This window comes from Anser cygnoides, chromosome 1, assembly GCF_040182565.1.
Source record: "Anser cygnoides isolate HZ-2024a breed goose chromosome 1, Taihu_goose_T2T_genome, whole genome shotgun sequence".
NCBI classification, from domain to species: domain Eukaryota; kingdom Metazoa; phylum Chordata; class Aves; order Anseriformes; family Anatidae; genus Anser; species Anser cygnoides.
The window spans coordinates 103236986-103309074 of NC_089873.1; the positions used below are offsets into that span (position 1 = coordinate 103236986).

The following is a 72089-nucleotide window of genomic DNA, read 5'->3' on the forward strand; positions in this document are numbered from 1 at the left end:
AGCCCAGAACTGGACAAGTACTCCAGGTGAGGCCTGACCAGGCCAGAGCAGAGTGGGAGGATCGCCTTCCTTGACCTGCTGGTCACGTTCCTTTTAATGCACGCCAGGATCCCGTTGGCCTTCTCGGCTACCAGGGCACACTGCTGGCTCATGGTCAACCTGTCGTCCACCAGGACCCCAAGGTTCTTCTCCACAGAGCTCTTCTCCAGCAGGTCACCCCCCAGCCTGTACTGATACATGTGGTTGTTCCTTCCCAAGTGCAAGACTCTACACTCACTTTTGTTAAACCTCATCTGGTTTCCTCCTGCCCAGCTCTCCAGCCTGTCCAGGTCTCACTGAATGGCAGCACAGCCTTCTGGTGTGTCAGCCACTCCTCACAGCTTTGTATCATTGGTTTACTTGCTGAGGGTGGACACTCCCTCATCAAGGTCATCGATGAAGATGTGAACAAGACCAGACCTAGCACCAACCCCTGGGGAATATCACTAGTCACAGGTCTCCAGCCTGACTCTGCGCCTCCAGTCACCACCCACTGAGCTTGGCCAGTCAACCAGTTCTCAGCCCACCTTACTGTCCACTCATCTATTCCACACTTTCTGGGCTTTGCTAGCAGGATGTCGTGGGAGACAGTATTTAGCCTTGCTAAAATCAAGGGGGTAGTCTTTGAAGCAAAGACCGAAGCAAAGAAGGCTTTCAGTATCTCTGCCTTCTCAGTATCCCCCATTACCAGGACACCCACCTCATTCAGCAGGGGACCCACATTATCCCTAGTCTTCCTTTTACTGTTTACATACTTAAAAAATAAACTTTTTATTGTACTTTATCTCCTTTGCCAGCTTCATCTCCAGGTGGGTTTTAGCCTTCCTCGTCACATCCCTGCAGGCCCTGAGAACACTCCTATACTCCTTCCAAGGGGGCAGGCCCTTTTTCCACATTTCATAGACCTTCCTCTTCCTTTTGATCTTGTTGATGAGCTCCTTGCTCACCCACACAGGTCTCCTGCCCCACTTCCCTTATTTCCTACTCTTAGGGATGCACAGATCCTGAGCTTGGAAGAAGTGCTGTTTAAATGTTGCCGAGTTCTCGCAAGCACTTTTGCCTTCTAGCAATCTAGCCCATGTAGGTCCCGGAAGAGGTCGAAGTTGGCTCTTTGAAAGTCCAGAGTAGCAATCCTGCTTTTTGCCTTACTTCATCCACCAAGTTCCATCTTGAACTCCACCATCTCATGGTTGCTGCATCCCAAGCTGCCCCCAACCTTTACATCCCTAACAAGCCCATCCATGTTGGTAAGAGCAAGGTCCAGAAGCACCCCCTGCCTCATCAACTCCTCCACCACCTGCGCCAGAAAATTATCTTCAACACATTGTAGGAACTGTTCGGACTGCGCGTGCCTGGCTGAGTTGCTTACCCAACAGATGTCTGGATAACTAAAGTCCCCTATGCAAACCACCACCCGGAATCGCAAGGCTACTTCCAGCTGCTTGTAGAAGGCCTCATCAACCTCCTCCTCCTGATCTGGTGACCTGTAAGTAGTACACCCCCACAACAGTGTCACCCATACCAGTCCACCCTTTAATTCTCACCCACAAGCTTTCCACTTGTTCTTTACCCTCCCGTAGGTGGAGCTGGGTACGCTGTAATTGCTCTCTCACATAAATGGCAACTCCTCCCCCTCGCTTTCCCAGGCTGTCTTTCCTAAAGAGGACATAGCCCTCCATGGCAGCATTCCAGTCATGCGAGCTGTCCCACCATATCTCCGTGATTGCAATGAGATCGTGGCCCCACGACCATACACAGATCTCCAGCTCAATTTTTGGAGTCCAGTCCAGTTCTTGGCTTTGTGTCCTGGGTTCTGTGCTGTACACAGGAACTGTTACTTTTCATTGCTTTTTTATATATTCATGCTTCTCTCATTCTTTTCCTTTGCAACACACATCTGAGTGCTTTTCTTAGATGCTACAGTTTCAGACAAAGTATTACAATACAAGCAGAAATGTACAGAGGGATGTTGAAAGACAATATAGCTGTAGGCTGCACTTCCACTCTTGGTCTTAAGAAGGTAGCCTAAATGTTATTATGCAGATACATGCACTTTGTTTTTGCCAGTGTTGAAACAACAAAATTTCTCTTGTGATTTTTGAAGCGGGAATTTTTTTTTTTAGAACAAACTTCTGTGAGAGGTAAGGTGAAAGGTGCTTGTGAATTGGAACAAAAAATAGAACATTTCATTTTTAAGGTTTATGCATATATATAAGTCAGAAAGAATATATGGAACAAGACAGAGAGAAAAGTGCATTGGAAGAATAAGAGCGTCTGAAATGGCCTTGCAGCTTGTGGCTCTGAAGCTGTCCCTAAGACAGCAAAACAGGCAAATATTTGTGCTGAAATTTGTCCAAGCAGAAAGTTTGGGACAAAGTTTATCTATAGACAACACGGGTTGGCTAGACCAGTCAAGACAACTTGGCTTCTCAATGTCTGTAATGTGCTCTAATCATGCTACTTCAGTTGTTTATCAGATGCTTAACATGGATTTGGGTGGCAAATATGGAAGGGAATTTCAGGTCATCATAAGCAATATAAAAGTTGACTTTTCTTTTCTTTTCTTTTCTTTTCTTTTCTTTTCTTTTCTTTTCTTTTCTTTTCTTTTCTTTTCTTTTCTTTTCTTTTCTTTTCTTTTCTTTCTTTCCTTTCCTTTCCTTTCCTTTCCTTTCCTTTCCTTTCCTTTCCTTTCCTTTCCTTTCCTTTCCTTTCCTTTCCTTTCCTTTCCTTTCCTTTCCTTTCCTTTCCTTTCCTTTCCTTTCCTTTCCTTTCCTTTCCTTTCCTTCCTTTCCTTTCCTTTCCTTCCTTTCCTTTCCTTTCCTTTCCTTTCCTTTCCTTTCCTTTTCCTTTCCTTTCCTTTCCTTTCCTTCCTTTCCTTTCCTTTCCTTTCCTTTCCTTTCCTTTCCTTTCCTTTCCTTTCCTTTCCTTTCCTTTCCTTTCCTTTCCTTTCCTTTCCTTTCCTTTCCTTTCCTTTCCTTTCCTTTCCTTTCCTTTCCTTTCCTTCCTTTCCTTTCCTTTCCTTTCCTTTCCTTTCCTTTCTTTTCCTTTCTTTCCTTTCCTTTCCTTTCCTTTTCCTTTCCTTTCTTTCCTTTTCTTTCCTTTTCTTTCCTTTTCTTTCCTTTTTCTTTTCTTTTCTTTTCTTTCTTTTCTTTTCTTCTTTTCTTTTCTTTCTTTTCTTTTCTTTTCTTTTCTTTTCTTTTCTTTTCTTTTCTTTTCTTTTCTTTTCTTTTCTTTCTTTTCTTTTCTTTTCTTTTCTTTTCTTTTCTTTTCTTTTCTTTTCTTTTCTTTTCTTTTCTTTTCTTTTCTTTTCTTTTCTTTTCTCTTTCTTTTCTTTTCTTTTCTTTTCTTTTTCTTTTCTTTTCTTTTCTTTTCTTTCTTTTCTTTTCTTTTCTTTTCTTTTCTTTTCTTTTCTTTTCTTTCTTCTTTCTTTCACTTTGTTTAAGTTTTCCTGATACCATGTATTTATTACATGCATTTCTGTGCTTAACAGAAACTTTTAAAATCTTTTCAGAAGATATAAATGAGGGATTTTACCATGTGCAGCTAATATTGCTATTCCCTTAGGTTGAACAGTGTTCCTTGTTTTTATGATGCCTTTTATAATCTCTGTTTCCTGCTAATCATGGTTCACATTCTCATGGATTTTGTGAAAGATTAGGATTAGACATATATGTGTAGTAACTTTAAAATACCACAAAACCCTTACAGTTTTCCCGCTCTAAGGAAACTGTAAGTGAAAACCAGAGAAAGAGAAAAAAGAACACACACACCTATCCTGATTTATCACCAGACAAACACATTGTATTAAATCCTACATATCTTCAGCACTCAAAATTTCCAGGAAGTTTAACAGGAGTTTTGTGAGAACACTGGAATATAAGAGTCAAGGCCATTCTGAAGGAAAGGAATCCATGCCATGTACTCTGCAAATCATGCCAGTCTCTACATTAGTGCTGAAATTACTTTTATAATAGGCTGGGTAATAGACACTTTCATTTATATCTTACACAAAGAAGGAACTGAAGAGGTGGGCAGAACAGAGGAAAAATATGGAGACTTTGTAGAAATTATTCCTGTAGTCTTTTCAGGCATGCTGATAGAAAAGGCTAACTTTAGATCTAGGGTCATCAGAAATCAGTTCATTCATATTTGGCTATTCAGATTTATGCTGTCGTTGGTGAAAATATAGTATGACCTAAAAAGAAAAAAAGCATGAAGCAGTGCCTGTGGCAACATGACAATCCCCAGTGATCAAAGTGATGTTCTTATTTTCTTGTATTTGTAGCAAGTATGTGAAAATGGGAGTTCCCTGGATGTGGTTAAAATATTTCCATGTATTGGCTTACTTAAACAGTCTCTATAGCTCTAGAAAAGATAGCACATGCTAACCATGCCATATGTAATTCTGACATATCCCCTAGAACCACAGAATGTCTGAACTGTGCAGAACCACAGTGTCTGAACTGTACGGAACAATTGTTTCATGGTTGCTACTTCATTCCTAATTTTGTGTTTTTAGACACTGTGGTGTAAGAAATGCATTTATTCAGATTGTGTTTGCACTTTTTTTGTGTGTGTTTGCATTTTTTCATTACTTTGCTACTCATGGCCTAAAGAAAAGGAGAGAAAGTGTGTATATGAGATTTTCACATCAACTCTCATATTCTTTCGGTAGGGCTAAGCTGAAATCAGCACATTCCAGTAATCAGAAGTATCAAACAGGAATGGTTCAAGTCAGAATCAAGAGAAGTCAAGACACTAGGAAAGGGCATGACTGACATCCAGGATAAAAACCCAGTTTGCAGTAGGAGCCTGAAACAAGGAACACCTATAGAAAAATGTAGAGCCAGAATAATGTCAGGAGCTAAAGGGAGGCCTTGAGAATTAGAGTCACAGTATGACTCAGGAGCAACGGAAAGGAATACCAAGAGCTATAATCAAGCTCTTGGTTTGGGAAACCATGTAGACAAAAACTGTATAGGCTTATACAGACCCATACAGTAGTATGGGAAACCACATACATAAAAAATGTACAGACTTGTAATACACCCCTCAAATACTACACCTTATCAGGTCCCTAGTTTTTGACAAAAAAGATTACAGCTTAGCAGTACTTGAGAGGTATGGCCCTGGCCTACTAGAAAGTCTTAGGCCCAATATTCTTCCATATTTCAGCTATCTTTCAGCTCTGCATTCTCCTAACTTTGGAAATGACTTGTATCATGAATTATAAAAAGCACTATTTTGCAGTATTCATATTGGTGGGTAAAAGAAAACTGTTGAGTCAGATTTACAACAGTCTGAAGAATGTGAGCTGTAATGAGCTCTGCCTCTCCCCTATCATGACAACCTAGGGAGTCCACCAGAGATACTGGTTTGCAATTGTTTGAATTGCATTGACTGCTGCAACTGTTACCTTCATGACTAGTTGAGATCTGCCTCCTCAACCGGCTAGATGAACGTTATTCACATCTTTTATCTTAAAGAAGCTCTCTGGGTGACAGCAGTACTGCTGGCCACAAGAGGGAAGAATGTGTGACTGCTTGCCTGCCCTGCTCATAGCAGTCTTCCAGGGTTTTTACCCTGGAAGGAGAGACAATAGAAAGTATTCTCTGCTTGGGGGAACAACCCAGGAAAATGGAGATTGTGTTTGTCTACCACAGCACTTAACTTAGTTATTCAATATCTAAATATCTTGCTCAACTTTGAGTGGAGTTGCTCCCTGCCCACACCCTCCCCCCCCTCCCGCCCTTTTCTCCCCCCCCTCCCCCTATACCAAGAATGCTAGAAGGGATGTGTTACTGACGTTGTTTAAAAAACAAACAAAAAACCATTTTGCTTACAACTTCTGGCTGGTATTGTGCTCTGACCTCTTGATATAACAAGGAATTCATTTTTCCCATAGTGACAGTTTAACCTGACACTTCCTCCTAAAACTGGATAATTCAATGAATCTTACATTTTTGGATGCTTTTCCTCAAGTTTGCATTGAAGCATTGTTCTTTTTGATTGTGGTGACTTCTGTTTCTACAAACAAGATATATCATGAGCTTGCAGAAGTTTAGATGTGAAATCTGGCATGGTAATAAATAAACCAAGAGTTCTGAAAAGATGACTGTTCTTCCTCAAATAACAGCATGGAGAAAAAATGAGAGATTGTAGAAAATCAAAGGAAAATGAAATATGAAATATTTACGCATTAATCTATATAAACTCTTCTTCCAACTTGTGAAGTGATGTGATTTTGTTTGACACAGAGTAGGTGGAGTCTATAATGACTATGTCTTTAATGGGATTTGCACACAGCTGGGATGGGAGGAGTGTCCTCCTCTATACCGCCTTCTCAGAACACAGTGTCTTTTAGGGCACGTTCTCACATGTTCACTCAGCTAAAAGGTGTTTTGCCTGACACGTTCAGCTGTCAATTTTGAGATTGCTTTCCAGAGGAATTCAGAGGTACATAAGGAGAGTGATTACTTCAGAATTCTTGCTTTTGGAAACAAAATAAATAGTAGAAGCATAGGACTTCAATGCTGTACTGATTTCCTCAGTGCTGTGTAGGGTCTTTGTGAGGTGTAGGCTGCTGGTAAGCTGTTACTGAATCAGACACACCTTTGGGTTGGGCTATTTTGGAAACTAAGTACTTGATCAGGCTTGAGGTCTGGTCTGCTAGGCAGAAGTGATTTTATTTTGTGTTTTTACATGTACTTTGATGAGCTGATGCAGTTGAAGGACAGTGTCCTCTGTGTAACAGATCAGAGGCAGACAAGTGGTGCCCTGTAGGGAGCCTCACCTGGCTGTTTTCATAGTGAGGATTACTGGCTTTCAGACAACTAGGCGAGAAAGAAAAAGTGACATCCAATGGGGGTACCTTTATTTGGTGATAGCAAGCCCTTCTATTTCCGGATCTGGAATGGACTAAGTCAGAGGCTGCAAGGCAAAAAATCCTGGGATAAACATCTGGATGAAATCTACTTACTCCAGCAGAAAAGGTACAGTGCATTTCAGCATTCTCATCTTCCCTTTCTTCTGCTGCTCTCTCCCTGTAACTGATTCTTGCTCTCTTCCCTTAGGCTTTTCGGCCAGTAAATAAGCTTTAAAAAACCTTGGAGCACTGTTCTTTATCAGACTTCTTCTTTCAAAGTGGAATGTTTCTGGAGTTCCAATCTTATCTGCTTTCACAGGTGGATTTACTAGATCTCCATTGAATTACCATGAGTGCAGGACTTCACTCACAAAGTAATAGCATGTGTTTTTTACTTTCCTTCTTCACTGGTAAAGCTCACAAGGAAATACATGAGGTTATTTTGTTTTGTTTTGTTTTAACTGAGAGTGTGTGTGGCATTTATACTGCAGTCAGCTGTGTTTGAAATGATGGCTTTTTGCAGGGATTCTGCTTTCTGTCTCTCTGAATGTTGCCCTTACTATCGGATAGAATGGGTGCAGTGTTGTTTCACAATCTGATGGTCATTCAATTCCTCAGTTTGACTGCTATTTCTCATTCCTCCAACCAGGTGTCATTACCTACATCTCACAGAGAGAATTCTCTTAGACCTTACAGTTATCAGGAAGATCGCTTGTGTTTTCACATGTAAATACTGGATCAAGGCTGTTTGTTACTGTTGTGAAAGGTTGCTCCCTCCACAGGCAGGGACGCAGGAGCATTCACAGAAATCCAGCTGAATCTGTTTTTTGTTGTTCCTTGTTATTTCTGCATGCACGAAGTCTGCAGTAGTCAAACAACAAAAATTACTTCCATACTTCTTTTTTTCTTTCCTCCAAAAGTCAGAAAAATGACCTCAAGGGACAAAGTTCTATCTGTGTGTATGCACGTATGTATACACACACACATGTATAGAAATAAGTAGTCTAATAACCTAATAGCAATAGCTGTACCTATCTGTCTTTAGGGAAATAAATTCCACATCATCTTTTAACTTCTGACAAAATAACGAAGGCCTGTGCTATTTTATTTCAAAGCAGTGAGACATAAATACACTTAAAATGGAAGGGAGGGTGGGAACAATATTTTCTCCATAGAACTCTGAAGTGTTTACCTTTGTGTACATTTATGAATAACGTCATAAGTAACTGAAAAATAAGTTCTCAGACTCTGTAACCTCCATAATCTCCAAGTGAACATATACAAGATAAAAGTCTAAAGATGTTAATATTTTTATATTTATAACATTATCTTCACAATTTTATATCATAGGGATGTGGAAGGGACCTCTGGAGGTTTCTAATCTAACCACCTACTCAAAGCTAGTTTATTGCCAACACTAAATCACACCACTTCGGCTTCGTGTCTGTCTTGAAAGCCTTCCAGGACAGAGATTCTTTAGGAATCTGTTAAAGTTTTGTAGTATTCCATCTGCTAAAGGGTTTTTGTTTTGTTTTGTTTTTGTTCCTAATGTTCAGTCTGAACTTCTGAAATCATCATTTGATGTTGTAGCCAAACTAAACGGTTTACCAATTAGCTATTACTAAGAAGAGTTTGGCCCCTTCCTCTTTGTCACTCCTATTCACGTAGGCTGATAGTGGATTGTCATTCAACCTTCTCTTTGCCTGGCGAGCCCAGCTCCCTCAAACTTTTCTCATAAGTTATATGCTGCAGGTCCATGAATATCTTGTGCATTGCTTCTGACAGAGAAAAACAGAAAAATCATAAATTTCTTATCAATTATTATAGTGAAACCCCAGTGGTCCCCAAAACAACATTTCTGTGTTTCTTTCTAAAATTCTATGTAAAAATCCATGTACTGCATATAATTTCACTGTCCATGAAATGAGGTTTGCATGGAAACACATTTGTACCCTCCAATTGTAGGTGTATGTGTTTCCCAAAAGTAACATGGTGCCAATATGTGAATACTTTTTTTCCTGAGGAGGGACAGGACCATTGCTTCCCCTTATTGTCTTGCTCTTTCCTTTCTATATTTCTATTTTGTCCTAGGCAGCCATGTTTTTTTTCCCCAGAGATACTCAGATTTTGAGAAAACAAAAAGGAGTATTTTGCAGAGGACTAGAATCACTTTTATTGCTTTCATATTCTTAATTATGTACAGGTAGAAAGACAGAAAAGGAAAACTTCCTGTGGTGACTTATGTATGGATCTACTCTCAGAAAACCTCTGTTTATGTGGAAACACTGCTGTAAACCAAGACAGATTTTACTTCATCCTGTCATTTTCTTTTGGGGAATTGCATTGTTGTGACATCGGCTTGAATTCATCTTAATGTTAATGGCACTAACACAAGGAATACATACAGGAATAAGCAGCAATTACATTCCACTGTTATCATATTGAAAGCCAGTGGTAAATATCTTACTACTTTTCTACTATGTTCTGAATTCATAATTCTGCATGTCATGATTCTGCACGAGAAGAAGAATGCTTTTTACTGACTCACAACTAATACTGATAAAACCTGGAAGCTAACTGTTTTGGTAGTTCTCACCTTCACTGGTGTTGCTGTTTATTCTCCTTTGTCATGTGTATTAGTTCATTGAATCTTACCGGCATTTGGTCTCAGCATTATCCATAGTGAGGTACTTTTTTGGCTTAATCCTGCACTGTATAACATTTCCCAAAGTGACATCCAAGTTCAGGAAATGTGATACTATCTCCTTCTAATAGAGAGGACTTAGAGTTTATTATGCCTTGCTCTACTGATCTCTTCCAATTCAAGAATCTCCTTAACAAGCTTGTAGCTCAGTGTGGAGTCCTGAAGATGGAGGTCACAGCTCATATGTGCATTCTAGAATTTGGAATTAAACTGTTGGATTTGCATAGCCTGGAGCATATGAACATTATGAACATTAAAACAACAACAACAAAGAGCCAACATAGTTCATAATCATGGGATTAACAAAGAGAAATATTTATGAAAATGCAGGCCTGATGAGGGTGAAGAGGAGTCACGTGCCTGTCACAGCTTAACAGATCTCCCAGAAACAATAAGAGCCATTGGTTGGATGGCTATTGTTTTGTTTGTTTTTATCTGGCTTTCAGTGTAAAAGGTTCTAAGGAAATACGAACAGAATCTGCCTAGCATGTAATTTTTGAAACTCCACAATATAGGAATTACACTGTTTATCAAAAATAATAAAGAGATAAATTAAAGCAATTGAATACATGGACCCATACTATTAAGTTTTATTTTTCTTTCTGCTATTGCCCGCCTCTGTAATTTGGATTGATAAATCATCTATTTTATGTGTGTTTCTCAGCTGTTTCTCAGGGATTATTGGTATCATCTGACTTTCCTGGGATGCTGTGAGATTTAATTATTCTAATAACAATAAAACATTTAATTTGTGTGATACATTTCAACAGAATTATCAAAGCCCTTTTACACATTAATTAATTATAGAAATCTGTGCTATGAGAAACAATGTATTAGAGGAGCTTGGACCAATTCACTTAACTTGCAAGGAGCTAACTTTGCACAACTGGCATAAGTCACTCCAACCGTGCTGAAATGAAAGCTTTATGATCCCTTCAGTTGCCAAATCTTTTTGTGGTTGTTCAGTCTCACAGGTATCTCTAGTAAAGTGCTTTGACTCCTGTGAAAACAAACATGGTACAAATAAAAGTTAGGTCAGTTTAATGTTATTGAATTGGTCTGCTTAAGAGTTGTATGGGGACACAGAAAGCCTTCACCTTCTAGACAAATCTTTCCCAGGTGTGTTGTGCATAAGAGATGTTTTTTTTTGTTTGTTTTTTTCTTTTGCCTAAACAACATTACTGAGTTTTCAGTGCACAAATTAACATACAACTGGCCTGTCTTAAAATCCACAATGCCTGTCAACATTAATTGGTTCTTTTGCTTCCAAAGATGTGTTCACAGTGAAAAGAAGATTCCAGTTCTACCTGTAATACTATTCAATAACAGTTCTGAGTAGCCAAGATGAAAAGAGCAGTCTGTTGCAAAAATTTTGCTGCTACATGTAAAATTAAGTCAAAGGCATCACTGATGATTTTTTGGTATTTTCTTATACTATTACACCTTGATCTTGATGGAATTTTTGAGTCTAATAAAGGAAAACAAAATACCTCAATTTCATTGGTGTAAAGGTCCTCCAGAACTCTCAATATACAAACAAATGCACATTTGGCACGAGTGCCTAAGATATGGAGATATAGTTTAGACTCATTGATTTTTGGAAGTTATTTAACTATAAAAAGAACAAACTAAAAAATAGATAAAGGCAATTAGACACAGGGTGAGGAACACAACTGAAATAAAAAAAAATACGTTATTGAAGAAGGTTGGAAGTTCTGATGCAGGGAGAGGTTGTGTTTCAGATAACTTTTTTTTTTTTAAATAAACAACTTAGTGATAATAAAAAGTAACCTCTGATGAACTATTAATTCAGTTCTAGCATGAGATTATTTTGGGGTGCTCGTAGATGCAGATTTAAAAAAAAAAAAAAAGGAAAGAAAAAGGAAAAAAAAGAAAGGTATATTATTGCTAGGAGATAGCCTTGCTGGAAGTGACTGAACAAGATTTCTGCTACTCAGTGAAGTAGACAGCTTAAATATCTGACTTCCATATCATTTTTTTTTTGGTCTAGTAACATTAGTAGTTAGTAACCCATTTCATTTATTTCTAGAGAAGCTCTCTTTACTGACAGCTGAAAGGGCTTCAACATAAATGCATAAGAGTTTCAAATTTGCTGCCCCTGCTTCTGTATTGCTTATCCAAGCCCCTATCATCTGTCTCCTGTTCACTTCTTACTGTTACTTTATATCTCACTCTTTAGCATCTTGTTAGATTGATCCTCTTTCTGGCTGATTAGCTCCTCTATAAGCAATCCACTGCTCTCTTAATGACTTGCATGTATTCACATAAACATGCTGCAGAAGGGAGTGTGAAAATGAATTTTCTTTGGCCATTCCATAAAGAAGCGTTCATCAAAGACAATCTGAACACAACAGGGAAAGTTGAAATAATATCCTGCACATGAATTTATAGCCAAGTTACAAAGAACTGCTTTAGATTCTCTGTAGCTGACATGGGTGTAGGGATAATGCATGAAGCTAGCAGATGCCAATCTTAAACTGTAGCATACAATAGGAAATCTCCATAATGGGAATGACTTAAGCAGTAGAATCTGAGAAAGGAAGAAAGGAGGAGAAACAGATGCTTCATTGCACCTCAAGTGAGCCCAGTTTTGAAAAAAGCAGTTTCAGATTGCTGGTTTTCCAAACAGTTCACGTATTTAGCATAACTCTTTAATTCAAACGACAAACCTATTAATCTAAATTCCTATTTTTACAGCAGAGATAAGATTTATGGAGTTTTTGTATTCCTCTTAAACACAATGAGCAGGATGCACTCTAAAAGAAGTACTTAGGAAGCCATTAATCCAGAAGGATACATGTTGCCATCAGAAAGTGTTTGTGAAATCCTTAATCTCATTTAAAACTATTTTACATGACTCTATCAGTCAGCAGCTGACCTACATTCTATCTTCCCTTTGTTTCACAATGGATTTTTGGGTGTTCCTGATTTTGGCCTTACCTATATTGAAAAACAACTCAGAGCTTCCTGAGCATATCACTGCATCATCTATTAAGAAAATTGACTGATAGTGATCATAGAATGCTTAGGGTTGGAAAGGACTTTTAAAGATCATTTGGCTCCATCCCACCTTCCATGGGAAGAGACATCTTCTACTAGATTAGGTTGCTCAAACCCCCATCCAACCAGACATTGACCACTTCCAGGGGTCAGGCATCCACTAGTTCTCTGGACTATCTGTTCCACTGTCTCAACATCAACACTCACCAAGTGTCTCAAGACAGCTACATACCCTGGGCTCAGTAAGAAGAACCCGTGTGTGCTTCTAAGCCGCTACTGTTGTAGCATTCATTGCCTATCAGAACTACTGTTTAGCTAGATATCTGTGTTTTATCCTAAACTGATTGTATAAGGCAACATCGGCACCATTTGGTGTTACATACCTGAAGTAAATGGATGAAGTAAGAGCTTAGTGTCCCTTGATTCCATAGCTGATGAAAGGAATGATTTAGAACAGCAGATTTACTTAATCTTACTTTATTTACTTAATTTTTTAATTTTAAAATTAAAGATTAATTAATTAATTAATTAGATTAATTAATAAAGATTAATTAAAATTAAAGATTAATTTACTTAATCTTTACTTAATTAAAAGTGCTGAATTATCTTCTCTCTAAATGTATCTAAATATGTCTCTGAATCATCTTTGAAATCCACTCTCTCTGTTCTGTTTTTTTTTTTTTTTCTTTGCTGCTGCTTTGACACAGAAACTAGTGTTGTAATATGTAAAAATCATGCTGTTCATAATGGATCAGGAAGAAAATTGGCTAAATATGCAGAACTGTTTTTTTAAACAGTTCAATATATTCAAATATTTTGAAGGTTCTAGATTCATGTGACTTAATTTGTTTTATTTTTTAAATTGGTGTCATCTATTTGTCAACATTTATATGCTCAGCACATTGTTGTAATTCATTAAACTTATTAAAAATGAGTTGAAAATTATGATAGTATGTTTTAAATGAGAGTAAAATGCTTCTCCAATTAGAGGCCTGAAAATTAAGTGAGAGTAGAAGCATATGGTATATACACACGTCATGGACTTTTGAGGCATCACAGGTAGTTTGCTATGACATTTACCAACAATTCTGGGTTCTTCACCAGCTTGCTACTTGGCCTGTGAGCTCCAATTCTCTGACCCCAGTTGGAGATCCCTACAAGTAGGGAATTTTGACAATTTTCCCCTAAATTTCTGAAAGCTGAGTACGGTATTTATTAGGTGTCAACCTCTTAACAAGCTTCTAATTTAATTAGTTGTTTACATGAGCTTTGGAGAGTTTTTTGAGAAAGGTGTTGTGTTTGTGTCCTCCCACATTGTCTCTTGCCCAATCCTTCCTCCTCTCTGAGGTCATTTGAGGGATAAATGCCTACCCAGTAAAGCATCAACAAATTAATTGTAGCATTGTTTATACTATGGAAAACCCCACCTCCTTCCCACTTTCTGCCTCAGAAAGTTAAGTTCTTCAGGAAAACAGTCTTCCTCGGCCAAAATACTGGCAGAGGTGGCAAATTTGCTTTACTGACATTGAAATTTACAACATTTGCTCAAAGCGCTACTTTGTTTTGTCCCTATTTGCCTGATCCTGGATGCCATGTTCTCAAGTCATATAATTAGCAGCTAACGCAACTAACACATGAGTAAGCTAAATAAGTAATACTTCTCAGAGCAGCAAGGCCAAGAATTTGAAGGACACAAAAAAATATGTCAGAATGACTCCATGGTTTGTTCAGTTTGGTTTTTTATATTCTGAATTTTTACTTAACTTCCATTCTTTAGTGTTTTTCTAGCCTAGTTTCTACTGATTTAGAAAATAGGATGCTGTTGGTAATAGGAAGTACTTTTATTTTATTTTAAATAAATACTTTTATTTTATTTTATTGAATTTGTGATGACTTTACCTATAGCCTTTACCCATTAGTTCACAGTTATTCAAATTAGTCCTATTTATCTGTGGATTTCTGATATTCCTTTTTGTTTTGCTTTTGTCTCCCAAGTGTGTCAGTCTCCTTCTGCTGTAAAGCTGTGCAGAATTCACATATTTCAGGTGGATTAAATTCAGAGAAAACTGCATATCAAAGAATTATTTCTGCTTCAAGGGTCTATACTATTGCATTCAAAAGAATAATCTAAAGCAAGAAATATGTATCTCCATAAGCCACAGAATTTATGTTGCTTGTTTTCCTATGACTTTATTATTAAATTATCCTAATAAGCACAAGTTCTGATAAAACATCTTATACCATAGGCCTCTCTCTCTCTCTCTCTCTCTGATGTGGGCTTTCTTGTGGCTTACAATAGAGTTATATTCATAATATATTCTAATGTCAGTGTAATCATCTAATGCAAAACACATACTGTATTTACTCTATAAACTGCATGCCCAAAGCTTACAGCTAAATAATACCAGAATACAAGGAAGAAATCTGTGGCATCACAAGGAGAAAGCATTGAATTTTTCTTCAAGTTTATGGTTTGACCAATGTAGTTGTCCCACATGCTTTTTTCATCCCATTTTTTTTTTTTTTTAAACATATGTGTCTTTGTGTGCCTGTTACTAGCATGTAGTCCACTGGAGGTTGTTATACTGTGGTAAAAGAACATAATGTGGCTGGTAGAAAGAAGAGGGCTGAAGTTAGACTTATTCCACTTCACACATTACATCACCTGAGCCATGCTAGGTGATTAAGAATAAATTAAAAATCTGTACTATAAGGTAGCAGAGACAAGATAAAAGCACAAAACTTATATCTGAACACAGATCTAAAGATGGACTTAACCCATTTGGAGAGAGTATTCTCTTGCTATTTCACACTTAAAACTCATGAGACATAGCCTGTTTCTTTTGGATTTGGGGGTCTTTCATCCCCTTAAATCTTTAGCTCTTGAACTTCGGCTACTTAAGTTTTTTTTTTTTTTTTAAACAGACAAAAAGAAGAAAATCAAAGGAATCTACCCTGGGCATCTCTTATGAATGAAAGGATTAATCTGAATATATTGTAGGATAGCAGAGATAATAACCCCAAATTATCAGTTCATTTGTTCTTGTGTGTGTGTGTGTGTGTGTGTGTCTGTGATTTTTGGTTGCAACTCATTTTGAAAACAGGCAGAGGTTATTTGGTTAACGACCAAGCACACATTGTGAGTAACTAGTACAGCAAAAATATAATTGAAAATAAATTTTCTGTTCTTCTCAGAAGACAGTAAATAAGAAAACTGTAAATAAGTTTTTATTTATGAGATATTTTGTATGATAGTTTGGCTAACTCATAGGAAGAGATCGGACCTGTTGTTCAAGTTTTCCATACCATTTTAATTTTTCCCTCTGCAAATACCTCTCTTATTTTCTATAGAAAACATTTGGTCTCTTTTGGTTCAGGGTTTTCCTAACTCCTCTGGGAAACTGGATGCTGCTTCTTTTTTTTTTTTTCCTGAAACTGAAGCAGGTCTGTGACCCAGCTCTGTCACAATATTAACTACTCCATCCTTCCCAGAAGAAACCAAAACCAAGGCAACAACAATAAAAGTCGTACTCAAGTACACTTGATACTCTGCCAGGGGTCTTTCTCCAAGCATCCCAAAGTTAGACTTTCCTGCTTTTTATCCTTATATTTTGGGATAACAGGGCACGTTAAAATCCTAGGTGGCAGGTTTGTAGGGTGTTCCTCATCACCTATAGATCTGGTTTATTCTTTGTAATTTAAAAGCATAAGTATGGTCCATGTTAATGAGTGCAATAACCCCATTCAGGATCTGTGAGACCTGGGGATGAAAGCCAGTTGCTCCACTCATATTTGTCTTAAAAGAGACTTAACAGCTCCTTCTGCTGGAGTTTGCAGATAAATTATGCTGAATTATTCACTGATCATTCACCATGATTATTCTTTTATTCTTTTGCTTGTTTTACAGATTATTATTATTTTATTTTTTTTTTTGTACTTCATTTGCTAATTAGACATGGCCACAAAATCTGAGGCTGCTGGCCCTTCTCAGCCTGCTACCAAGGGTAGCATGGGCAAGCAGGCAACCCAGGTGGTAAAATGTAAAAGGAAGTGTAAATATGAGTGACAAACATGGCAGAGGACTGAGTTTATTCAGATTCCCAAGCAAATGTAAAGCTCTGCAACAGCTGTGTTGTATCTGTGAAGAAGCAGAACTCAGTACATCTAGAATCACATCATGCATGAAGTTTATCTTGCATAACTTACTTGTCTAAACCACTATAGACTACATAGTCAGTCTCACTAACTACAGTGCATTACAGGTACACCTCTATCCACTGACTGTACTGAGTACCCAGGTGACCAGCTCAGGTCGATCACCTAAGTTTTAGACAAATGAAGTAGACTGAAAGAATGCCTGTCCAAAGAATTCAAACCTGATGAACTGGACGTATTTAAAAACAACATCAACAACACATAAATTATTTAAATATTTAAAATTTAATTCTAATTTGGAGATGTGGTTTCCAAGTTAAAAGATTCCTGTTTTGCCATTTTTACACTAGCAGCTGAGGGCAGCTGGCTTACAGACATTATGTCAGAACAGAAGCTGAAGAAGTACTGAATATTGCCAAGGGCTACACTAAATTAAAAGAGTTGATTATCCACCACTGTGATCAACTTTGTACTTTCTAGAATATCACAGAATGGTTGAGGAGGTCACCTAGTTCCAATCCCCTTGCTCAGGCAGGATTACTTATAGCAGGTTGACCAGGACCGTATCCAGATAGCTTTTAATTATCCCCCAAATTGAGATTCTACAGCCTGTTTGGGCCATCTGGGCCACCTGTGCCTGTACTCAGTTGCCCTCATAGTAAAGAACTGTTTTCCTGAAGTTCAGACAGAACCTCCTGTGTTTCAGTTTGTGACTATGGCCTCTTGTCCTGTCACCAGGCTCCACTGAAAAGAGCCTGGCTCCATCCTCTTTATATCCTAGCTTCAGATATTCATGCACTTTGAGATCTCTCCCAAACCTTCTCTTCTAGGCTAAACAGTCCCAACTCTCTCAGTCTTTCCTCATATGAGAGATACTTCATTCCCTTAATCATCTTCATTGTCCTTTGCTGAACTCTCTCTAGGAGCTGCATATGTCTTTCATACTGAGGAGTGCAGAACTTGACACAGTACTCTAGGCGTTGCCTCACCAATACTGAATAGAGGAGGAGGAGGAGGACCTCCCTCAATCTGCTGTTTGCATCAATGGACCTAGTGAAGTTGGTGACTGTACTTGTAAATTCTTAATCAACACCAAAGAACTACTAAAATAACCCAGTCTGGTGGAAGCGCCAAAGGCATTATTCAACTATAAATGAATCATTTAGTCTGGAACATGTCTGATGACATGCTCTTTTCTAGAATTGGCATACATTCTAGTTCCTGTTAATTTCCTCAATTTTCTCAACATCAGAGAAAAAATAGTATAGCTAAGCTTTTCAATTTTCCTCATAACTTTGTTTGATGAGTAACTATTTCAGATCTCCTTCCTTGTCAAGACACACAGGGAATGCTTGTTTGTACTTCTTCTTTTCTATTCATTATGGGAGAAATTCAGATGCAGATTTTTTAAAAAACATTTAAAACATTATTATTTTCTAAACTGTGCTTTTTTTTTTTTTTTTTTTTTTTTTTTTTTTTTTTTACCTACTTGTTTTTCTTCTGGCTCTTGAGATAACTAGCTTACTGGCAGGAGGAGTATCTTCTGGGCCTCAAAATATGGGCTATATAAACCAGAAACATTTCAGTTAGTTATTCATTTCTCCTAGCTTTCCCTCTGCTGCCACCATATGGATGAGCATCAGTAAGATAGGAGGTGATGAACTAACTAGCTGCTTGCTTGCTTGCTTGCTTGCTTGTTTTAGCACTGCATTTGTTTGCTTTTGCTGGTTCTTTTTTCTTGCATTCAAAAATACCTCAAATGGTAGGTGTGCATTACTTGTCTTTTAGGGAAATTTTTGAAGGTTCATACTCTCTCAAGAAATGTTCTGTAGACAGGCACCATGTGTTTCTCTGTGTTCCTTAGCAGCCACTTTTACTTGACTGCAGGATCTGTGAGTCCCCACTCCTCCAGGCTGCCAAGGAGAACAACCTCCAAGCCATTAGGAAACTTCTCACTGATGGAACATGTGATATCTACCAGAGAGGTAATGCAATTCTTTGCTCTAAATTGTTTTCTGGGGAAAGCAAGAGCCTGCTACAATGAGTATAGTAGTAAGTTAGTTTGTTACAACATTTGCATTGGCAGAATCAAGTGACTTTAAATGTATGTCAGCAGCTTTGCAACAAAGTGAGTTCTCTAACTCAGGTCATCAAATCCTAAATGGTTGGTGAAGTTCAGAGTTTTACAGCTCGAACAGGCCTTTTTTTACATTTTACTTGATGTGCGAGTCTGCTGTCATTTGCACTTATGTGGCCATTACCATGTATGATGAGGTGGCACCTGGCAGTACTCAAAGGAGAACTTAGCATTCCCCTAATTCTCCGCCCCAATAAATCCATATCTTATTTTATCCCATCTAGCTAAATGTCTAGATGACACACATGCTTCCCTTACTCTTTCTAGGTGCAACAGGGGAGACTGCCCTTCATGTAGCTGCCTTGTACAATAGCGTGGAGGCAGCAGTGGCTCTGATGGAAGCAGCTCCAGAGCTTGTCAATGAGAAGATGACATCAGAGCTCTATGAAGGTAACATCTCAAGGAATGAGGATGGGAAAGGGTTCCCTGCATGGGGAGGGAGGAGGTATTAGCTGTTTCTATTTCAGAAACTGGCTTATGCCATGCTTGGTTCAATATATTACTGAAGTGTTACATTGCAAAACCAATATACAAATGGTTCCTGACCCTTTGTGGAAGATGGGACTATATTAAAACTAGCATGTACCAAACATGCAAATGTGCAACTCACAAACCCTTAAATACAGGTGGGCCTGTTGGCTACAATGGGATGGCAAAAATATGTAGAGTTTTGCTTTTTGCTATAGACACATCTAGTCATGTTGGAAACTTCAGGTTGGAAATTACGAGAAATTTTTTCTCAGGAAGAGTGGTTAGGCATTGGAACGGGTTGCCCAGGGAGGTGGTAGAGTCACCATCCCTGGGGATGTTTAAGGAAAGGTTGGATGTCGTACTTAGGGACATGGTTTAGTGGGTAATATTGGTGGTAGGGGGACGGTTGGACTAGATAATCTTGCAGGTCTTTTCCAACCTTAATGATCTTATGATTTTCTATGTGCCAAAGGGGTTATCTACATAGACTCATAAAGGTCTTTTCCAACCTGAATGATCATTTAGTCCAACCTCTAATGTAGTACTGACAAGTCCACTAATATCACAGTATCACAGTATCACAGATTTCTAGGTTGGAAGAGACCTCAAGATCATCGAGTCCAACCTCCGACCTAACACTAAGTACTCCACTAAACCATATCGCTAAGCTCTACATCTAAACGTCTTTTAAAGACCTCCAGGGATGGTGACTCCACCACCTCCCTGGGCAGCCCGTTCCAATGCTTAATAACCCTTTCGGTAAAGAAGTACTTCCTAACATCCAACCTAAAACTCCCCTGTCGCAACTTTCGCCCATTCCCCCTCGTCCTGTCACCATGCACGTGGGAGAACAGACCAACCCCCACCTCTCTACAGCCTCCTTTAAGGTAACTGTAGAAAGCGATAAGGTCGCCCCGAGTTACTAAGGGGCGAGTTACTAAGGGACTGAGTTACTAAGTTACTATATGTTACTAAGTTCTACATCTACATGTATCTTGAAGACCTCCAGGGATGGTGACTCAACCACTTTCCTAGGAAGCCTATTCCAATGTCGCACAACCCTTTCAGTAAAGAAATTTCCCCTAATATCCAACCTAAACCTCCTCTGTCACAACTTGAGGCCATTTCCCCTTGTCTTAACACTTAGTGCTTAGGAGAAGAGCCTGATCCCCACCTCACTGCAGCCTGCCTTAAGGTACAATAAGGTCTCCCCTGAGCCTTCTTTCCTCCAAGCTAAACAGACCCAGCTCCCTCAGCCACTACTCATAAGACTTCTCTCAAGAGCTTCATTGCCTGTCTTTGGACATACTCCAGCAACTCAATGTCCTTCATATAGTGAGAAAAGATCTCTGAAAGGACAAAAAATAGTTCTTTCACTGACAAATAATGGGGATTAAAAACAAATGTGGTTGCTGTTACTGACTGCATCCTGCAGATTTTGTTGGCAGTTCGTAAAATCATTTTTCATTAATTCATAAAAAGATTTAAGTAGAACAAAACTACTGGATGTCTCCAGTCTGCTGCACACAACAGGGATAACTTCAAAGCAAAATTATATTCCCCTTATGGATGCAATCCCAATAAACTTGGATTTACCATGTGTGAAATGCTGCTTTCTTAGAAGGCAAGGTTTTATTTCTGTGTTTTACAGGGCAGACAGCTCTCCACATTGCAGCAGTGAACCAGAACATCACTTTGGTGAAAGCTTTACTCAAGAAAGGGGCCAATATCTGCACAGCCCAGGCCACTGGGCACTTCTTCAGACGCAGCTCCCAGAATCTTCTCTATTTTGGTACATCCTTATCTTCTTCCCCTGTTGCTATGGGAGGCAACCAACAGAGTGATGAGGGAATATGAGGGAGGCTTGCTTTGCTCCCCATCTAAACTGCATAAGTGGAGGCTTCTGTCTTCAGGGGTCATCATTCATACACCTTTTAGCTGATAGTAAAGCTCCATCTAAGTATGTAAATACTACATAATACCTAGATCATATACATTTTACATATTTGCATGTATACAGAAATTATAAATCGCTTAAAAAATATAATGTAATTTCTTTGTAGCAGCATATACTGTAACTCACTTGTCATCCTTTTTATGGACATACTCTACTGAAAAGAATACTCCCCCCTTTCAATGTTGTGTGAGACAGGTGCTTTCTGAGTAGGATGAGGAGTGGTGCAGGAACTGCACAGGTTACTTTTACAGATTGCTTTTATACCCTCTGGCTTTGTGACGTGGATAGATTTTCCTCAGAATGCTTCAACCTCACTTGCCTCCTAGGGTCTTAATATTGACTCCCCCCTTCCTTTCTTTGCAGGAGAGCATGTTTTGTCATTTGCTGCCTGTGTGGGAAATGAGGAGATTGTGCAGTTGCTCATTGAAAATGGAGCTGACATTAGAGCTCAGGATTACCTAGGTATGTGCCTAGTGAATTGCATACAGTGGATCTGGACACTTTAAATCAGACCCTATCATCTATGTACACACATATTTTTTTCTCATTACAAACAGATTTGGGATGTGGGTTGTGAGGAAAATGAAAGCCATTGTTAATAGCATCAGTCTATTGCCAGTCTTTTCACAGGTTTGGGCTATTTAATGTATTTTATCTGTTCTGCGTCCTTCACAGGTAACACTGTTCTTCACATCTTGGTTCTCCAGCCTAATAAGACATTTGCCTGCCACATGTACAGCCTGATACTTTCATATGACAGGAACAAAGAAGGACCAGGATCACTTGAATTGATTTCTAACAATGAGGGGCTTACTCCATTCAAACTGGCTGGAGTTGAGGGCAACACTGTGGTGAGTTTGTATGATGCAGTTGCTTCTATTCTAAAGATTTTATTCAGAAACAGAGAACTTGAAATAATATTACACAGAGCAAAGGAGTTTGTGCATACTGTTAGTGGGTAGAAGATACAAAACAAGTCCTTCTTTTACTTATTTATTTATTTATTTTTCCCTGGAAATCTTATATAAGACCAGAGAACCTGTATAAGAAATTTCTTCATCCTAATGAAATGAACTAATGGTTATATAATAGATCTTTTGATCTAATTTTTGAAGCATTTCAGTTAAATAACTGTTAGCAAAAATATCCACCTCCAGCCATATTTTAAAAGTCTGACTAAAATTGTTTTTTTATCTCTATTTTGTTACCCTAAATGTGATGCGAAGGGAAGTTCTCCAGATATCTACAGACACTTATTTGGAGATAAGATCTCAATATTGAATATAAACTCTCATCTTTCCTTTTAACAAAAAGACAAAGATGGCCAGTGTTTCTTCTGTAGATCCACAAAGGACCGTATTCCTTTCCATACCTCTTTCCTGACAACCTGTAGAGAAGTATAAATGGATTTTTTATTTTTTTTTCCTAACCAACAAATAAAATCTATACTTTGGAGACATTACTGTGACAAATAACTTCAGCAGTTTGACTAGAGCTAAGGACTTCATTCTTTACTTCAAACATGAGCTAATAATCAAATGGGAGACGACAGAAATTCTTCCCTTTCTTAACCTGCTGGAAGGTATAATTGTCTCTGAGAGATGTGAGAACGACAATAACCAAGTTCAAGGAAAATATTTGGTAATACATAGTTTTTACACACTTCAGTGTATATGCAATGAGAACAAATACTTACTGGAAAGCTTCTGATATCTTCACCCCACTTCTTATCTCCCCAGATGTTTCAATACCTTATGCAGAAGCGGAAGCACAATCTCTGGTCCTTTGGACCCTTGACCACTGTGCTATATGATCTCACAGAGATTGACTCCTGGGCTGAAGATCAGTCCTTTCTTGAGCTCATTGTCTCAACCAAGAAGAGAGAGGTACTGTGGGCACAAAATGTGTTTTATGTGCATACCATGGTGATTATAAAAGGAGAAGAATGATGAGTTTGAAGACTCACACTGTTCCATATTCTCCCAAGCACCAAGTGATGAGACAAGGGGAAATGGCCTCAAGTTGCTCCAGGGGAGGTGTAGGTTGAATATTAGGAGAAATTTCTTTACTGAAAGGGTTGTGTGGCACTGGAATAGGCTGTCCAGGAAAGTGGTTGAGTCACCATCCCTCGAGGTCTTCAAGATACATGTAGATGTAGAATTTAGTAGCATGGTTTATTAGTGGACTTGTCAGTACTATGTCAAAGGTTGGACTAGATGATTTAAAGAGGTCTTTTCTAACCTGAATGATTCTATGATTCTGTGATCCACAAGGCAAGGACTTTGTACTATATATTTCAGGCAATACATGAAATACAGCAGCTTTTTAATTATATGGTTATATTTCAAGCTTTAACATTTTTTTTTTTTCTGAGATGTGAAGCTTGCAGTTGATTGAAAGAACTTCGTATTAGCAAGCTACAGGCAATGTGATTCAGTGAAGGTTCTCTCTCTTTTTCTGGCCTTAAAGGTATAAATAACAAGCAGCTCTAGAGTAGCTCTAGCAAGTAGCTTTCTGTAGTAGTGATACTGATTAACTCTCATAACATCCTTGTGAGGCAAACTATGTTCAGAAATCCTAAACTGGAACACATTTTAAAAACACTCCTTATCGTTTACTTCATTTAATGACATTGTTTATCCAGGTTATGACTCAAAACAAAGTGGGCCGATTATCTCTGCTGAATCAGAGATGAAACAGAAGACACTTGAGTTATTAAATAAATGTTTTAGTGAAATGCTGTCAATCATATATTATCTCAATTTATAAAAAATTAAGTTAAACTTCTGTAACAAAAGTGTCAGCTATTGGAGAGCTTTGTTCTATGAGGAGGAAGTTCATGAAATTCTCATTTGTTTATATTTAAAAATCCTCTGAACTTCTACTTATGGTAGTACGTATGGAAATTCAGAGGAAAGCAGTCCATATCGTAAAACAGAACAACTTTAGAAGTCATCCAGAAGGCTAAACCATAACCCTAAAAGAAAGAATATCGTGCAACTGTTTTTTTCCAGAACACATAGTAAATGCAGTTCCAACATTCTCAGTTTCAGAGGGTAAGGTGTCCCCCGAAACCATCAGACTTCTTTGTTTTCCAGAATGCTCTTAAACATGAGTAGTTGCAATTTTTGCACGTATAACTTGGAATTCTTTTCTGCATTTTGTATACCTTTGGCCCAAAATGTTTCCCATCTTCTCTGGACTTCTTGACTTATATCTAGAAGTAGGCCTAGAAGAATTTAATTGTGTGTGGATCAATTTCATTAGCATAAGTCCAACTTATGCTCTAAGTGTCAATCTTTTATCAGAAATTGAAGATTTGATATAGATGATTCAATTAAGTACCACCCAGTTCATAATGCAGAAACCTAAAATGTTATATTTTTATATCAGTCATGAAGCTTTAGACAAATACTAATCACATTTGAAAAAGAAGTTCTTATTTTCTTATCCTAAATAATCTGAGAAAAAAAAAAACTTGTATTACTATACTAATGGGAATAGTCTGTTTTCCTTAGTTCTTTGTTGGCATACATATCAAAAACATTTTTAAAGTTTATCAGAAACTGTAGTTGTTAGTCTTTTGTTTTATCTTCAAGGATCTGTCAGAACTGGGGTATTTTTCGGTGAATTATATATATGGCTTTGTCTCCCTTTTACAGAATAGTCCTTGTTGACTTTTTGGTTCTCAGTTAGCAAACTCAACAAGGATTCCTGGAAAAGTACCTTACTGTTCTTGCAAACCCTACATACCTTCTATAAGAACAGCCAGTCCAATTCTTCCTTTTTTATAGGCAGACAAACTGCAAATGAAATAACAGATTGTCTTAAAGTAGACTGAGCCCCTTGACCGACAAAACAAAGTTTCATCCTTCATAATGTTTTTGACTCGGATAAAGTTAATTTTCTTCACTGTAGTTGGTATGGTACCGTGTTTTGGATTTAGGGTAAAAATAATGTTGTTAACACACCAATGTTTTAGTTGTTGCTGAGCAATGCTTGCACTAAGTCAAGGACTCTTTGACTTATACTGCCTTGCTAGTGAGGATGCTGGCGGTGAACAAGAAGCTGGAAGGGGACGCAACCAGAACAGCTGACCCAAATTGACCAAAGGGATATTCCATACCACATGATGTCACACTAAACAATAAAACTGGGAGGGGGGGGTTACTCTTGCTCAGGCACTGTCTAGGCAACAGTCAGCTGTTGGTGAGTGAGTGCGTTGTTGTGCATCACTTGTGTTCTGTATGTTTTACTTTTCTTTTTCTTCTTTTTCCCCTTTTGTGTTAAACTGTCCTTATCTCAAATCATGAGATTTATTTATTTATTTATTCTAAATCTGCCCCCCATCAATCTGTGGGGAGCAAAGAGCTGTGTGGCATTTAGCTGCCTGCCAGACTAAACCACAAAACAAACATACCAGCTATAGTCCTGTTTCTAGTTCTTGAATATTTCCATCAATGTTGAGATCAACAAAAAATTACACTTACACAAATGGAAGACAGACAAAGGACTGCAGGCTAGCACTTCAGTTGTAGGAAACCAGTATAAAAACAACTTCAGTTCAGATATACTGATATCTTCCAGATTGGGAATGTACCCTAAAAAGCTGTAATGAGATGACAGAAGAGTACATTTTCTGGGGTTGCAGGCTCCAATAGACAAAATGTCTTTCTTTAACTTGAAAATAATATGGCATAAAATTGAATGAAAGATAAGAATTTCTTTTGAAAATATTTAAGGTAACTTATTTGATTCTATAAAGCAGAGATCTGGCTCTTCAACTACTGCAGATTTTGGAGGTCATAAAAATGATAACCTGAGTCATTATCATGCATCTACTCTGCAAATAACATTTGCCATTTCTCTTATACTTATTTCCTTTCAGTGGGACTCTATGTACTTTATTTCCACTAAAGAATTAGAGCTTTTTTTTTTTTTTTCAGATGAACTCAGTGTGAAAAGACCCTAATATTATCTCTTCCATTTTGTTCATGTCAGTATAGTGCTCTTGTTACTACAATGTAGAATGTGTTCCAGTAGTGTGTTTAATACAAAAATACAACTTTATTTCCCATTTGATTCATTCGTTCTTCACAGACTAGTTTTCTAAGCAGAACACCTAGTTTTGGGTGGGCTTGTGAGTGATTACTTTTTTTTGCACACAGTATTGTGTATTCACACTGGACAAATTAAGGTAAAGAAACACATTTAGCCTAGATTCATCCCATCTTGAATATATGTGCTTATATATATAAATATATATATGCTGAGCTGACATATTTTTCCTGTGTAAAATTCTTCAGTCTTAAGTCTTTTTTTCACCTAGAGCATTTGAAGAAATATTGGCACACTGCTCCTGGGAAGAATGATATTTCCTTAACAATGAGGCCACAGTTTCATCTTGTCTCAGGAAAACAGTTATAAAGAGTGGAGTAACTTTGATCTTTCCATGTTTAATAATTGTTAGTGTAGCAAATCAATGGATTCATCTAGAGGCGTAAGATAGCGATGCTTAACGGAGAAAAATGGTGATTTTTTTTTTTCATAACATCTCCCTGTATTTTCTTTATATGTATGTGTGTAAACGCACCAGATCAACCATGAGGGCACTTCAGAAAATTTCTGGATTCTTCCTGTTAGTTTTGTAAATTGTATAGTAGGAGATTTTTCACTCCAGTGTTTATAATTTCACTGCTCTAACTTTTTATGGAAGCTTTTTGTTTTTCTAGAATTTCTCAGCTGCACAGTATGTATGAAAATATGCAGATCTTTGACAGAAGCACAACTGTAAACTATGTAATAGTGCTGTTTTTCCTATCATATAAGATGCTCTCTGAAACATCTATTTACTCCTGGAAGTACACAGTCTTCTAAATATACTTGAGCTGCACCACTGATACTTTAAAAAGAAAGGCCAAAACTTTGAATATGATATAAATAGTCTAAAGGAAGTAAGCTGAAAGAGACTGTATGGTTTGTGTGTTAGTGTGTGTGTTTTGTTGTGTGTTTTTTAACAGTAGTCCCACTGGGGATATACTTCAGTTTTTATCATCATTGTTGAATGATGAAAACTTGAAAATCCAGGCCATTAAGAGTCTGTATTCAGACAGAAAAAATGAACCTTCAAAATCTTTCTGAACTCCCCTTAGTTGCCTAGGTAATGTCAGAGATAGTTTTTAAAAGAGCATTAATGATCTATAGGACTTTTTGATGTTTCCTAGAGATACAGAATTTCCACAATTTCAAGTTGATAGATTTAGCTGTTGGAACGTATAAAGGCAAAACTCCAATTCAGATAAAAACATCTAAGTGAATTCCACAAGATTGCTTAGAATCTTCTTTTCCATAGCTGGAAATAGAATTTAAAATATTCCATTTTCAATTCTGTGTTCTAATAATGTTGTATATTTTAAGAAGAGGAGAGAATTTGTCTGCTGCAAAGTGCATTGTGCTGTCTTGCTTAACACAAAATATTCCTCAAAAAGTATTCCAGTTACAGTGAAAGATAATGCATTGAAATATATATTCAAATACATGTTCACAGGTTTTGTAAACTTTCTGACACTGGAAAGTTAGCCCAACCGTTCTGTATTCATGTCTTATTCTCTAGGGATATCCTTGTAAAAGGTAATTGGATCTTTCATAAAGGTCACTATCAAATGTTATTTTAAATAATACCTTTTAATTTCTATAACATAGATTCGTATATCCACATTCATAGACCTAGATCATAGGTCTGTCTCAAGTGTTTATGTGGAATCAGGTCTATAGATACAGAAAACGTATTCCAGTCTAACATATTTTTCTTGTTATTTCCATTGGTGCTCAAAAGCTGTTATCTGAAATATATATATATTTTTTACCTTTCCAAAATTCTTCTGGTAAACTGAGCAAATGCAAACTCACTTGAGCGTTTCCATTTTTTGGGAAATAAAAAGAATAATAATTAAAAATGGCTTCCTAAATCTGAACAGCGTAGGTGAGAACAGATTGTTAACATACTCCCTGGAAACAGTGTGAATGTTGCTCATAAACAAATTGCCTCACAGTGAATAATTCCTTCTTTGTATCTTTCTCAGGCACGCCAGATCTTAGACCTAACACCTGTGAAGGAGCTGGTGAGCCTGAAGTGGAATATGTATGGACGGCCCTATTTCTGTTTCCTGGCTTTATTCTATGTACTCTACATGGTCTGCTTCACTATGTGCTGTGTCTACCGGCCATTGAAAGCCCGAACAGGCAACAAAACAAGCAGTAGAGACAATACAATCTATGTCCAGAAAATGCTGCAGGTACTGTGTCTATAGTAGTCAGGGCCCCACAGGCAGCATTGGGCAATTCCAATAATCACCTACTTAACTGGAAAGTCCAAGTATTTCCCAGTCCCCAGCTTTTGCAGCTGTCGTCCTTTTCTCTTGCCATCAGCTGTCCTTCATCAATGAGGAACGTTGGGTATGGTCTGTTCTCTGTTTTTTGGCCTGGGATGGTTCCTGTGGCCTTGTCAGGCCTAGTCACGTTTCTTACACTAACATTACGCCTTCTTTTCCTGTCATCTATTTTAATTTCTTCTCACTCCTTTTTTCCTTTCAGGAATCATATATAACATATGAGGATGAGTTGAGGTTGGTGGGGGAGCTGATCACAGTCATTGGAGCTGTAGTAATTTTGATCCTTGAGGTAAGAGAAACAGTGAGCTCTACAGTTTTGAACTTAATCTAGGCAGATTTTACCTACTGGACAAACATGAGTTTGTCCTCAAAACTTGGTAAGGGTTATTCAATAAGTCTAAATCCTTCAATGTACATACATCTATGGCAGTTGACTCTGTCAACAAAATCTATTGGGTGAAACAGAGACGGTGACAGATCGCTAGTAAAACTCCAGGTACAGAAGAAGCAATTAGATGGACTGGTTGCTATCAGATACTATCTGCAGGGTAATGCCAGAGATCCCATTAGCATCATCTGCAGTTCCAGCTGAATCCCGGCTGTTGCATGAGATTCTTAGAGACTTTTTGTACTTATGTATTTGGGGATGCTGGGTAAAGTGATTCCTGTGCTTACATAGGAAAGTTTATATTTAACTGGAGATCAGTGACTACATGAGACTATAAAAGGAGCCTTACTCAACCAAAGTTCTGGGGAGGCCATGTCTAGGTAATCTTATCATAAAATTTAGAATTGTGATTTTAAAATTAAAAAGAGATGAAGTTTTAAAAATGAAGCATACAACAAACACACACTTGATTTTATTATAATATGAAACTGCTATATAGAGAAAGCTCAAATGATGATCTCAGGGAGAACTGAAATAAAATGGAGTTTGCAAACCCCATTTAAAAAAAAAGAAAAAGAGAAAGATTTCTCTCTGCTCATATATGTTCCAGAAGGACAGGTACTTCTTTCCATGCTTGGACAGGACTCTGTGGCTCCCCTACAACTAACACAGTGAGTCTGAATAATACCAAGCTCCTCTGAGTTCACATTTTTTTTTTTTTTTTTTTTTTTGTTTGTTTTGTTTTGTTTTTTCTTTTTTTTGTCTTTTCTGAGGCTCAGCAGATCTGGTCTCTTCTCAGTAATGCACAAGAACTTCAAGATCACAGCTTGGTGATCCTCATAGCAAAGTCTCTCAATCTGCCCAAGCATTCTCAGGTTTTCTAAGAAAAGAGCAGTATCTGCCTCATTCAGAAGGGCACCTGATTCATTCATTCTATTTTTAAAGTAAATTTTCAGTCAAACTGTGAAGCAGTAAACAAAGCAGATGCAGCTGGCTCCAAGACCCTTTTAAAATTGGTGGTTACCATTATGTTTAATAGTATAACAGAATCTAAGTCCTAAAGTCAATAGGATGTCATTCTTAGATCCCAGATATCCTTAGAGTTGGAGCAGCGAAATACTTTGGACAAACCATCCTAGGAGGGCCTTTCCACATAATTGTGTAAGTACACCACCTTTTAAGTTTAATTAACTTACTGTTTCTCATTCCCTCCTGTACCCCCTACCTCCACTCCTCCAGTCTTCTGCCAGATGAGTAACCTTCTCCATTCTCTTAAAGTATTGATCTTGATTTCTTACCCTTACTGTGTATAAGAAGCCAGGTGAGTATACAGGTAGAGTTGAGCATGCTGACTGGTCTCTGCTTATGAACTGATGGCTGTATGTTCCTGTCTTGGAATTTTTGGCAAGAAAAGATAAACATGGGTAAAAATCCTTTACTGAACTATTTTCACTGTCTCTTCTTCCTTTGCAGTATCACATATGCTTGTATGATTCTGGTAACCATGGTAATGCGTCTCACCAGCACTACTGGTGAGGTGGTGCCCATGTCCTTTGCCCTGGTACTAGGATGGTGCAATGTCATGTACTTCGCACGAGGCTTCCAGATGCTTGGACCCTTTACCATCATGATCCAGAAGGTATAAGAAACAAACAAATATGGGCTCATTGTGTACATCCTAGCACCTCTCTGCAGACAGGGAGATCTGAAAGAATATTTTTTCTCCCTCTGGACTTGCATTAATGCCAATTGTAAAGTCTGCATGAAGCATTTGGGACTTTTGCATTCTCTCTGTAGTGCAGAAGCTTCCTTTAATCCACTTATGGTCTTTGGAAATGTTTTATATGGGATTGCATGGTGGCTCGGTGGAACAGTTGGGCCTTATGGTGGCTCTGTCTTTGCTCTACAGATGATATTTGGAGATCTTATGCGCTTTTGTTGGCTCATGGCTGTGGTGATACTAGGCTTTGCATCAGGTGAGTCTACAAAAGGAAAACAGTGTTATGTTACCCTTACAACTTCTTTGATATGAATTAAGTGCAGTGGATTTTGGATTATTCTCTGGTCTCCCCCTGAGTTAGCTGGCAAAGGTGGTGATGATGTATAGTTCCTGTTTCTTTGAGTATGGTCTCTTTCCCAGCACTGATTTCTGTTCTGATGAGTTTGGTTTTCAACTCTTGCTCTTTCCAGGATAGCAGAAATTAAGACAATCCAGATAAATCCACATATATTTAAGTCAGAGTTTAAAAACACATTGCATTTATGGTATTCATGTTTGGAAAGTGGGATTGACATACATAGCTTTGTTCTATCCATGAAGAAGAAAAGATTGATATTTTTAAGGTATTTTGAGAACAGATAAATAAGCAGATTAATTTGGATTAATTTTTAAACGGTGACCAGTGATTCTAGTCAGGGATTTGGCATTGTTATGCTGGATAGTGCACTTACGTAGAAATATATGTAGCTCTTTCCCAGAACACCTAGTGTTGTCAGTTTTTGTTATAGGACCCTGTTGTTGCTCTTGGAATGTTATTCACATTTTTAAACTATATCTTTTTTTTTTTTTTTTTTTCCCCTTGGTCTACTTTAGCTTTTTACATCATCTTCCAGACAGAGAACCCTGAAAACCTTGGGCAATTCTACAACTATCCCATGTCCTTGTTCACAACCTTTGAGCTGTTTCTCACTATAATTGATGGCCCTGCAAACTATGATGTGGACCTGCCTTTTATGTACAGTGTGGTATATTTTTCCTTTGCCGTCATTGCCACTCTCCTTATGCTCAACTTGCTAATTGCCATGATGGGTGACACCCACTGGCGAGTGGCCCATGAGCGGGATGAACTCTGGAGAGCCCAGGTAATCTAGGTGGGGGGGGGGGTTCTGAATAAAAGTAGGGAAAAGTTATTCAGAAAAAATGTGCTAGACAGTGCAATTACTTACTTTACCTTCCCTGCAAAAAGAGAGGTAATTTAAAACCTTTCCCATGTCTTCACTTTGCTCGTGGACTTCTCGTGTCTCAATAAGCCATGTCCCTTTAATTCTGTCTCACAGCTTCTGTACATCAGCCCCCAAATGTCTTCCATCCCTTTTATCAGTATAAACTTTCTAAGTGCAAGACTACTCGTCTGCAGATCTTCCCATGTGAAACTACCTTCCAGTATATTTTTGCTATAGTAATATTCGCACCTTATTTTAAATAACAGATAGAAAAGCCCATCCAGCCTTTCTTGTCCATCTTGTGTCTCCCTAACTGTTTCTTCACTAAGCATGGAATCTCTTCTTAAATAGAATTGATGTTGCCTCTTTCTTACAAATCACATTCCTGTGTAACTGAGAGTTAAACAATAGTTATAGAGATTGACTGGGAGGGAAATATAATGAAGGCTAATGGTTACAAGTAGGTAAGTTATGTCTTTAGATCCATTAAGAGAAGTTGGTCTGACTGTCTTGCTGAAAACGCCAGGGGTAGTGCTGCCTTTTGATATATTAAACCAGATCAATTACATAGCTGCTCAAGAGGAAACCCATTTCCTAGTATTTTTCTGAAAGAAAACAGTAAGTCAAACAGTTCACTGTAGTTGAGTGGCAAGGGTACTAAGTTCTGAAAATGGTTAAGGCTGATATAAATGTTTTACTTTTATCTAGCTTGCAAATTAATTATCACAGAATCACAGAATCACAGAATCGTCTAGGTTGGAAGAGACCTCCCAGATCATCTAGTCCAACCTCAGCCCTAACACTAACAAGTCCTACACTAAACCATATCACTAAGGGCCACATCTAAACATCTTTTAAAGGCCTGCAGGGATGGTGACTCAACTGCCTCCCTGGGCAGTCCATTCCAATGCCTAACAACCCTTTCAGTAAAGAAGTTCTTCCTAACATCCAACCTAAACCTCCCCTGGCACAACTTTAGCCCATTCCCCCTCGTCCTGTCACCAGGCACGTGGGAGAATAGACCAATCCCCACCTCTCTACAGCCTCCTTTAAGGTACCTATAGAGAGCGATGAGGTCTCCCCTGAGCCTCCTCTTCTCAAGGCTAAACAACCCCAGCTCCCTCAGCCGTTCCTCGTAAGACTTGTTCTCCAGACCCCTCACCAGCTTCGTTGCCCTTCTCTGGACTCTCTCGAGCACCTCCATGTCCTTCTTGTAGAGAGGGGCCCAAAACTGAACACAGTACTCGAGGTACGGCCTCACCAGAGCCGAGTACAGGGGGACAATCACCTCCTTAGACCTGCTGGCCACACTGCTTCTTATACAAGCCAGGATGCTGTTGGCCTTCTTGGCCACCTGAGCACACTGCTGGCTCATATTCAGCCGACTATCAACCAGTACTCCCAGGTCCTTCTCGGCCAGGCAGCTTTCCAACCACTCTTCTCCCAGCCTGTAGCGCTGCTTGGGGTTGTTACGCCCCAGGTGCAGGACCCGGCACTTGGCCTTGTTGAACTTCATGCAGTTGACCTCAGCCCATTGGTCCAGCCTACATTATCCTACATGTTGCCACAAAGTATAAAAGCAAATAAGTTTAACAATGTTTGAAGAGCACCATTGTTTCCTCAAATCATGGCACAGTTAGATCTAAAATTGTGAATTGTCCTATAATAAAGAGTACTGGCTCTATGTTTTTCCTTCATTTGCTCAGTACTCATTAAGCTGATAATTTAAAAAGAGAGTGATTTTTTTTTTCTTCTTTCTAGGTCATCTTAGTTGGTGTTGTTTTGTTTTGTTTGTTTTTTTATTTTTAAAGGTTGTCGCTACTACTGTCATGCTGGAACGGAAATTACCACGGTGTCTCTGGCCTCGCTCCGGGATCTGTGGCCGGGAGTATGGGCTAGGGGACCGATGGTATCTCAGGTGAGTGTTCTTCTAGTGCACATAAGGATCCCAGAAGAAGCATCCAATGCGTGGATACTTACAAAGAGCCATTCCAGTCGCCTGGAGAGGAGTGTTTATAGCCCTTTTCTTCTAGAATACAGATCCTAGTCTGTTTTATGTCTATTGGAGACAAGCAGTGTTCCCCTCAGAAAGTTCTGTTGTGCAATTCCTTGCATGAATTAATGCTATCCAATAATCCCAGGAGACAGACCTCAGAAACTGCATGTCATAAGGCCTGATTTTTTTTCAAACTCTATAATTATTACCACAAAACTGCACTGCTATGCTTTGGTTGTCTGTCCCTATGCAGTGAATGCATGAAACAGCAGAGGCAGAAACAATCGATTTGGTGTTCAGCAGAAATGAACTGCAATTCAGATGATTGAAAAATAGGACAAGAATAATTAAAAATAAGCTTTCTTTCTGGTGTGAACCTAGTAACTATATTACACTTTGCAAGCACTGCATCTGGTGACAAAGTCTCAGGTCCAAGATTTCCATTTAAGCCCTGAAATAACAGACAAACTGTCCGTAATCTAGATAACAAAAGATTCCTCACTATTTCTGATTTTACTCAACATTTCTACCAGGTTGAGAAAAGAATAAACCTTGTTTGCTCACGCATCCTTTCTCAGGGCTTCATCTTTTGCTGATAAAGCCAGAAGGGGGAGTGGTGGCTGTATGAAACAAGACTTTCTTCAAGTTTTAGCAGAGTAGTGAGCCTTGTGGATTTTCAGGTTTGCTGGGCAGAACAGACAAACCTGAATTGTTAACAGTAAATGCCTTCATTGCAAGGTGCAAATATAACTTTGCAAGAGCAATATACCAGCAGCAATTCTTCATGGGATGCAAAGAGGAAGGAGTGTTAGTGTGATCTAGTTCTGTCAAATTACATGTATGGTCGTTGTATATGGTATATATATTGCATGTGTGTATATTGTATTTACATGTCCCCATGTATATAGGGACAGTATGTCCAAAGGCAAGTTATAAGTAAAGCAGAGAAGGGTTAGTGGAAGTGGAACAGATAAATCAAAGTTCAGTAAAGGATAAATGACATCCTGAGCTTAACAACCATGAAGTATCAAAGAAGGAAAGACAACGATAAAGGAAATAGATTAATATATTTGTATATAAAAAGGATCTGGAGATGGAGTCACGTGGTCAGTTGCTTACAGCTGTCAAAATCATGGCTAAAGAATGAAGTAAAGGACAGAAAACAAAAAAGGATAAGAGTATTGAATTCAGTGTCAGGGATGAAAGCCTAGAAAGGAGATAATTGTGCTGGTAATAACTGAGATGGTGAGGATAATTTTATGAGAGCATACATTAAAGAGAGAAGAAAACTAAAAGAACCATGCCTATTAATCAGTTTCCTGTTTCTGGGGTGGCTGGGTCTGTAAGCATATATCTGGAAGAGGCCTGCCTCTTCATTTTGTTGGTAAACTGGCAAAATTGTACTTAATTTTGTTTATGTTTTTTATCCTCTCACAGAGTAGAAGACAGGGTTGATCCCAACAAACACAAGATGATGCGGTACACAGAAGCATTTAAGGCTCATGATAGGGGTAACTGTGACAAAGATCTGGAAAAACTGGAAATCGATAGGAACATCTTGTATAAGAAGGAACTGTCTGCTCTGTCATTGTCACGGAGCACATCAAGGATGCATTCTCACAGTGGCTGGGAAATCCTGAGGCGCAACACCTTCCACTCAATTCATGGAGAGGTCAATCATGCCATGGAGGAAGAGGTATATGATGTCTAAACCCCCTTTTTTTTCTTTTTTTTTTTTTTTCCACTCCACAACGTAAATCTCTTTTGCTGCAGCAGTTGTCTCCTCCAGCTGTTCATACACACTCAAGCATGCTACAGATTCAACAGCCGCGAAGAACTCTGCTGGTGCATTGTGAATAGTTCATGGCGACTATGCTGTAGTATATAAATGCAGTCTTTTCTCTTCTACCTTTTAGGTGTCCCTGTCGTTGCACTAATATTTGCACCAAGTTGGTGGGCTTGTTGAGCTAAAGCCTGTGGTTGTTTGCAATTCTTTGTAACAACCTAGAGAAATGAGCAATAGAAGCCAGCACTGGGATTTCAACTATTTACAAAGAGACAGTAAGAACTCTTCCAGAGTATAGCATTTAGTATAATCTCTCCCTCCAGTCTTACAATATCCCTCACAATATCCCAGTGCTCTCATTGCAAATACACCTGACTGAAGTACTGTTTTATGATTTAGTACAGAAATGAAGAACAAAACAACAACAAAAAACATCTGCAACTAATCTCAGGAATGAAGGTAGTTGCTGACACTGTGATGATTAGAAGGCCTGTAACTATTCAATAGGCATTCAGATCTGCACAGATTTTGCTTTCTGAAGAATTTCAAACTCTTCAGAGAGCTGCATTCTAGCTGCATTTTCAACATTGCTATCTTAGTAGGACTCTTCTGGTTTTTGATTTTCATTTTTTATTTTATTATTTTTCCAACATAGGAATGCACTTTAAGCTGTATTGTGTGTTTTTTTGTTTGTTTGTTTTTAAGAAAGAAGTGATTTCTATTCTTGGAAGGATCCTGAAAGATCTGAAGTGGGATTTTTTGTCTTAATGAGCAGATATAATGAGATGATCTCTGAAGGTCCCTACCAACTGAACTATTCTATTCTATTCTGTTCTAGACCTGGTTAGGTGCCTTTCAGCAGTGTGTTATCAAGCACCAAAGTGAGATGAAGTTTGCTTTTCCTTTCCTTGGAAGAGTAGGATCCTGGACCATAGTGCTTTGACTTACTACTGAGCCACTGAATTTAGTAATAGTAGTGAGATACAATATATCAGTGAATGAAATGAAGAAGAAATTTTGGATAGATGGATAAGAGCTATTGTAAAAGGAGTTCAGAAACTGGTGTTCTCACACACATGAGAAGTCTCAAACTATCTAATACATGTCTAGGTCATCCACACAAGCATGATGATGTTTCAGTCTGTCAGTATGTCATCTGCCTAGGGCCCCTTTAAGAAAAATAGAGAAATGCTCGGAGAAGCGGACTATCGTTCCTGGGGTTTTAGCATTTTTAGGAGTGTAGAGTTTCATTCCAACAGCAGAAGTGAGTGAAAAGCAGCAGATGGTCTTAACATTTCCTTTCTGACTGGACCAATGACAGAATGTTTGTTTATTAAGAAAGCATGGATTGTAAACTAGCACTAGGCTTTGAGTCAAACCACTTTGTGATAAGCAAAGCAGACAACAAAAAAGCTGAATCCAGTGGATTTCTGATTGTTCTGCAATATCACTGCAAACACCTCCCATATCTCCTCTATTGCAGGTGTTGTAGTAAGTGTCATGATCTTTGCAATTATGTGTATTTATTTAAATGTTGTCTTTCTATTTCTTGAATGTGTAGTTATGCTCCAATACGAGACTGTCTCTCTGTACTTCAGCTGCATACCTTCTGAGCTGATACATTTTGTTGAATTGAAAGTTCTGGTCACCTAAGTGTTGTCAGCCCTTCCCTAAATATTTGGGGTTTGCACTGATGGTCTATGGATATGGAAGCAATGTGGAGCATTAAGCAAAAATATGAATTGTTGCTCTAATTTTAGATAAATTTTCTTTCCAGTGAATGGGAAATAACAGGAAGGAAAGAACTGATGGCTTCCTCTCTGCTCTCACAGTCTTTTCACTAGCTTGAAAACCTACAGAAATACATTTAATAGAGCTGACTGGCCATTTCTTCACAAGGACTCCTCTTTGTGATTATTTAACAATAATAATATAATTAAAAAAAACTAGTTTGACATATACACTGTGTAAACCCTGGCTCTGAGAATGAGTTTGTGTTCTTCATCACTGTAAACAGTAATGAAAATTTTGACCTTAGAACTCATAACAACATATTGACTTTGCAGGAGGCAGAACAGAACTCAGTTAACAGTGCTAGGTTTTTATAGACTTCTGTATTTGCCCTCCATAAAGAGAAAAAAAATCCCATATTTTTAAGGTTGTGCCTTTTTAAAAATTGCATTCTGTAAGCATTAGATTTCAACATTTTTGCATAGAAACCATGCACAAAACAGCATTAAATCTGTGTAATTTATTTACCATATTTGGAGCTGCTTTATGTCAATAAGTGTAGAGAAAATATGGTAATTCTTGTTGTGTTTTAGAGATCAATTTAGACCAATTCTATTCAAGCTCAGAGCTGAACAACAGCTATTGGAAGAAAATTTCAGGTGGTAAAAGTCAGCAGAAATAATGAAGATAAATATATTAAATTTAATTTGTAAATGTAGAATATCTACCCTTTTCTATTAGGGCATATACACACTTGCTGGGCCTATATGAACGTCAGGAGGCACCAGACAAACATTGCATTGCTGGCTTAATGCAATCTGTCTCAGGCAGAGAAAAGCAATGAGTGTAGTAATACAAAAGGTAAATAACTTTTGCTTTAATATTCTGCATGAATATGCTCCTTCAGGATTTGATTCAGTGTTTTGCATTTTGTGATGTAGATATATACTAAAACTCCAAAGCAGTATTGCTCCTTCTTGCTGTTGAAAGGTGTCTCCCTTCTCCCTCTTGACAACATTGTAATAATTTCAAAACAAACATTCCTACCCTTCTTGAAACTGTTAACCTCAATCTATCTTCTAAGCCACTGAAGTAACTTCTGAGTTCATGATGATGTATGAAGAATGAATGTTCTGATCCAGCTGCATGTATTAAAATGACAAGTATTTTGCTGAAAATAAAAATCTTTAATACGTGGACTGTCTTGTCTACTACTTTGTGTCTAAAATAAATATCATGGGATAATTTCTGTGTTTTTTTTTTTTTTGTTTGTTTGTTTTTTAGTAGCAGTCATGGACATCAACTGACATAATATTTGGATCATCATGTTTGGGTCCAAGTTAAATTTTTGGATTAAAGCTCTTTTTCCACAGCAATCTGCTTTGGAAATTCCATTATACAAAATATGTACAGATTTTCAAATAATTTCCAGTGCAAAATAAGAACTATCAATCCCCCCCCCCTCCCCCCCCCTTTTTTGAACTCCATGAGAAAATGAGTGAAAATGTACTGGAGTGAAAACTGCAGTACAAGCTCTCTTTAAAAAAGCCGTATCTTCACATTGGTGTAATGATGTATTTCAGAGGGTGAGGTAATAATGAGGTATAGTGAGGGTGAGGTATAGTCCTTGCTGTAGCTGTTTACAGTAAAAGGCATATGGGTACAGGAAGTTTTCTAAGTAATACACATGCAAAAATGGATGCAAACAGCCCAGTTCTGTTTGTTCCCTGAATTTGATGTTTACATTATTTCTTTAAAATATTTACTATGATTTCCCTTCTAGCCTGGTTAAGGGCTTCCTCTTCTATTAAGTGTTAAAGAAACTGAGGTAGAAAAAAACTGGAAGAGTAATGGGATGAATCCTGTTAAATGAGTTCCCATAAACTCCTGCTGAAATCCATGCTGAGCTCTTGAGAAACAAGAGGGTCCTCCTTGTTTATTAGATATGAGTAGAATTGTTAACAAATTGAAATAGTAGTTTAATCAGGTTTGTATTTGCACTTTTTTTTTTTCTCATTTGCAATATCTAGCTTTACTTCCTGTAATATGTTTCAGATTTTAATAATAAATATATACAATAACAAAACCATCCTTATCAATGTCTTGTATAGAAGTAAACAAGTTAAAGCTACATGTTATATTTTTTTGGAAACTTTTCCGAATGAGAATAAACTAATTCAGCAAATACCTGGTTCGTATGAGATTGTGATAATACTTACAGCCATTTACTATTGATTTTAAGAATTAGGTTATTTTTATTTCTGTAATGCTAGCATTTTAATCAAACTCTCAGTAGGGCACAAAGAACTCTTTGGCAAGAGTTTTGAGCCTTCCTTGAGAAAGCCTGCAATGAAATTCGAGAGCAGAAACCCGTGACGATGTAAGCAAGAGTTTCTGAGATGGACCTTATGATCAGCCTCTGGTGTTGCTACTCTTTTATAATGAGTTGACAACTGCAAACTGTAATTCTGCTGCTATTTTTCCCCTGCCACAATAGAAGCATCTGTCTGCATATATGAAAAACTTGTTCTTAAGACTCATTAACAAAATACAACCTCAGTTAATTCTTTGCAATGAAGAGGGAACTTTAACCAACTAACATATCTCAGAAAGAAGTGGAACTGGGAAATAAAACATTACTGTGTTTCGCAAGCTCAACCTGTCTATAATATCAGAATGAATGATTTAAAAAAGAAAAACACTCTGAGATCTCTAAGCTGATCTATGAGTTTTCATATAATATACTAATAAATTAAAGCTTCTAGGGGGACAATATTTGCAACATGTCCTAATCAACTATGTTATTGATAAAGTAAAGCTGGATTGACAGCCACCTGGCAAAATCATTCTGTGCATTAACTGTAGCCCCACGTCTATCTGGGAGAAGGAGGGAAAGTTGAAGAAAATGTAGTAGCTTCCTAGAATTTCCAAGGGGACAGCTGGGTAAATAAAGCATCAACCAGATGAAAAAAGTTACGCATTCTTTGTCAGAAACACTGATTTCTTTAGCATCTTGAAAAAGAAATTGTCAAACTGCCCAGTTACTTAAATGCAGAATATCTAAAGCTTTGCCTGAGATGAATGAAGTATCTGCTGTAGATGTGGTTTCAGGCTTCCTGTAGACACATCCAGTTATAAAGGTAATAGTTACTCTCTCCTCACTGTTTCTGGCTATGGTCAATTAGAAAAATATAAATTTATATATAATAGGAAAATATGAGATATGATTCTGCATCAAAAAGAATTTAATGGCAAAGGCTATGGATTACAATAAACAATTGTGCCTTTCAGGAAATAATAGTATATTACAGAGAGTTTTTTCCCAGTGTTATTCTCATTTTGGTTGTAAACTGTTCTCTGGCTTTTCCTATTATATGTCTGATACATAATAGAAAATTCAACAACTTGCCCTGAAAACCTCTTCTGGGAGGAAGTCTGACCCATTCATCCCTTCTTTTAGTGTTCAGTGCTTGACAAATAAAGCTCTAGGCTTTCACCTGGAGGTGTAACAGGCTAATTATTCCCACAAATACACATCAGTGGTTCTGATCATAGCAGTGACACCATCTGTGGGAGAATTTTACAAGTCATCTTAGATCTGAATTTACAAGAAAAACAACTGAATGAAAGATTGGAAGTTAGCAGATTTCTAGTAAGCCTTATCTGAGTAGACTCATAGAAGAATTGGGTGGAAATGACATCTGAGATCATTCAATATCAGATTATGTCTACCATGACTTTGTCATCTAGAGCCTTGAAAAATCTTAAAGATGCATAACCAGAATTCCTCTGTACACCTTTTTCTGTGCTGCACCACTCTTGTGGTGAGAATTTTTTCCTTATGTGCAACCTGAACTTCTTGAGTTATAATCGATCGTTGTCCCCTATTATTAAATCATTATTAGCCTTCTTTATTCATCCTTTCATCCCTGCTCCCTTTTCCCCTCCCATCAATGAAAATGAAGATATGAAACAAAATGAAATTCTAAGTCCATCTTTACTGTCTCCTGTAATTTCCCTTCTCCATCTGGCCTCGTGCTTATATTTTCTCCTCCAACGTCATTTTAGACCTTAATATGAATTCGTAAAGCTTTATATATATATAAGGCTTATATATAAAAAGGCTTATATATATAAACCACATTAATTGCTGCAACACAGAAGAGAAGAGTTTTATATTTAAAGATCAAAAATTTGAGCTAAAAAACATATTCAGAGCCACAATGTAAATAGTATAAAGCATGACATTTAGTTTGGTGTTTTCTAATTCCCAGTACAGACAATCTTGTATCCCATGGGGCTGGGGATGTACTTGATAGTGCCATTCAGATAGCCTTATGAGTCACTTTTCAAACTAGTAAGTGTTAAAGTCATTACCTGATGAAAGACATCAACTGAAACATGTTGAATGGGCTCTGAAATCATTTGGAAGTTATGGGTCATTGTAAAGTTCCTAGTAGGCTTCATAAAAAACTTCGTGTATTGACAACTAGGACAAGGACTACAAGAATTTTGAAAGTTGCAGAGAGTCTTATTTTAGGCACTTCAAAAAGACAATGGAAAGATTTTTGGTGTTGTTTTGTTTTGCTTTGTTTTGTTGACTCAAAGATGACTTTTGTAAGCGCTAAGCTCACCATATTTTGTAAAATTCACAGTTTGTGTGCTACAGAAGATAAGACTGAAATAGTTTGGCTTCTTATTGAAGCATGAGACTTTCCTTCTAAGTCATTGAATCTAGACCCCCACCATGGCCTGGTAACTTTTTCTTAAATTCCAGTTCATGTGCAGTTTTTCATGATTCAGCCTTTTCCCGGGTTCACCAAGATTAAAGCATATATAACTTCCAAATCACTACCCCAGGGTTTACTCAAGCTTGCTGGCCATGGCTGGACTAATACATGAAAAGGTTTCAGTACTGTTGGTTAGGCCTGCACATGCTGGAGAAGAAATTGGTTGCTGTGTCATAATGCCACTCTTTTTTTTTTTTTCTTTTTTTTTCTTTTTTTTTTTTCCTTTTTTTTTTTTTTTCTTCGGAGTAGTGTCCTAGTGAATAAGCCAGGAAAGCTGACTGTTATAAACACTGTAAATATTGTGTACAAACTTTGGGACAATAAAACGGATAAACACTGAAGAACCACTATGTAGTATCTTGGTGCAGTCAGGCTTCTTGCTATCCTCAAATAATATTTTGTGCTGTTAATCTTCTCATCTGATTATACTGGTGATGGGAAGAGACATAAAGGTGACCACTAGGTATCCCCAGTGGGAAAACTACCGACACAAAATGTCTGACAGCCTGAGAACTGTCAGTTTACCTAAGAACCGTAAACATCCTGACAATACTATCAGTAAAGAAAAACAAGGAACTGTAACAGCAGTTTACTATCTGAAAAGGATAAAGTAGTTTGGGAAAGTAAAATTTTGTCTGGGAGAATAGGAAACCTCATCATCTATTGGTTGTCTCAAGTGAAACATGGAAATTTGCAGCATCAATTGGCTGTTTTAAGACGTATCCTACACCTTCTCATGTCTCTGTGATATAAAAATGACTCATTTTTCTATCAAAATAGGTAGCCTTTCTGTCTCAGAACATCTTATGCTGCAAGAACTTTTCTTTCCTACAGGATTTCCCAAACAAATTGAACCTTTGCTGGGGATGTCTGGCTGACTCTGAACTCCATTGCACAGATCATCTTTGAAGTGAAACTTTGTTATTTATTAGTTCCCATTCCAGAGCCCATTTCTGGGGATTAGTCTCTTGAGTTCCTTTTCCTTAATTTGACTTTTTTGAGATTAGTTTTCTTAATTAGACCCTTCTGAGATGGATTTGAGTCCCTCACACTTCTGGGATCAGTTTAGTGTACTTGGTAACAGTAATTTTATGAAATATATTTATGTACATAATCTGTTTTAAGTATAGTCTTGGTAAGTAGGACTTGTCATAAGTATAGTAATTGTTATAGCATTGATAAGTTTGTAATTCATAATGAGTATATTCGCAGCCATAATACTGATAACTTTGTTGAACCTATAATACTAATTTATATTTGCTGCTATATTACTGATTTTTACTACATCTCATTGTCTTCCTGCTGTTGCTAATTGCTGCTACTATTAATTGGTAATATTCCCTCAACACCTACTACACATATATATTTGCTTCCTGGAATGGAGGAGTCAAGAAAGCAGTATTAAGTTGCTCACCATTTTCAAACTTCGTCCCAAAGCAGGAATGAATCTTTATGACATTGTGATGTTGTAGTACATGTTTAGTATATTTGAAATTATAGATCCCCCAAACTGGAAACACTTCTTTGGCAGGAATTCTGGAATTTACTGATCATAAAAAATCGGTAAGTGCTAACAGACATTTGGGGATTAACAAGGGACAGTTTCAGACATGGGTGTTTGTGATACAATTAAATCATATGGGAGGTGTAGAGAGAGGGAGGAAGGAAGAGGGAGGCAGGGAGAAGGAAAAGAGGGAGGGAAGTCTATATGACTCATTTTTTCATTTTTCATTTTCATTTGAAGTGCTAAAGTTGAGTTGACGTACCAAGACAAAATCCATCTTCAGTAAATTATGACAGTAGCCATACATCATCCAGTATGGACTGGCCACAGGTTTGTGATTATAATTAGAGATTTATTATTTTATATATTTATATATAAATGTAACTGTCAGCATAGCCAGTTTACAATTTCTAACACTTATCATAGCTTTTAGTTGCACAGAATTGCTAGAATTCCCTACTACAGAGAATTTTCATACACCTGGACCCTATAAAGATTGGGTTGAATTCTTATTAATCATTAGATGGATATTAAATGGATAAATAATCGGATAGATGGCAGCATCCAAAGTGTTACACTGAACAGCTCATTGTCCAAATGGAAACAATTAACAAATGGTGTTTCTAAAGGGTTCACACTGGAACCAATTAAACTACTTAATATCTTCATTAATGATGAGTGTACACTCAGCAAGTTTGCAGATGACACCAAGACGAGTGGTGCAGTTGATACACTATTGGGAAGGGATGTAATCCAAATGGACCTCCACAGGTTTGAAAATTGGGTCCATGTGAAATTAATGAATCTCAGCAAGGCCTAGTGCAAGGTCCTGCACCTGGACTGGGGCAATCCCCAGTATCAGTACAGATTGGGTCATGAATTGACTAAGAGCAGCCCTTCAGAGCACTTGGGGATGTTGGTGGATGAAAAATTGGGCATGAGCTGACAATGCATGCTTGCAACCCAGAAAACAAGTTATATCTGGGGCTGCATCAAAAGAAGGGGAGCAAGCAGGTTGAGGGAAGTGATTCTTCCCCTCTTCTTCACTCTCATGAGACCCCACATGGAGTACTGTATCCAGCTTTGGAGTCCCCAGCACAAGAAAGATATGGACTTATTCAAGCAGGTCCAGAGCAGGGCCATAAAAATGATCGGAGAGCTGGAGGACCTCTCCAATTAAGAAAGGCTGAAAGAGTTCAGGTTGTTAGAGTAGAAACTGCTCCAGGGAGACCTTATTGTAGCCTTACAGTACTTGGAGGGGACTTACAAGCAAGATGGAGATGGACTTTTTACCAAGGCCTTTAATGGTTTTAAACTAAAAAAAAGGTAGATTTAAATGAGACATAATGAAAAAAAATCTTTATTAGGAGAGCGGTGAGACTCTGGAACAGGTTACCCAGAGAAGTCATGGATGCCCCATCATTTTAAGTGTTCAAGGTCAGGTTGGACAGGACTTTGGGCAGCCTGATCTAGTGAAAGATGTCTCTGCACATTGCATGGGGTTTGGACTAGATGAGCTTTAAATAACCTTTCCAACCCAAACTATTCTATGATCCTATGAATTAGTAAAGACTGAATTGCACAGTGATTCTTTTGCTCAGTCATTTCAAGTGTAAAACCACAGTTTCTGAAAAGAAAACTATTTTCATTTGATTAAACAGTACTTGGGTACAGGTGTTTTGCAAAGTGATACTATGTGCACATAGACATTTTATGGATTTCATCAATCAGGATTCTTTAAAGATGATCATGAAAAACTGTTTTTTAACTTGGTAAGGTATCTCATTTCTGACCTTCAGAAATGATCATCACTGTGAATGACAAGCCTATTATATGTTTGCTTTTTTTTTCCTACTGCTGTGGAAAATAATCAGTTGCGTCTTCTCACAAATCCGATCTTTTTAGAATTAATATGCACAGTCAGGACTACAACAGATGTAGTTTAGTTTCTCTCTCTCTTTTTTTTTTTTTTTGAGTTAGATTCCCTTGCTTTTTATTGTAAGCATATATGTACTAGTTTGTATAACTTTTGTGTAGGGATCAGTGCATAAGTGGAGGTAACCCATAGACAAATACAGTTCTAGACTTCTGAGAACTGTATGTTATTTCAGGAGAAGTCTGTGACTATAGATTAAATTGTTGAGTTTAAAGGTATGTAGAAGAAGACGATCTGCTCCTTTAAGGGTACCTGGTTAAGGGCCTTTTTTCGAGGCAACAAGGGATAGTAAGAGAAGCAGGAAATTATGAGAACCAAGGTTGGTCTGTCACACTAATTTATGAGAGCAGGTGAGAATGTAGGAATGTTCATACCAGCAGGTTTACCTGACTGAGGACTTCCAAGGTGGGATACAGCCACAAGAAACAAGCCTCCCAGTCACACTAATTGATGGGCTAACAAGCTGCAGGTGCCACTTCCAGGAAGGATGGAACTTGCAAATGATGAGATTGTTCACAAAGGGGCCCTGGATTTGAAGGGTGCTGAAACTATAGAACTCTGAAAAGTCCTTGGGGGGAGGAGAGGGGAAGGACGTGGTGGTGGTTCCAGAGTAAGTGGTAGCAGGAGGAACAAATAGGGGGTACAGGTAGAAAACGGTACAAAAGAGCTGGTGTGTGTAAAAAGTGGCTGGTCAGTATCCTTCTCTGCCTGAGCCCTGTGCCTTATCACCAGTCTGTCCTACCTTCTTATGTCTCATTAAATCATTTTCCTAACTACCTCTGCATATTTGTACTCTCTCTCATGTGTACATGAGCTGAAAGGATTAAGTGCCAGCTACTGGTAAGACCTGGATGTGAATGACTGAACCTCAGTGTCAGCTACTGGAGCCAGGTCAGGAAACAAACCCTGCTGGCCTGTGGTGCCAGATACTGGAGTGAGTGTGTGGGGGGGTCTCAGCACCAGTCGCTGGTGGAATCTGTGTGTATGTGAGTGGAATTGCTGCCAGCTACTGGAGTTAGACTAAGGGTGTAGGCACCCATGGACTGTGGTGCCAGCTACTGGAGCAAATGAAGGTCATAACATCAGTCATTAGAAGGACCCTGGTTCTCTGGATCTGAAAGGGGTCCTACAGACTTTGAGTCTGGAGTGTCAGTTACTGTGGGGATTGGTGTGACTGAAGTGGATGCCAGCTACAGGAGTCAGACTAGCGGATTAAGTGCCACTGGCATATGGTGTCACTGGAGTGAGTAGCGGGGTCTCAGTGCCAGCTACTGGAACGACCCTATTTCAGTCGCTGGGGTGGGAGCAGCGTGTTCCCAAACCAACACTGGGGGTGGAATTGGTGTGACTATGGGTGTGTATGTATGTGTGATTTGAAAGGATAAGTGCCAGCTGCTGGGTGGGTGGGAAGGCAAGAAGTGTGAGGGAATTTAGTGCTAGCTACTGGAGTCAGGTGGGGGGAGTAGGTGTCCTTGTCCTGTGGTGCCAGTTACTGGAGCAAGTGGTGTCCTAGTATGGAGGGTTCTCTCTTGACCCGAGGAGGGCCCCATAGATTCTGAGTCCAGAATATTGGCTACTAGAGGGATCAGCATGAATGGATGAGGTGTCAGCTATTGGAGTGAGTGGGGTCCTAGCATTGGCTACTGGAGTGAGTAGTGGTCTTCTACTCCCTGCCACTGGGATCAGAGCAGTGTGCGTTCCCAAACCAGCTACTGAGGGGAAATGTCATGAGTAAGGTGAGTGAGGGGCTCTGCACTGGTGGCTGGACCAGGGCATGGGTCACAGACTGGATGCCTAGTGATAGTTCCTGGCAGGGAGATGAGTGTCTGTATCTTCCACAGTCCTGGTGTACATGGGTTGTATATATATATTTGCTAGCAAATTTCAAGCTGGACTAGCTGGTGAATAGCAGAGGCCTAGAGTCTGGGCCAGAGTATCAGGAGGGCCAGCGGTGCTCCTTGCTAGTATGCCCAGGGGGACTTGCAAAAGTGGTGTGCATGAGTGATAAGTGCATGCTTGTTTGCAGCGAACTTTATCTCACTTAACATTGAGATCAAGAGGTAGATAAAAGATTTTGAGAAGACCCAAGGGTATGTATATGAGAAATAGCTCAGAAAAATTTAGACTTTTTTTTGATTGTTTTTTAGTTCCAGGATAACTCTTTCCTATGAAAGCTCTTTTTCTAACTGTCTATGCACGTTGGTTTTATTATCAAGTTCTATATGATGAAAAAAGGAAGCTTGTAAGCAGCTTGTAAGTCATACAATAAAACTAGCAAATGTTAGGATAATATATTTTCCTGTCAGGAAGTGCTCTCAGTGCTATAAATTGACAAAAGGCAATTTTGGATAAAAATGGAGTTTTAAAAAACAAGCATGCAGATTATTCAATATTTAAAAAGTTATCTGGAAGCGTATAGGGAAAGAACTGCTGGAGTATTAAACAAAAAGAAGACTGAAGTACTGAAATGAAAAAAAAAATACTTCACTCCTAATGAATAAAATGAAGATATAAAGAGGTTAAAATATTAAGACATGCACATGTAGAATTATTTTTCAGAATAGATCAGCAAAGGGCTATCAGAACTACTAATCACTGACAACACTGATGCGTGTTGTGAATTAAAGTTAATTAGCTATTATCAATATCGTCTGACCAGTCAATAGGAAAGCTAGTCTCACTTAAGTAGACACATACAAACTAATAATAACAATAACTTCAGAATTTAACTAATTCCATATACATGGGTCTTTAAATCTTTGGAAAAAAACTGTATTTTTTTTTTTTTTTTAAGAAAAGATCTTCTCTTTAGTTATGTAGAAAATCACTTTTCATTATTTATATCTATCCAAGTTTAAATAGGTCACTTGTTTTGTATTGCAAGAAGGTGGTTCTGACACAATATCATTTGGTTTGTACAGATTTTTCTGTTAATAAGAGAAGCACGATTGTGACTGCATTTGTATTTTTCTTAGGGAGTGCTCCTCAAGCTCTTCTAGCACCCACTTCACTGACTACAGGCATTGGAAAGTCCTTGAAACACTCTTAAAAACACTCAGAAAAGCACATCCAATGATGTTTGCTTTACCTAAGCAGTTTTCAAGACCACAGAAGAAATATTCATGTAGAAAAAATGTTGAACAAAGCCATAATTGCAACTCCTGTTTGGAATGGCGAAGTGTTTGTAAAAATGTCTGTAAAAAAATATTTCAAAATGTCTAGTCTTTGCCCTTCACACAGAATGAGAGGAAAACATCGAGGCTTGCTGTGAAAAGGTGGTGGCTAAAGATTTTAGCACATACTAATAACCTCGACTGACCACATGCCTTCTTTGAGTTTGGATTCCACCAGACCACGCATCTGGTGAAACTTATTCTGTAAGTCCAGCTGGGTTCACCATATGCAAGCTGGTGAGCCACTCCTTCCATCAGCCCCTCCCTAGTGAGATTAATATTTGTTAAAGGTCACCTGCTTTTGAATTGTGATTGACATCCAGGTGTGTGTGCAGCCTGCCCAGAGCCAGTGCTGGTTGTTAGCACAATGCCATGAAGGTGACCTTTTGCACATTGACATTTATGATCCATTCCTGATTATTTCATATGTGGACTATCATGTGGTCTTGCCAATGGGAGTTGGTGAGGCACATCCCAAATCTTGGGACATAGGAGGAATAAGCATGCCAATGTCCTCAAACATCCCAGCTACACCCCCATTGTATTACATTAGAGCAAGCAAGTCTCTACTGCTTCCCCTGTCAAAGGAACTGTCCGCAGAAAACAAAGCAAGGTAACAGTACCAAGATACAGTCTTAATAAATAACCCACATCTGAATCAATTAGGTTCTGTTTCTTATCTGATGTAGTTAGTCATGTGTTGAAGCAGCATGCAGCTTGTTTATCTCTGCAGAAGGTGCATAGATTGAGTTCTGGGGAAATTATGAACAGCTGTGATCTCTTTTCATTGTAAAAACAATGGAGACTTAGAATTGTAGTTCAAACCTCTTCTTCTTGCATCTTCATAATATCTGCTCCAAATTATTCTTGTAATTTTATTATCTTCCAGTTCAAGTGCAAGACAATTATATTCCACTTTTTATCTTTGAAATTTTTGATTTTGTCACAGTTCAAGTTCTGGCATTTGCTATGTAAGTCATCATTGTCTACAGCTAGAACTTTACAGTAGGATTCTTCAAAAACCTAGTCAGAACTCACAGTTTATAAACAATTTAAACAAATGTTTGAAAACTTTCAGCCTATGATGCAAATTTCCCATTGATTTAGTGTGAAAATTGCTGCAGGAATTGGATAGCTGTGATTCCTTTTTCCCTTTTCTGACTATAGCAGTATTATCAAAGTCCTTCTCTAATTAGAGAGTAAAAAGCTTTTAAGGAGGTGTGGACATTTTTTATAGAAGCAAAGTGACCCTATGCACCCAGTACCCCTTGCTCCTGAGCAATGACAATAAGGTTACTATAAGCAATGATAAAACAAATGCTCATAATATGTAACTAGGCTGTTAATGTATATCCATGTCCCCTTCTCTCTCCCTGCTTCTGGCCCCAGGGTGTGGGGACACCCATTGTCAGGGTGATAAGGGTACTGACATTATCAAGACCCAAGTGCTGCGTTGCCAGGATATGGACACCTGTCCTGGAACAGGGAAGTATAACAGCACAGGGAGTGTGGTCTATAAAATCAAGCAGATACAAGTCCCAATTGGGACTTAGACCGGAACTGCTGCTGAATGGCAAAACCTGTGATCCCTAGGTGCCCAGGAATGCCTCTGTTAAGTGAGGCAAAGAAGAATGACAAGAGTGAGTGCAGCTGCCTCCTCCAGCCGCTCCAGCCAGGACTGCTCCTGTAAGGCTGCTGGGGCCCAATCTAGTGCCAGGAAACCAGGGTCTCTACCCAGGCTGGGGGACAAGGCTGCTGCTTTCCTCTTTGAAGGTCCAGCTGGTAGCAAACCTGAGCACATATCATAGAATCATAGAATGGCTTGCCTTCTATGATTGCCTAATAAGGAACATTAAATGTTCCTTAAAATTAAATCTAGAATGGTTGCCTAATAAGGAACATTAAAGATCATCTAACTCCAACCCCCCTGTCACAGAGAGGGATGAATCCTGGAGACACACTGAGAGAGACAGGACACTGACCTGATTGGCCACAAAAGTTGCCCCAGCCAAGGGCTGCCTTCAACGACAGCAGGACTCAAGTAAAACAGACTGAGACAGCTGAGACACCTTCCTTCTCTCTGGCTGGTAGGGGTACAAGTTCACTACTGAAGGCACACATACATCACTCTGTATGTTCAGAAGCATGCACACATTTTCAGATATTTGAGTAGCTGGCACAGACCTTCTATCTGTCCTGTACCCCCTGGAACCCTTGAGCACTACCATGGCCCCTCTATACACCCTGCACACCTGCCCAGATCCTGGGCCCTCCTACCCACTTCATTGTTTCCATACTCACCAGCTAGTCCAGCTTGAATTTCAATGTAAACACACATTCGCATGCTCATTCCTCATTCACAAGTCCTCCTGGGTATACCAGCATGAACACACCACCTGCCTGATACACCAGCCCAGACCCGAGGCCTCTGCTACCCACCAGCTCACTTATCACATCCATCTTGATAATAAAAACAATATGCGTAGGCTGTTAGAAAATGAACTTTCATAGGAAAGCGAATATACCTGTAGAACCCATGCACAACAGGACTGTGGAAATATGGACACTCAACTCCCTGCCAGCAAGTAGCACCTTGCAGTTGGTCTGTGACCCATGCCCCATTCCAGGTAGATGATATCACTCACTCTTCCCTTGTCTGTTGATGAAGTCACACCATTGTAGGACAATGGATCAGTCCAGCAGGATCTGCCACTGATGAAGCCATATTGGCCATCTCAGATCACCTATTTGTCTTCCATATGCTTTAGCATAACATTCAGGACCTGTTCTATGATCCTACTAGGCACTGACATGAGTCTGACTGGTTGGTAGTTCCCAGGGTCCTCCTCATTACCTTCTTTTTTAAATACATGTGTGATAATCCCTTTTCCCCAGTCACTGGAAACTTCATCTGACTGGCATGATTTTTCAAATATGATAGAGAGTAGCTTAGCAACTACATCAGCCAATTCCCTCAGGACACTGGGTTGCAGGGTCCTGGGACTTGTTGGGTACCCTAGACTTGCATATGTTTGGCTTTCTCAGGTGATCAGATCCTGATCTTTTACAATAGGAAGGACTTTGGTTCAGGGTTCTGAACAGGCAAAACAGACTCAGCATAGGGAGATAGTAAGATGTATTGCCTATTACTAACAAGCTAGAGAAGTGAGAAACAAAGGAAAGAAACCAAAAGCACCTTCCCCCCCATCCACCCTCTTCCACCTCCTCCCCCTGAGCGGTGCAGGGGAACGGGGGAATGGGGGTTATGGTCAGTCTATAACGCTTCTTCTCTGCCGCTCCTTCTCGGTCACTCTCATCCCCTGTGCTGTGGGGTCCCTCCCATGGGATGCAGTCCTTGCCAAACTGATCCGGCGTGGGCTGCCCACAGGCAGCAGCTCTTCAAGAACTGCTCCAGATATGGGTCCGTACCACAGGGTCCATTCCTCAGGAGCAAACTGCTCCAACCTGGATCCCCCACGGGCAGCAGCTCCTGCCAGGTCACCTGCTCCTGCGTGGGCTCCTCTCCACGGGCTACAGGTCCGGCCCAGAATCTGCTCTGGCAGGGGTCTTCCACAGGCCATAGCCTCCGTTGGTGCAGGTCCACCTGCTCCGCCGTGGTCTCCTCCATGGGCTGCAGCATGGAACCTTACTCTACCGTGGTACTCCATGGGCTGCAGGGGGACAACCTGCTTCACCATGGTCCTTACCACAGGCCGCAGAGGACTTCTGCTCCGGTGCCTGGAGCACCTCTCCCCCTCCTTCTTCACTGACTTTGGCACCTACAAGGCTGTTCCTCACTCCTCTCACTCTCCCAGTTGCTGTGTGGCGTAGCGTTTTTTTTTTTTTTTTTTTTTTTTCCCTGTCTTAAATATGCTCTCACAGAGGTGCAAAACAACATCGCTTATTGGCTCAGCTCTGGTCAGCAGTGGGGCCCTTACCAAACATGGGGCACCTTCTAGATCCTTCTCACAGAAGCCACCCCTATGGCCCCCTGCTACCAAAACCTTGCCACGTAAACCCACTACAGGTAACCATCCAAATGAGAAATTTGTCAAAGCAGCTCCAGTTTTATGCCTGCATAGTGACTCTTATCCTAGAATCATCAATATGACAAATGAAGAAATGTCATCGCATAAAATAGCACCATCTGGGTTGGAAAAGACCTTCAAGATCATCAAGTCCAACCATCAGCCTACCTAGCAAGTCCCATCGCTAAACCATGTCACTCAGTGCCACATCCACACATCTCTTAAATACCTCCAGAGATGGGGACTCCACCACTTTCCTGGGCAGACCATTCCAATGCTTGACCACATAACAGAGCATTCATTTGTCTTATATTTGAAACAGTCTAGACAATATTATAGAAAAAAAATCTTATGGAATCACAGAAATTAGTGACGACTAGGATTACAGAATTAATTTTTTTTTTTAAATGACAGGTGTGATTTCTAATATATTTTTCTTTCAACCTTCAAAGACATAAAATTAAGTATCATCTCAGATTTTTAGATTTTTAAAGTTTTATACATATAAAATATACAAATTCATCTGTAAAAATTATTTATGCAACAATTCAGAAAATTATCATTCACTCGTGATTTTATGGTGTAAGAAAGGGGAAAAACAGGCAGCTTTTTAGACATTTGCATGTCTTTATATCTGAAGCTTTTCATGTGATCATCCGTGATACACCATATGAAGTGTTTCCAGTGATAACTTGGATTTTGTATGAGGATCTCCATAACAAGTGCAGTACTAATCATCCTTCCTTTCACTCAAATCCAGTCACATGCTGATCACTTACACTAGTCCCATTTTTTTCCTTTATAACATTATTTTCCACAGTAGTGAGAAAACTCAGTGATACAAAGTATAGCTTTAACAAGTTAAGCTACCACTTCCTTGGTAAGGAATAAACTGAAATAAGGCAACTGAAATAAGGCCTGGAATAACCAGGCCAACAGCATACTCACATGAAGAAGGGAGAGGCCTGAAATTTTGCTTTTGTAATGAAAAACTCTTCTCATATAACTTTACCAGTTTACCAGCTCTTTTTGCCCTTCCATATTGACAAGCAGAATAACACTTTACAGAAGCTATTACAGGAGTAGCTGGCAAATGGAATAGAGAAGACATGGTCTTACATTTCTCCATCATGTGCAATTTCTTCAATATCTTTGATAGAAGGCACTTTGTAAACATAAAACATAGTATTGAAAACAATGAGTATTTTCTCTTAACAAACAACTCCTCTGAAATATCTGTCCAAAAAAACAAACAAACAAAAACAAACAAATGAAAAAACAATCACAGAATCACAGAATGTTAGGGATTGGAAGGGACCTTGAAAGATCATCTAGTCCAATCCCCCTGCCAGAGCAGGGACACCTAAATCACATCACACAGGAATGATTCCTGGCGGGTTTTGAATGCCTCCAGAAAAGGAGACTCCACAACCCCCCTGGGCAGCCTGTTCCAGTGTTCTGTCACCTCACCATGAAAAAGTTTCTTCTCACATTTAAGCGGAATCTCTTATGTTCCAGCTTCCACTCATTGCCCCTTGTCCTATCATTAGATGTCACTGAGAAGAGCCTGGTTCCTTCCTCCTGACAATCATCCTTTATATATTTATAAACATTAATAAGATCACCCCTCAGTCTCCTCTTCTCCAAGCTAAAGAGACCCAGCTCCCTCAGCCTTTCCTCATAAGGGAGATGCTCAACTCCCTTAATCATCCTCGTGGCTCTGTGCTGGACTCTCTCAAGCAGTTCCCTGTCTCTCTTGAACTGAGGGGCCCAGAACTGGACACAATATTCCAGATACAGTCTCACCAGAGCAGAGTAGAGGGGGAGGAGAACCTCTCTCGACCTCCTAACCACACACAAGGTGTGTGACAATAGTCAGCATGGGTTCACCAAGGGGAAGTCATGTTTGACCACTCTTCTATCCTTCTACGATGAGATGACTGGCTGGGTAGATGAAAGGAGAGCAGCGGATGTAGTCTACCTTGACTTCAGCAAGACTTTTGGCACTGTCTCCCATAACACCCTCATTTGCTGATGACACAAAGCTGGGAGGAGTGGCTGATACCCGAGAGGGCTGTGCTGCCATTCAGAGGGACCTCGATAGACTGGAGGGTTGGGCTGAGAGGAACCTCATGAAGTTCAACAAGGGCAAGTGCAGGGTCCTGCACCTAGGGAAGAATAATCTCAAGCACCAGTACAGGTTGTGGGGTGACCTGCTGGAGTGCAGCTCTGCAGAGAGGGACCTGGGAGTCCTACTGGACAGCAGGCTGACTGTGAGTCAGCAATGTCCCATTGTGGCCAAGAAGGCCGACAGTATCGTGGGGTGCATTTAGAAGAGTGTTGCCAGCAGGTCAAGGGAAGTGATCCTGCCCCTCTTCTCAGTCCTGGTGAGGCCACACCTGGAGTATGTGTCCAGTTCTGGGCTCCCCAGTACAAGAGGGACATGGAGCTACTGGGGTGAGTTCAGAGGAAGGCTGTTAAGGTGATTAGAGGACTGGAGAACCTGTCATACGAAGACACGGTGAAAGAACTGGGCCTGTTTAGCCTGGAAAAGAGAAGATTGAGGGGAGACCTCATTAATGTATATAAGTATCTGAGGGGAGGGTGTTGAGAGGATGGAGCCGGTCTCTCTTCAGTCGTACCCTAAGACAGGATGAGAGGCAACAGGCACAAACTGAAGGACAGGAGGTCCCGGCTGAATATGAGGGGGCAGTTCTTTACTGTGAGGGTGACAGAGCACTGGAACAGGTTGCCCAGAGAGTTTGTGGACTCTCCTTTTCTGGAGATATTCAAAACCCACCTGGATGCCATCCTGTGCAATGTGCTCTAGGTGATCCTGCTCTGCTGGGGGGTTGGACTAGATGGTCTTTAGAGGTCCTTTCTAACCCTGTCCATTCTGTGATTCTCAGTAATAGCAGGGGCTAATAGTCAGAAGATTTCACAAGCTTTGTCAATCCAAAAGTACACTGGACGTGGGCCCCCAGTAGACAGTACATACACCTCTCTAGTAGTCAATAGATGTCTGCCTCTGTCCCCTGCAGCATTACACATTACAAGCCACACATTACAGTGACTCACAATTTCTCCCTAGTGCTCTTACACAGTTTAAGGTCAGGTTGGCCGTTCTTTGTAAGCCATTCTTTGTAAGCAAGTATGGCCCCTCTTCAGCTTTGAGGGTGGTGAAGCTGTGTTGAGCTCCAAGGAAGTTTCTTTCCTTAGTAGTCGCTTAGTGGGATTTTGACATGGTAAGGTACTTGTTACTTTTTAAAACATGCATGTGTGGATAGTCTAAATTAACAGTAACTGCAGCTTAATGATTATTTATGTCTTCTGAAAGTAGCTACATTTAGTGATGTATGTACAGTTCAACTTTGATTCCTCTGGAAGTCATCTACTTTTTAACAGCCATTTCACCCACTTGGGACCCTTTTCTAAATTTAGATAAAAATCTAGGTAGGCAGTAGTTCCAAGAGAGACAGCTGCATTTGAACCAGGAATGCCATCACATTGAAAGAATAGATAAAATTTGACTTTCATGTTTTTCTTTTCAATTTCTCTGTAAGGGAAATGGATAGCATTTCTCTCTTCTGTAAGTGCAACACAACTGAAAGCATATCACTTTGCCTTCTTTGAGGGATTATACTGAAAGTGACCATTTATTTAATGTTTGCACTTCATAAAATTTCTAATTGTAGAAAACAAAAGGTAATCTACTCTGTGACCTGGCTCAGTATCACTTCGGAGATGCCTTGACTGCTTTGACTTCATTTGCATTATGAGCTGAATGCTTCCAAATCTCAAAGTTAGTGCCACTTTTCAATCAGAAAACCAGTGAGGATTTTTAGCATGTTAACAATACTTACTGGAAACTGATGGGCACAGAGTTCTGTTCTACTGCAGGACAGTATTCCAGGGATGTGAGGTTCATATTTACTATAAATTGTCTCCTTTCAAGTAAGATTAAAATTTAAAATACTGTAAATGCCAACTCCCTAAAGTATAAATGAGAGATTAAATTTACAATGACTTCCAGAATTATTTCCTTTTTATTTTCCTTTTTTCCTTGCTTTTTTTCATATTTCTTCAGTTTTTTGTTTGTTTACTTCTAATCTTTTTTTGGGCTGTGCCTTTAGTTTTGCTTACCCAATCAATATTTTTTTCATTTTGAAGGGGTTTTTCTTCCTTTCCACCCATCAAAATCCTTCCATTGACTATGTATTTTAAATTAGCTCAACTTGTTCTCTTCATCCTCAGCTCCCTATGAGATACTACTTGTTTCCCACATTCTCTACTTCAAAGAGTAGCAGGGCTTGCAAAAGTAACCAGAATTATCAATATAGATTGCACTTCAAACCTTTTGGGAATTTGACAATATAATATTTAATGACATTATTGTAACTGTTGAATATGTTAGACAGAGATAGCTGAATTCTCCAGAGAAGGATTTGTGAACATCATATCTCCCTCTCCTTAGCTATTCCTGGACTTCTTTTTTAGTTATAGTTTTTATATTCATAAATGTTTATTGGTCCTCAAGTTTGTCTGATTATTAGGATATGAAAAATTGCATTAAAAAGGATTTTCTTATTTAAAGTATGTGCTATTTCCATGCTTTAAAATATTCAGAAATCCAGTCAGGCAGAAGAGCCACTAATATATGATTTTGAAATCCACCATGATTGAATATATGTGTTTTATTTGCTTCCATATAAAATCACTGTATCTATATGTCAGAGGTGTTATCATGTACTGCTATTCTATGTTACTACTTTAACACCTAGCATGCCTTGCAACTTTTGATTTTATAAGATGACTAAATTTGTAAGACAAGAAACAATATGCTTGCCTCTTAGTACCCAGTCAAAATTTGTAAAGTTAATGGTTTATGTGGAACCAGATACTTTTAATTTTCAAATAAGAAAGTTGAACCAGAGAGTGTACTGTGAAAGAACTGACGATATGTATGGAGTTTTGGCTTGGTTTCATACTTAAGGTTCACTTTTCAAAGCTGAACTACACTTCAAAATGGCTGAATAAGAAAATAGTTAATCAGTATCCCTAAATATCATATTTTTGCTCTTGGTTGTGTTTTTATGGAGGGAAGGGAGGGAGTGGGAATGGGGATGAGGCAATGAGTTCTCACCTAAAGCTAGCTATCTCATGATAAAGTCCTAATTGAGAGATAATTCTTGCTAGTGTTAGTGTTAAGAGGTAGTACCATATCCCACTTATGCTTAAGTTTTCTTTGTTAACTCCAGTGCAGACTATAACATCCACAAGACTACATACATTCTTCCCCCTACACACTGCAATAGTTCTTACCATCAGAACAGCAAATTCATTATGTAGTTATTGATATTCTTTCTGTGCCTTGCACAATAACTCTTAGCCTTTCCTAGTATCACTTGCCTACAGAGAAATTACAGGTGTCAGGGTCTTAAAAGCTGTTTCCCATAAAGGTATTTGAAATTATCATTGAAGATTGGGATCTAATTTGTCACGCTAAGATAAATTAAATTTAGCATCTTTGTTCCCATTTTGCATATGATGAAATTGAGATACAGAGTTGAACTGCCCAGGGGAATAGTATTAAATAGTTGCTAGCACAGATGTAATGTTAAAATTTATCAATGTTAAACTTTACTATAATATCTGAACTGCTATACTAAATACAGTGCATTGTGTATTAAGTAAAAAAAGTGATCTTTTCCTCAATACCCCCACCCCCATATACACAATACATATTGGGTGGAACAAAATCAATTTATTTTATTTTATTTTATTTTATTTTATTTTATTTTATTTTATTTTATTTTATTTTATTTTATTTTATTTATTTTATTTATTTTATTTTATTTTGGTTGCTTGTTGTATTGGTGCTAAAGGCACAATAAAAATTTGAGCACTTAAATCCAAACTCTAATATGAATTGAAAGTTTAGCATAATTATCTAACAGTTCTGAGATGCACAGCTGTGAGGGGAAACGTATTTTAGATGACCAAGAATAGTATTGTATAGAGATCACAGAATCACAGAATGATAGGTCGTTTCATTTTACCAGTATTTTTCAGCTTGATTTTATTTCCATCATGACTTTCCTCTCACTCCAAACATTGAAATTCTCATTAAAAAGTATGCCTCCTCACTCAGTCAAATCGATTCATTAGGCTGCTGCAAAACAGAATTTTCTAGGATGAGAAATAGATGTCAGAATAAATAAATAAATAAATAAATAAATATGTTATCAGGTTACATCAAAATGCTCTACAATATGGAGGAAAAGAGCTAATTAAAACAATTTAAGGACAAGAGCCTGTCTGAATTCAAATAATTAGAATGTTTTTTGAAAACACTAGAAAAATATTTTAATATTCTTCAATTTTTTCCCCACCAACTTTAGGAAAATCAGTCAAACAAATAGTCACCTAAGCATTTGCTACATGAAATTCCTGTTTGGAGAAAAATTGCTTCAACACCATCACACTCTGTAGGAATTCAACTCTGGTATATGCACAAATGTGCTGTTTACACTATGACATCCAAAGCAGTTCATATCCTTTAAGTTTGTTGCTTGTTTTGTTGGCTGCTGAACTGTGTGGAGAGCAAATTCTATCTATCTGTTGTCTGATTTGACTTTTCTGAGTAAAGATAATAGGCCAACTCTTTCTAAGTACCCAAATGTCTGATAGGGAGCGAGAGAGAATTTGTCCTAAGAGGACAGTATATAATTTTACCCCTTCTAAGCCTTTTTCCTGTCAAAAGTCAAGCTCTTTATATTTAACCTCTTTAAAAACCTTTTAAAAGACTACAGCTTAGGGACCTTGAAAAATTGCTGTTTACCTGGTATCTTTAATATGTGTTCCTGAGAACAAAAGCGTTACTGCTGTCCATAGGGGAAAAGCTGATCACAGTGATCAACAGAAGTTATATATAAAGTAAGTTTGCTGATGTTCTTATCTAACCTGAACTCACTTGTGAGACCCTCATGTGAGAAAGATGATAGCCAACTGTATAGAGTGAGTTACTTTTGTTCTCCACACCTTTAAAGCCATTCATCTGTTTGCATGAAGACAGATCACTCATCCTGACTGTCCTTCATGCTTGGATGAAACAAAGGTTTATGTTCTCAGTCACTTAGGTTCTCACACTTGTGCATGTAGTCCCCCAACCCCTTGTAATTCCTTTTATAGGAAAGCAGCAGTTTTAAAGCCAGCAGGGTGATGAGAATCTCTGAGTTCATTAGGGTCTATCTTCACACAACTCAGCAGACAGGCTGTACCCAGAGACCAAGCTCAAGCCAGCCTGAGAAACCTGCAGCAGATAACAATCATTCCAACCCATGCTTCATTGATCCTAACAAACTTTCTTTGATTTCTGGTCATGATTAGAGAATGAAGCTGCCTTCCATGGTTTATGGTGATGGCTAGATGACACTGTGGCTTTGTTATGTCTATTTAACAAGAGACCTGTTACCTAACTCATCCTCACACTTCAGTTTTCATGCTCTTTTGGTTAAATAACATAAGAGAGAAGAAATAATAGCCTGATTCCTGGGCCTTCACATCTTTTTTTTTTTCTTTTTTTTTTCTTTTTTCTTTTTTTTTTTTTTCTAATATCATGAAATTTTCCTTCAGGGATGGCAAATACCTGCTAAGATATTTTTGTCGATGCAACAGAGGTAGGCTCTAAAGGGAGCTCATGGAGATGAGTCCTTTTCCTCTTTGCTGATATACTTTTGGTTTAGCGACTCACTCGGGGGAAAAGACTAGCTTAGGATAACCAAAAAGCATGGATAGCTGTTCCCTAGGGACTGGGTTTTAAGCATATGCCTGTGAGGCTGCCTGTCATGAAAAGAAACACACGGTTTGCCTGAAAACTAAAGCTGAAGACCTTCAAGCAAACCTTAACCATTCGGGCCGCTGTCACTATCGTTCTTCCTTTTTCTGTAACGAGAAACAAAACATACCTGAAAGAAAAAAAAAAAAAAAAAAAAGCAAACTTCTGGCAGTTTTTTGGTATTCTCTTAAAATTCTCTGCTGTTTCTCTTAAAATCTGTTCTTCAAAATATATGCTGAAAGTCCCATGTGGAATATAAGTAGAATACATTAGACTTCATATATCTTTTGAACAAAGCGCTTTCTTTTTAAATCAGGAAGCAGTTTGGAAGAGAAGTTGGTGGTGTCTGTCACTCAGCAACTCTCCAGCAGGCTGTCTCTGGAGTGCAGCCGAGTCACCTTCTTTAGCCAAATGTTGCAACTCTCTGCCACTCCCATATTGACCTTTTCCACAGAAGCAGCAGCTTCCCTCTCAGATTGTTTATTTCAGGTGGAACAAGGAAAGTGCCATTTAGAGACATACATCAGAAGGAGAAAGAGATGGAAGTGGCACAGAACCATGGAGATGGTCCTGCCTGAGGATCAGGGGTTGCTTCTCTGGCTCTGGAGATCTCTTTTGCACAACTTGCAGGGTGAAAGACCTCAGACCGGGTTCCTGGATGAAATTAACCTATTGCAGGGGAAAAAAAAAAAAAAAAAAAAAAAAGTATGGCCAGTATTTCCCATACTTTACGGTCTTTTATTTCAGGGTGTTTTTTTTTTTTTTTTTTTTTTTTTTTTTTTTTTCTCCCTCCTTGTCTGCTGTCCCCACTTGGTGTTTACCTGTTTTCTGGATGCATAGGCTTGGATGCAGAGAATAATTGCTGTCTCCAGGCAGCCTGGAAACATTTCTTCATTTCATATATCATTGGTTGTTAAAAAATGGGCATTCCAAAGAAGGTAAGGACAAACAAAAAGGCAATACAACAAAATAACACAGATGATTTGACTTCAGCAGCTCGAAATTGTCAGGGAAAGCACAACAGACCGTAGTAGTCTTCTGACATCATTAATGGTCTGTGGTCTTGAGGTAGGCTTCCTCTAACCTTTGGCTCAATTGCAACCAGAACTTTGATGTGTCACACCCATTGTTATTTCATATCCTCTCTGCTATGTCTCTTCCCTGCTGAAACATTTGTGGAGAGGGACACATTTTTAAAATGCTTGTACTTTGTTCTGACTATGGATAAGAAGATTACTGGCTAGCATTAATTTTCTACCATGAACAGACAAGGTCCAAGGGAAAAAATAAATAAATCATCCATTGTGAAATTATATAATCTCTTCAGTTAGGCTGAATTTACGTGGTCACAGTAAGCTGACATTATGTGCTTTGGCTACCACTGAAAGTAGAAATGTTCCTCTCCCTCTTTCCAAAACTTTGCACTCTAACACCTTGCTTGTGTCAGCACTAATGCTAATGTGACTGTGCTGTGAGTTGGAGGAGAAAAATGATCTTGCTGAAGACTAGAAACCTGAAGAAAAGGTCTGTTTACAGCTGGATGGGTTCTTGATGTGTTTGCTGTGTACTGAACAAGCATTAACACATGCAAAAGAAAGTAGGAGCAGAGGGAAGGGTAGTTCAAAATGGTTATGGAGCTGCAGCCCAAGACACTACATGCTAATGTCTCCCTCCTCAGACAGTGATGTCTGCTGAGGTGGAGGTTAGTCAGCTAGTCACTAGAGGGGTTCCACAGGGCTCCATTTTAGGACCAGCTATCTTTTTTGTTTTCATAAATAATTTGGATGCAGGACTTGAAAGAATACTAAGTAGGCTTGCAGTCGATACTAAATTGTGAGAAGCTGTTGACTCTTTTGAGGGCAGAGAGGCCGTGCAGAAAGATCTTGACAGATTAGAGGGCAGGGCAATCATAGACAATATGAAGTTTAACAAGAGCAAGTGCCAGATTCTGCACCTGGGACAGGGCAACCATGAATATACGTGAAGACTATGGGACAAGAGGCTGCAAAACAGCCTCACGGAAAGACATCTGGGGATTTTGGTCAACATCACTTTGAACATGAGTCAATAGCATGATCTAGCAGCCAAAAGGGTTCCTGGGGTGCTTCAAACACAGTATTGCAAGCTGGTCAAGGGACATTAGAGATGGTCCAAAGGAGTGCTATGAAGATGGTGAAGGGTCTGGAGGGCAAGACATATGAGGAGTGACTGAAGTCACTTAGTTTGTTCAGACTGGAGAGGAGAAAATGGAGGGAAGGCCTCATCATGGTCTACAGCTTTCTCACGAGGTGGAGCGGAGGGGTAGGTGTTGATCTCTTTTCTCTGGTGACAGAGATAGGACCCGAGGAAATAGCTTGAAGCTGCGACAGGTTGGGTATCAGGAAAAGGTTCTTCACTGAGAGGGTGGTCAGGCATTGGAACAGGCACCCCCAGGGAAGTGGTCACAACAACAAGCCTGTTGGAGATCAAGAAGCATTTGGACAGTGCGCTTAGACATATGGTCTAATTTTTGGGTGGACCTGTGTGGAGCTAGGATTTGGACTCAATGATCCTTGGATGCCCCAACCCTGGAGGTATTCAAGCCTAGGCTGAATGAGGCCTTGGGCAACCTGATCTAGTGTCAGGAGGGTTGGAACTAGATGCTCTTCAAGGTCCCTTCCAGCCCAAGCCGTTCTATGATTTCATGGTTCTGTGATCCTTGTGGGTCCCTTGCAACTCTAAGATATTCTGTGATTCTGTGATTCCACAATAGGCTGGCAAAGGTACTACCACTTCAAGCCTTGGTATGCTTGCTGAATGGATAGCATTTTTTGAATTTTAACTGAGAAATACCTCAGCACTTCCTTGCAGGGAGCTATAAATGACAACAAACATTGTTACAAATTTTAAGGGGCCACAGCATCAATACTACTTAAATGATATTTAGAAGAACAGGACATACTCAGGGTGACCTGTTGCTCTATAGGTCAGAATACAGTGAGAGAGAAAAACAAAAAACAAAAAACCTTTTGTCAGGGAAGAAAGCTTTCACAATGCAAGCATAGTAGCCATGGTGGTCTCTTGTCAGGTATGTGGGTGAAACAGAGTATTGCACTGTGGATGATAATTTCCTGTGGTTGGCCATATAGGTAAGTCATAGGACTAGCTTGATCAGTTATTTATGGTACTAAGTCTTAGGGTACACACACTGCAATTCGGTTTGGCTTAACCATGATGGCTTGCACCTGAGGAAATTCATGCTCATGAAGTCAATGGAACTCAACCTGAGAACTGAAGTATAAACGGCCAGTAATTATACAGTAACTAGAAGTAACTGCAAACTTATCCTATTCTATTACCTAACAATGTTAATCATCACCTACTTGATGAACTGTTCAAAGAAAAAAAAATAAAAAATAAAAATTGATGGAATGTGTTTTAAAACAGGAAAAATATGAGATATTAAACTATTTTAATTATTATTGACTTTCTTTTAAAATTTTAGACTACTTAAAAGTAGGAATAGAATAGCAATATTCTAAAGCTTAGGGCCAGAGGCAGCAACAAGCTGAATGAGAGGAGTGAACAGTCACAGAATAGGTGAATAGGTAGGCAGGTGTGTGCATGGAGGGAAGATTTCCTGATATAATGAAATGAATAGAGAAGAATGACCCTGTCCTTCATATAACAGAAGAAATATGAGATGTTGCCAACTGAAAAGAAGTGCTTTTACATAGTGTAATTCACTTCTGGAACAGGATATAGTGAGGTAAAAAGTGCAGCATAATCCCCCCCCCCCCCCCCCCCCCCCCCCAAAAAAAAAGAAAAAAGTAGAGAATGTAGATAGGTAGATTTAATTCATAGTTAATAGCATAAACCTATTGTTTACCTGTATACAGAGGTATCAGAGATGCAGGAGACTTGTTTAATGGCATTCTTAAGGTGAAACTCTACCAGGACAGTTAAATTTGTTGCACATTCTCCCATCCTCAATACTGTTATGCTAGTTTACGTGAAGCCCCCCTCAACATGTACGCTTAACTGCCTCATATATTTCGTCGCTGGATCTGATCCTGATATTGGCCTTTAAAAAACCTCTGGCATCTTTCTCCATCATACATATCGTTGTCCATGTTCTCTAATAGAACGGTGAATTAGTCAGCTGCAACTGCGTCACACTATGGTGTTATCCTAGTTTAACACAATAAAAAAGGAAATCATCGTTCATTGTAAAGAAGTTTATGTTGCACAAGTGTCATGTAACCCTGATTTTTAATTGTGATTCGTGGACTTGAATAAGTTGAAATAAGAGCTTTCTTCTAGTAATTCATGTCTTCCAGCAGGTCAGTGTTGATTAAAAACTTTGACTATAGCATAGGGAAAAACGTATTATAAATCTTAGTTAAATTAAAAATTGGAATGAGTTGATCTTCTAAACATTTTTATTTCTTTGTAAGCTGATATACCACTTGATTATGCATTTTAAATGATGATATATCATTAGATTATGCATATGTTTTTGGAAAATATACAGCATTTTTGTATATAGCATATAACATTCCTGCTATAGGTAAGGCCACGGGCTATCAGTGATGTGTTCCTGTTTCATGTTAAATCAACTTTGTTTAGTCAGGTATCCAAAAGTGCCCAACTACCTAGCAGGAACTGGAATTTCGTGTAGAACTGTCTGGGACATTCTTTTAGATGATTACATAGATAACACGCTGAGGAATGCAGCACTGCTAGCAGAGTATTAGCAACGTAGTCATTACTGTAAAAGAATGACTTTTTCTAACAGGTTTATCTAAAGGTTTATTATGTAACACAAACAGCCCAGAGCCATTGCATTTTTATGAGCTAATTCCTACTGTCAGTGACGCTGTCCAACCCCATTGACCTTAGCTAGCCTGTCCAAGTGGGCCCAAGAATGTATGACCTTTTGACCAATATTAATCTCCCTTCCATTGCCTCAGAGAACTACATAAATTGTTGAATTTTTGTGTTTAAATTCCAGTTTGATTTTCTTATTAAATTGTATAAGGTAAATAGAAATATATAGTAAATACAGTGAATTGAAATAAATAGTGGGGGGAAGGAGGAAATCTGTTTTGTCCTCTGCTGGTGGAGAGTGGTGTCTTTAGCATGTCTACTTTCCTAACAAAAGTTGAGGGAGAGCTTTATGAGCACCATGGAGACAGTCTGCCGCAGTGATGTGGAAAACATCTAATATTCTAATTCTAATATTCATTATCCTTGATTCAAAGTAGGGATGTGTCTTTCCTTTCAGAACACTCCTTGCATTACTGAACTCTTGGATTTTTACAGATGCAATGGTTCTTCATCTTTTTACCATTTCCATATAATTAATCCAAAAAAAGAGGAAGATTTTTCCAATTGGGTATTCTGAGACCAGTTGAAGATGGAATGCCTAGGAGTCTGGCACAGCCTTTTCCTAAGACTCTGATTTAAATCCTGCTTTCTCTTATGTAGTATATGGATTTAAATTCAGTGTTGCCACAGAGTAGGTGAATGAACTGAAAGACATAAGTGAGTACTGTTTTCTTTTTCTTTTAATTTTTGCGAATGATAATTCTGTTTATTTTTGCCTCAGTCTGAAAGGATAAGTGGTTCATACCTTTCGGTTATAAGATAGTTGTAAAAATAGTTCCAAATTTCATTTTCCTTCAAATAAAATATTTGCCAAAAATAACAAAACCATCACCAACAAGTATCAATTTCATTAGCTTAAGTGGAGTAAACCCACATATGAAATTAAGACGTAGAGCATTTTAGTTCTGATAGATTTCAAGTATTTGATGTGCCTCAGTACCATCATAGTCAAAAGTTTCTACAAAAGGATACCACAATTAACTGCAATGATATTCTCTTAATTTGCAAAGCTGCTCCAGGTTCTTTCAGTGACATTCCACCAAATTTGCTCTAGATTACCTTGTGGTCAAAATTAAGATAAGGTTGAGTCTTGATTTCAAAAGTATTAGGTTCCAATCTTACCCTAAACTAAGGTTTATTCTTAAAAGGGAATGAACTCTCTAGTATACCAAATCAAATATCTTAAGGGTGAGACTGTTTTATATGATAGTAATTTGCTCCACAGATTTTTGGTATGTTTATATATGTTTTCTTTATTGAAATTAGCCTGATTATAATCTCAAATGTTTCCAATTCTTTGTTGCATTTATGCATTAGAAGTTCAGTACGTGCAAGTGCTTCTAAAAACTCCATCTTTTGGGGCAAAAGATAACATTTAAAGTTATAGACACCAGCACCTTATGATGTTATGAAATCCATATTCCTTCTAATAGAACACCCTTCCTCTTTAGCACATTTCTCAAAGCACTCAACCCCTAAAACTTTTAAAACCAAAACATATAAAAGGTGAGATGATCTTCCAGAGGAGAGAAAATCCTTATCTCCTGAGTTACCTATACCTACAACAGAGCAGGATATATGTTTCAAGCCTATCCATACTGTATTTTGGAAAAGAACTCTAGTCTAGCAAAGAAAGAACATGTTTTATTGGGAGCTTTCCAGACTGCTAATTTTGATAACCATCATTAAGTGTTATTAGTACCATTTGGTATTATTCCTCAAAATAGTTTTCATGAAATAAATCTGAAATCATAAATATTTCAGTGGTTTTTAAACTTGGACTGTGTCTGGGGTGTTTGAAGCTAAAGAGGCAAATATTCTCTCTGGAAAAGAGAGAAAGCAGGTCTTAGTGGTTACATCAGGGCACTGAATAACAGGATACTATAGAGGTGGGCATTTTTTTTTTTTTCACTTTTATTGACTTTGTGAAACTTGCAGCACATTTTTTCACTCTCAACACTTTTTTTTTTTTGTGATTATTATTACATAACAAATAGAAGAAAAAACATAGCTGTGATTTGGAAAAGGCTTGAGATACTCTGATGTAATCAGCAACATGAAAATGAAATATGTAATTTCATACCTCGAGTTGGGCTAGAAATAGAAAAATGATAGCTTTCACTGCAGTCTCACAGGTAGCAGTACTTACGCTGAGATGGCATGAACATAACTTGTTTTCAGAAATGATTAAACTTTTTTTCCCAATTTTTGTATGATGATAGCTATAATGGGAATAATGAAGAAAGGAAGCAGCTGAGGTGAAAATAGAGAAATTGGATTGGTGTAAGTACATCCACATTGATAGTACATTAGGAAAGTAAATGACCTTTCAGCCTATTTGGAAATGTAGAAGAGTAACTATTTTCAGAATTTCTTTTATTTCCCTAATTTCTTCAGAGTCGAGGTTTATTCATTTCACATTTTTCCCTTCAGCAAGGATTTCATTGTTGTTATCAATATGTTTGTTAGCTTTTTTGTTTCTCCAGATAATAAGAATATTTTGTGCATGTAATTATAGGAGGGCAGATCCCTTCCATATTTATATATATTGTCTATTGTTATATTTTTCATTCTTTTCTAATGTCACATGAAAAAGAAAGTGATAGTAGGTCTGCATAGCAAATACATGAGACATGCCATGCTATCACTCTGTATCCTGCCAAATAATACACAACAGTACACTTGGACTTTGAGAAAACTGAGGTAAGGGTTCTGATGAGAGGCTCTGTTGATACTCTGTGCTATATGGTTCTGAAGAAGGTAAAAGAGAACTCATAGTTAATACCTTGGAAAGTAGTCTATTCACCTCTGACTATTATTTTGAAACACAGGCTATGCTTTCAAGGTTTACTGAAATGTCCCTAAAGAATTGCCCCAGATATATTATTTCCAACAGAACACTGAATATAGTGTGCTAGCAATTCTAGTTTCTGTAGTGGTGGAGAAGAGGATGGTAAAAAAACAAGTAGATACTATCTTGCTTGGTACTTCATTCCTTAGGAGCTGAAAGGATGAAGTAACAGCTTGGTCATGCAGGGAATTTGGCTAAAATAAACACTAATGGATAATCTGCTCTGCACTTACTCTTGAAAGGCTCCTTTTCTTACCAAACTATGTGTACATTTCCAAAGCAGAATATCTATTTATTCAAGAAAAAGACCTGTTTTAAACATAGATGCCAATAGCTTAACTAAAAATAAGACTTTGGATGGGATTAGGTCGATTATTGTAGCAGTGTGTTTAAAAACTGAAACCTAATTCAAATGATTTATATTCAGTTGACGTTGTCACACATATAACTTCTCTAAACATAAATATGCATTTCTACAATTTAATGTGTGATTATGTGCTAGCTTTATTAAGTCAGTGCAAATAGGTATGGATAATACGATGTTCTCCCTGGTAAATGCAAGGTAAATTTCTAGAAACAGCATTAAGCCAATAAAAGAGCACATGCATAAAGGTTTCGGGATATCCAAGGCACTGTTAACATAAGAACCTAAATGCCATTGTACAAATTAGTCTTGTTCTCAATGACTGGATATCACATCAGGTTTATTTACAAATAAAAACCAGCCTATCTTAAGTGTCAGCCTGATATATTTGGACTATATTCTGAATATATCCAAGATCTCTCCTGATTTTCTGCCATTAAAACGTAGCTTTTAGATCCATTTTCCAGGTCAACTGTATGCAGACTGGCAGTTCTTAACAAGCTTATTTAGAGTCATATATGGAGCAAGTCTTCATAACGGAAAAAAATTGACTTCAAGCAGAGACAAATTTCCTCCATGCCCTTTCTGTTTTCCACTCAGATCTCTGCTGCTACCTTGTGATCATTTAGTTTCATTGCAGTAGAACAGATAACGGTTTTATATTATATCCTTAACACGAAACTGTTCAGGAATCTTATAGTAACAATACAGTTTGACAGTTTCAAGTCCAGAGAAGCATCTGAGGTAGTTAAATGAGGTAGACCTTTAGTTCTGAGTGATGCTAGGCTTTTCTTAGCTCAGCAAATTTTTTGTAGGTTTTAGTGTTAAAAAATAAAATACATCAGATTAATGTTCCTGTCTCAGACCAAATACCAAATTCATGACATTTACTTCCTAAAAACAAACAAACAAACAAACAAACAAACAAACAAACAAAACACCACCACCACTAACAAACCCTCAAAACCTAAATCTTGAGCTAAATGTAAACTGGCATGCAGGATATCTTTTTGGAGAGTTAGCAAAATGAGGTAGATTCATTAGTATCAGCTTTATTCTTATTCATCTTAATTTTTGCTTGTATCTTTTTATTCCTATAAATTTCTGTAAGGCGGTTCCCATTCTGGCCAAGAAGCCATTTAATCAGCCCACATATATTTCCCTGGATGTTTTTTCTGCTTCTGTAGCATGGCATCAAATTTATCCATGCAGTTGCCCCAGACCAATGGGATTCCTTTCTGGGAATACAGGTTTTGTGCAAATTAAGTATACTCCTGTGAAGCTTTCAAGTTAGATTTTTGCAGTCCTGAGAAGTGCACATCCATCTACCTGCATCTGATATCTATTCCATCTGGTGTCAGATTTGCTACCATTTCAATGTTGGACTTGTTTTCTCAGGGACAATATTACTAAGTGTTTAAAGAAACCAAATTAAAACACTGCAATAATAAGCTGGTTCATATACATATCCTGCTGCACTTCTCCTGCCAAAATCCATCCTGCTCAGCTCTGTATCCTGGACAAAATTATATGTTTAGCTTTTGCAGGCCACCTAACACACCTGTCAGAACTGTTCTTACGTAAACTGTCAGCTTAGAGTAATGACAGGCCAATCCTTCCTGGATGTCAGGAAGCAGCTGTTTGGGTGAGAGATGGGTGAATGAAGCAGCACCACTTCTGAGACTACCACTGAAGTGCTGTGTAGAAAGATGTGACATCTACCAAGGGGAGTAGATCTCCTCTTTGTTCAGACAAAAGCAAGGTTAGGCTGTGCAACTCTGGGGGCCTGACATTCTACCACTGTGACCTTGTAACTCTATTTTTGTCTTACAATTGTTTGTACCTGTGTTTAAAATGCTATTCTTTATTCTCAGCAGATTTTCATAACACTAAAATGTCTAAAATTAATTTTTAAAGTCTATTATTACAATTTTGTGAAATGCAGTAAATGTAATGTGTATTAATTAAAATGTTAACGAAACTGCTATAAAGTATATTACATACTATTTGGAAAAATTCCTAAAGCAAATTCTCCTGTTTGGATAAGTGCATGTGGGGCTGGATAGCCATACAAATCTGTCGAGTGTGTCTAACAGTACTCCGTCAAAATAAGCGTACTGACCTCATCTGTAAACAGTCCAGAAATTAAGAAATTATTTTATTAAGGAAGTAAGCTTATTGTTAACATGCTAAACTTTGCTCCAAAGGATTTCATCTATCCACTCAAAAATAGAAGTGAATGATTGGAAAAGGTGAAAACACAGGGTTTATTAGCTAGGCTTCCTCAAGGTTTCTATTCCCACCATTATTCTAGAAGCTGCAGAATCACCAGTGAGAATCTTCACTCTTCAGTGAGAGAGAAAAATTACTTGATCAATCTTCTGACATACAGCAGATAAGAAAACTTGTTCTGCTGCTGAGAGGATTTCTTGCTGCTTCTACCTCTGACTAATACATATATTACGAAAGCAAGTGGCCTACTTATTACTTATGTGCTGAATAGTCCAATTTCACAATTTTCCTTCTGCTTGACATGGTGATCTAACTTTCCAGAAGGGCTAATTTGTCTAACAGCCCTAAAACACACTGCATATGTTGAGGTAATTTTCAAATGCAAAGAAAGAAAAACACAAGTGTTAATCAAATTCTCTGTGAGAAGACACCAGAAGTTGCCCTATGTTAGCTAAGAGACAGTTCCAGGCAGCTCAAAAAGGGACCTGCTGCTGGCCAAAGTAGAGTCAGAGTGACGCTTATTGCACCTCTCTGACAGCATATTTAAGAAATGGAGAAAAATGCTGTATCATATCATCTGGGAGTGAGAAAATGTAGAGAAAGCAATCCTGCAGACACCAAGATCAGTGAAGGAGTGGGAGGAGTTGCTCTAGGTTCCATAGCAGAAGTTTTCCTGCAGCCCATGGAGAGGCACAAAGTGGAGCAGGCTGTCCCTCTGCTGCCCATGGTGTACCGCACTGGAGCAGATCTCCACGCTGCAGCCCATGGAGAAATCCATAGTGAGAGGAGGTAGAAGAAGATGGATGGGGGAAGGTGCTTTTAGTTTGCTTTTAGTTTTCACTGCTCTAGTCTGTTATTAATTGGCAATAGGTAGAACTAATCTTTCCCGAGCTGAGTGCGTCCTTTGCTTGTGACGGTAAA

At 38.5% G+C, this 72089-nt stretch overlaps 1 protein-coding gene across 3 annotated transcripts; it reads left to right on the forward strand.

The window, feature by feature from the left end:
• The first annotated feature begins 6402 nt into the window (after positions 1-6402).
• On the forward strand, positions 6403-38783 carry LOC106048722 (transient receptor potential cation channel subfamily V member 6-like). Of its 3 annotated transcripts, none has more exons than XM_067005093.1 (16): positions 6403-7031; positions 18672-18769; positions 19189-19311; positions 21044-21184; positions 21713-21811; positions 22025-22200; positions 23089-23235; positions 28432-28644; positions 28943-29029; positions 30213-30289; positions 30602-30767; positions 31038-31104; positions 31722-31990; positions 33883-33989; positions 35505-35763; positions 35844-38783. In XM_067005093.1, the coding sequence occupies exons 1-16, from the start codon at positions 6901-6903 to the stop codon at positions 35925-35927; spliced, it is 2244 nt and encodes a 747-aa protein (XP_066861194.1). In that variant the 5' UTR covers positions 6403-6900; the 3' UTR covers positions 35928-38783. The 3 variants fall into 3 exon arrangements, with proteins under 3 accessions (XP_066861194.1, XP_066861198.1, XP_066861207.1); XM_067005097.1 differs by having other exon boundaries at positions 37631-38783; XM_067005106.1 differs by having other exon boundaries at positions 28432-28470.
• Positions 38784-72089: the final 33306 nt, after the last annotated feature.

Excerpts from the sequence above, each read along its gene's own strand:
- LOC106048722 (XM_067005093.1), top strand. The coding sequence starts at position 6,901 with ATGGGGGTACCTTTATTTGGTGATAGCAAGCCCTTCTATTTCCGGATC. Across the intron at positions 30,768-31,037 it reads TTACCATCATGATCCAGAAG|ATGATATTTGGAGATCTTAT; the intron begins GTATAAGAAACA and ends TTTGCTCTACAG. Across the intron at positions 35,764-35,843 it reads ATCATGCCATGGAGGAAGAG|TTGTCTCCTCCAGCTGTTCA; the intron begins GTATATGATGTC and ends TTGCTGCAGCAG.